The sequence below is a fragment of the Melanotaenia boesemani genome, chromosome 7 (assembly GCF_017639745.1).
Source record: "Melanotaenia boesemani isolate fMelBoe1 chromosome 7, fMelBoe1.pri, whole genome shotgun sequence".
NCBI lineage: Eukaryota > Metazoa > Chordata > Actinopteri > Atheriniformes > Melanotaeniidae > Melanotaenia > Melanotaenia boesemani.
In genome coordinates, this window is record NC_055688.1 from 37,873,822 (window position 1) to 37,945,910 (window position 72,089).

Consider the following 72,089-nt stretch of genomic DNA (forward strand, 5'->3'; position numbering starts at 1 on the left):
GTAATAAAGACAGAAACAGCTGCAGATGGTTTGTTAAATCTAAAATCTGAAAATCCTTTTTCATTTGAGGCTGGTCGATGTGGAGCACAAACAGAAACACGGTCTGCAAACAGGCCTGTTTGTTCAACGCATGCGTCAGGATGAATCATGGGATTCCTTCTGGGATACACGTGGACGTTTCAGCCAGCGGTGGCGTTGATGAAGGAACTGGGTCATGAGTTAAATACGCTGGCTTCAGCTCACCACACACAACCATGAGGATGAGGATGAGCTCTTCATCCTGGCTGGTTGCAGACAAAATAACCAAGATTAGAAATCACCACTGTCGGATGAAACGTAGGACAATGCACAGAAAATGTCTTTTTCTGAGCTCAGGAAGTAAAATGAGACGACGTCTGAGCTTGTCAGGAACAGAAACAGTTCATGAGACAACCTGATGTCTCAGATTAAAAAGAAAACTTTCCTGTTAATCAGTGGCATCGCAGCTAGAAGCTAAAAACATCAGTTTCCATTACATGATGCCACTCATAATATATCTGCAGACCTTCATCCTTTTTCTAGTTCTCCTCTTCCTCGTCTCTTCCTTCATTTTCTAAACTGATGAAGCTTTAATGTCCATCTGCTTATTTACCACTTTAAAAACAAGAAAATAAATGTTATGTAAATTAATTCACTTTCATGTTTAATAAGATCAATGATTTCACATGACCTACAATAATAATAAGAATAAGAATAAGAATAATAACAATAACAATAATAATAATAATAATAATATTAATAATAATATAAATAATAATAATAATAATAATAGTAATAATAATAAATAACAGTAACAACAACAATTAAAGCCGCAAGCGGCATCCATCGGGTCCGAGCGGCCTGGACACCGCCACCCGATGTCGCCATGACAACAGGTGGTGTAATGCGTTAAGGACCCAACCTGTATGAATCCTGTCAAGTTTGGTGCAGATCCCACGTATTCCTATGGAGATATAAGCAAACCGTGTTCCATGGCGAGAAGGCATTTTTCTGTTGGTTGCCACGGTTACACGCTTTTTCCTATTAGAAAGATTTGAGGAGCGTTTGGTCCCCAACTTGTCAGGAAGCTTCCCACCAAGTTTGGAGTCAGTCGCACTAATCCCCTCAGACTAGTTCGTTAAAATGGGAGTGAAATCCAAGATGGCGGGCGACCCGTTGCCATGGTAACAGGTGTTTGATTGACTTCTTTGCTGTACTTGGGGTGTCACACGTATGAATACTGTGAAGTTTGGTGGAGATCCCATCTATTTCTATGGAGATATAAGCAAACCGTGTTTCATGGCGAGAAGGCGTTTTTCCGTCTGTTGCCACGGTAACATGCTTTCTGCTATTAGAAAGATTTGAGGAGCGTTTGGTCCCCAACTTGTCAGGAAGGTTCCCACCAAGTTTGGAGTCAATGGCACGAATCCCCTCAGACTAGTTCGTTGAAATACGATGTGTGTAAAGTGGAAAAAAATGGCAAAAAAATGGCCGCACACGCCAAGATGGCGGGCACCCCGTTGCCATGGCAACATGTGTTACATTGAGTTCTTTGGTCAACACGGGGTGGTACACGTGTGTGTCGAGTTTCGTCTTCCTACGTTGAAGTAGACTTCCTGTTCCCCATTCATGTGGTGATTTTTGGTGACTCTAGGTGGCGCTGTTGAGCCAATTTTACATTGAATAGTATGCGGACCTTATAATATCCGATTTTCGCCGGGCTTGACGTGTGTGCCAAGTTTCACAACTTTTCATGGGTGTTTAGGGGGTCAAATTTGGCGTCGAAATGCTTAGGAGGAGGAGGAGAAGGAGAATAATAATAAACATAGCAGAAACAATAGGGCCTTGCCATACTTTGTATGGCTCGGACCCTAATTAAAGCCGCAAGCGGCATCCATCGGGTCCGAGCGGCCTGGACCCCGCCACCTGTCTCATACACGTCTTCCTAGCATGGTAGGTAGCCTGGTAACATGGTAGGTGACATGGTAAAACATGCAGCTGAGAATCTGAAACGTTGAAATACCAAGTTATCATTTTTTGCTAGCATGCTAATTTGCTAGCTAACATGCTATGTTGCCATGACAACAGGTGGTGTAATGCGTGAAGGATGGAACGTGTATGAATCCTTTCAAGTTTGGTGCAGTTACCATTGATTCCTGTGGAGATATGAGCAAACCGTGTTTCATGGCGAGGAGGCTTTTTCTGTCGGTTGCCACGGTTACAGGCTTTTTCCTATGAGAAAGATTTGAATAGCGTTTGTTCCCCAACTTGTTAGTAACGTTCCCACCAAGTTTGGAGTGTGTCGCACGAATCCCCTCAGACTAGTTCGTTGAAATGGCAGTGAAATCCAAGATGGCGGGCACCCAGTTGCCATGGCAACAGGTGTTTGATTGACTACTTTGCTGGACTTGGGGTGTCACACGTATGAATACTGTGAACTTTGGTGCAGATCCCATCTATTTCTATGGAGATATGAGCAAACCGTGTTTCATGGCGAGAAGGCCATTTTCCGTCGGTTGCCATGGCAACAGGTGTTTAATGGACTTCTTTGCTGGACTTGGGGTGTTACACATATGAATCCTGTGAACTTTGGTGAAGATCCCATCTCTTTCTATGGAGATATGAGCAAACCGTGTTTCTTGGCGAGGTCATTTTCCGTCGGTTGCCACGGTAACACGCTTTCTGCTATTAGAAAGATGTGAGGAGCGTTTGGTCCCCAACTTGTCAGGAAGGTCCCCACCGAGTTTGGAGTCGGTCGGACCATTCCCCTCAGACTAGTTCGTTCAAATGGCAATGAGATCCAAGATGGCGGCCACCCCGTTGCCATGGCAACAGGTGTTTGATTGACTTCTTTGCTGGACTTGGGGTGTCACACGTATGAATACTGTGAAGTTTGGTGGAGATCCCATGTATTTCTGTGGAGATATGAGCAAACCGTGTTTCATGGCAAGAAGGCGTTTTTCCGTCTGTTGCCACGGTAACATGCTTTCTGCTATTAGAAAGATTTGAGGAGCGTTTGGTCCCCAACTTGTCAGGAAGCTTCCCACCAAGTTTGGAGTCAGTCGCACGAATCCCCTCAGACTAGTTCGTTCAAATACGATGTGTGTAAAGTGGAAAAAATGGCAAAAAAATGGCCGCACACGCCAAGATGGCGGGCGCCCTGTTGCCATGGCGACAGGTGTTACATTGAGTTTTTTGGTCAACACGGGGTGGTACACGTGTGTGCCGAGTTTCGTCTTCCTACGTTGAAGTAGACTTCCTGGTTCCCATTCATGTGGTGATTTTTGGTGACTGTAGGTGGCGCTGTTGAGGCAATTTTGCATTGAATAGTATGCGGACCTTATAATATCCGATTTTCGCCGGGCTTGACGTGTGTGCCAAGTTTCACAACTTTTCATGGGTGTTTAGGGGGTCAAATTTGGCGTCGAAATGCTTAGGAGGAGGAGGAGGAGGAGAAGGAGAATAATAAACATTTCAGGAACAATAGGGCCTTGCCATACTTTGTATGGCTCGGACCCTAATTAAAGCCGCAAGCGGCATCCATCGGGTCCGAGCTGCCTGGACCCCGCCACCCGATGTTGCCATGACAACAGGTGGTGTAATGCGTTAAGGACCCAACCTGTATGAATCCTGTCAAGTTTGGTGCAGATCCCCCCTAGCGCCTACGGGGTCGGAACGCCGTCCACGTCCCTATACCTTTGACTGGGGAAAAAGTGCCGTTTTCGGCCGTTTTCGGGAGCCCTGCGCGGGCTCCCCCGGAGACGCACGGCGGCGTGCCTGGTATCCACGCGTTCGTCCGGGTCTCCTCTACGCTACGGGAAGGCAGGGCGCGCGTACCCCCGGGCGGTGACCCCGAAATAAATCCTCAAAGAGGGGGACGCAAACGCAGTTGCGCGCTGCGTCCACCGGAGGGCGGGATTCCCAACACCCATTCAGCCCGGAAAGTGGGTTTCCCCTGAACTGGCGTGTGTGAAATTCACAGGACGGGTTCTTTGGACGGGTCAGAACCGGTCCGGAGAGTTTCGTGTCTGTGGGGCAACGCCGTTCTTAGAACCGAGCTTTTAAGTACCGTGTCCTCGGTCCTATACCTGAACATGGGCCGGACGTACCGAGCCGCGGACAGCGGCCTCTGGCGGGGCCGTTTCGGAACCGATCGGGCCGAAACTCGCAGGACACGTGCGGGGGTCCTCTGCGCACACGCCCTGTAAATTTCAGCCCTCTAGAGCAAGGCGTTCGCCAGTAATGGTCCGAAAACCTCTCGGCGGCCATCTTGAAAAGTTCGGCCGTTCCGAGACATTGACGGAAGGAAAGGGGCTATGGCGAGCTCATTTCTGGACAGATTGGTCTGAAATCAGTGTGGCCGTGTGACTGGACCTCCTGGACCCCGTGTGTGGAGTTTCAGCTTTCTGCGTGACCGCAGGACTACGCTAGGTCCGTGTACACGAAGTGGACCTAAGGCTGCCATTGTAAAGTCTCAGCCGTGGACACCAGTTTCTGTTGGACATAACGGTGGACATATGTGAACGGATCGATCTGAAATTAAAGTCACACAAGCACGGGGGGATGCTGAACACATATCTGGAGTTTCATCCATTTCTGTCCGGGAGAAATTTATTTATTTGCTCCAACGTGACGGCAGCCATCTTGCGTCAAAGTCATCTCCAAAGTGCATTTAGCGATCTTTTTCTACAGGTCTGATCCTCACCAAACTTCACACACCTGTTTGGAATAGTTCAAGGACCCCAAATATTAATTCCCATCCATTTCGGAGCATATTTGGGGAAGTTATGACCTCTTGTACACGGGTGAGACTTGACATTAAAAAGCCAGGTCGACTTCGTGGACAGCGGCTATAACTCGGTAATTTCTGGACAGATCGGTATGAAATCAGTGTGGCCGTGTGAGTGGACCTCCAGGAGTCTGAATCTGGAGTTTCAGCTTTCTACGTGCACGTACGGCCGAGTTATAATCGTGTCCTTGAACTCGACCTGAGTTTGAATGGCAAGTATCAGACGTGTACACCTGTTTCAAAGTGTCATAACCGGACTGTACTTTGTCCGATTTGTTTCAAACTTGGAGCACTTGTTTGGCCTTCAACAAGGACCTTAAATATGAATTCCCATCCATTTCGGAGCATATTTGGGGAAGTTATGACCTCTTGTACACGGGTGAGACTTGACATTAAAAAGCCAGGTCGACTTCGTGGACAGCGGCTATAACTCGGTAATTTCTGGACAGATCGGTATGAAATCAGTGTGGCCGTGTGAGTGGACCTCCAGGAGTCTGAATCTGGAGTTTCAGCTTTCTACGTGCACGTACGGCCGAGTTATAATCGTGTCCTTGAACTCGACCTGAGTTTGAATGGCAAGTATCAGACGTGTACACCTGTTTCAAAGTGTCATAACCGGACTGTACTTTGTCCGATTTGTTTCAAACTTGGAGCACTTGTTTGGCCTTCAACAAGGACCTTAAATATGAATTCCCATCCATTTCGGAGCATATTTGGGGAAGTTATGACCTCTTGTACACGGGTGAGACTTTGCATTAAAAGTCCAGGTCGACTTCGTGGACAGCGGCTGTAACTCGGTAATTTCTGGACAGATCGGTATGAAATCAGTGTGGCCGTGTGAGTGGACCTCCAGGAGTCTGAATCTGGAGTTTCAGCTTTCTACGTGCACGTACGGCCGAGTTATAATCGTGTCCTTGAACTCGACCTGAGTTTGAATGGCAAGTATCAGACGTGTACACCTGTTTCAAAGTGTCATAACTGGACTGTACTTTGTCCGATTTGTTTCAAACTTGAAGCACTTGTTTGGCCTTCAACAAGGACCTTAAATATGAATTCCCATCCATTTCGGAGCATATTTGGGGAAGTTATGGCCTCTTGTACACGAGTAGGAATTTATTATGGGGCCGTCAGTTGCGGTTCGTGGACAGAGGCTGTTACTCGGTCATTTCTGGACAGATCGGTATGAAATCGGTGTGACAGACTCTTTCGATGTTGGGAAAGATCTGTGAATTTTTTCAGAATTTTCTGGCCAGCTTTTTTGCCGTTACAAGCCCCAGTTGTTAGACCGGGGACCAGCGGAAAACGCTGGCCGGCATCAGAGCACTGTGCAGCGGATAGAAGGCTGAGTAACGTCGGGGCCGCGTCCGGAGGCCACAGCGCAGGCATTTCTGCACGGATCGAGCTGAAATCGGTGTGACAGACTCGTTGGATGTTGAGGAACATGTGTAAATTATTTCATAATTTTCTGACTGGCGGTTTCTCCGTTATTAGCCCGACTTGGTCGACCGGGGACCAGCGGAAGACGCTGGCCGGCATCAGAGCACTGTGCAGCGGATAGAAGGCTGAGTAACGTCGGGGCCGCGTCCGGAGGCCACAGCGCAGGCATTTCTGCACGGATCGAGCTGAAATCGGTGTGACAGACTCGTTGGATGTTGAGGAACATGTGTAAATTATTTCATAATTTTCTGACTGGCGGTTTCTCCGTTATTAGCCCGACTTGGTCGACCGGGGACCAGCGGAAGACGCTGGCCGGCATCAGAGCACTGTGCAGCGGATAGAAGGCTGAGTAACGTCGGGGCCGCGTCCGGAGGCCACAGCGCAGGCATTTCTGCACGGATCGAGCTGAAATCGGTGTGACAGACTCGTTGGATGTTGAGGAACATGTGTAAATTATTTCATAATTTTCTGACTGGCGGTTTCTCCGTTATTAGCCCGACTTGGTCGACCGGGGACCAGCGGAAGACGCTGGCCGGCATCAGAGCACTGTGCAGCGGATAGAAGGCTGAGTAACGTCGGGGCCGCGTCCGGAGGCCACAGCGCAGGCATTTCTGCACGGATCGAGCTGAAATCGGTGTGACAGACTCGTTGGATGTTGAGGAACATGTGTAAATTATTTCATAATTTTCTGACTGGCGGTTTCTCCGTTATTAGCCCGACTTGGTCGACCGGGGACCAGCGGAAGACGCTGGCCGGCATCAGAGCACTGTGCAGCGGATAGAAGGCTGAGTAACGCTCGGGCCCGCTTCAGAGGCCACAGCGCAGGCATTTCTGCACGGATCGAGCTGAGAATCGCAGGGTCTACTTTTGGGACATTTGGGGACATGTGTGATACTTCTCAGCCCGGTCCCGTCTACCAAATTGGAGAAAAGCACCGGGGGAAGTCCGCGACGGACACGCGGCCAGAACCGGCTCATATCTCCACGGATCCAGCTGAAATCAATGTGACACAAGCACGGGGGGTTTGGGAACATAAATCTGGAGTTTCATCCATTTCTGTCCAGGAGAAATGTATTTATTTGATCGAACGTGAGGGCCTCCATCTTGCATTAAAGTCATCTCCAAAGTGCATTTAACGATCTTTTTCTGCTGGTCTGATCCTCACCAAACTTCACACACCTGTTGGGAATAGTTCAAGGACCCCAAATATTAATTTTCATCCATTTTGGTTAAGATTTGGGGAAGTTATGGCCTCTTGTACACGAGTAGGGATTTATTATGGGGCCGTCAGGTGAGGTTTGTGGACAGAGGCTGTAACTAAGTTATTTTTGGAGATATCGATGTGATATTGATAACACACACTCAGGGGGCCCTTCTGAGCTAGCCTATCAAGTTTCAGCAATCTAGGACCAAGTATGACCAAGTTACAGCCCGCGTCCACCACCTGTAACTGGACATTGGGTCCCGGTTCCAGGTGGTGGACGCGGGCTGTAACTGGGTCCAACGTGGTCCTGGTGGGCTGAAACTCGCTAGGTGGACTCGGGGGAGTCCACTGAGTGTGTGGTATCAGTTTCAGCACGATATCTTAAGAAATGACCGAGTTATAGCCCGTGTCCACGTCCTGGAATTGGACATTGGGTCCCGGTTCCAGGACGTGGACACGGGCTGTAACTTGGTGATTTATGGTCCCAGGAGGCTGAAACTCGCTGGGGGTGCTCATGTATGTCCCCTGAGTGTGTGGTATGAGTTTCAGCCCGATATCTTCATAAATGACCAAGTTACAGCCTGCGTCCACGTCTAATACTTTCCATTATAAGTCAGGTCAGGTTCGTGGACAGAGGCTGTTACTCGGTCATTTCTGGACAGATCGACCTGATATTGATATCATACACTCAGGGGGCTCAACTGAGTCAGCCTACCAAGTTTCAGGCCTCTAGGAGCAAGTATGACCAAGTTAGAGCCTGCGTCCACGAACCCCACTTGACCATACAATGTAAAGTATTAGACGTGGACAGAAGCTGTAACTTGGTCATTTTTAGAGATATCGATGTGATATTGATATCACACACTCAGGGGGCCCTTCTGAGCCAGCCTACCAAGTTTCAGGTCTCTAGGACAAAGTATGACCAAGTTACAGCCTCTGTCCACGTCTAATACTTTCCATTATAAGTCAGGTGCAGTTCGTGGACAGAGGCTGTAACTCAGTCAAACAAGGTCCCAGGAGGCTGAAACTCACTACGTGGACTCAGGGGAGTCCCCTGAGTGTGTGGTATGAGTTTCAGCCCAATATCTCCATGTTTGACCAAGTTATAGCCCGTGTCCACGAACCCCACCTGAAATTGAATGGAAAGTATTAGACGTGGACAGAGGCTGTAACTCGGTCATTTTTAGAGATATCGATGTGATATTGATAACACACACTCAGGGACCTAGTCTGAGTCAGCCCACCAAGTTTCAGCCCTCTAGGACAAAGTATGACCAAGTTACAGCCTCTGTCCACGTCTAATACTTTCCATTATAAGTCAGGTCAGGTTCGTGGACAGAGGCTGTAACTCGGTCATTTTTAGAGATATCGATCTGGGAATGATATCACACACTCAGGGGGCTCAACTGAGTCAGCCTACCAAGTTTCAGGTCTCTAGGACAAAGTATGACCAAGTTACAGCCTCTGTCCACGTCTAATACTTTCCATTATAAGTCAGGTCAGGTTCGTGGACAGAGGCTGTAACTCGGTCATTTTTAGAGATATCGATCTGGGAATGATATCACACACTCAGGGGGCTCAACTGAGTCAGCCTACCAAGTTTCAGGTCTCTAGGACCAAGTTTGACCAAGATACAGCCTGCGTCCACGAACCCCACCTGACCATACAATACAAAGTATTAGACGTGGACAGAAGCTGTAACTCGGTCATTTTTAGAGATATCAATCTGGGAATGATATCACACACTCAGGGGGCCCTTCTGAGTCAGCCTACCAAGTTTCAGGCCTCTAGGACCAAGTTTGACCAAGTTACAGCCTTCGTCCACGTCTAATACTTTCCATTATAAGTCAGGTGCAGTTCGTGGACAGAGGCTGTAACTCGGTCAAACAAGGTCCCAGGAAGCTGAAACTCACTACGTGGACTCAGGGGAGTCCCCTGAGTGTGTGGTATGAGTTTCAGCCCGATATCTCCATGTTTGACCAAGTTATAGCCCGTGTCCACGAACCCCACCTGAAATTGAATGGAAAGTATTAGACGTGGACAGAGGCTGTAACTTGGTCAAACAAGGTCCCAGGAGGCTGAAACTCACCAGGTGGACTCAGGGGAGTCCCCTGAGTTTGTGGTATCAGTTTCAGCCCGATATCTTAAAAGATGACCGACTTACAGCCCGTGTCCACGTCCTGGAACTGTAACACAATGTCCAATTCCAGGTCGTGGACACGGGCTGTAACTCGGTCAAACATGGTCCCAGGAGGCTGAAACTCACTGGGTGGACTCAGGGGAGTCCCCTGAGTGTGTGGTATCAGTTTCAGCCCGATATCTCCATGTTTGACCGAGTTACAGCCCGTGTCCACGTCCTGGAACTGTAACACAATGTCCAATTCCAGGTCGTGGACACGGGCTGTAACTCGGTCAAACATGGTCCCAGGAGGCTGAAACTCGCTGGGTGGACTCAGGGGAGTCCCCTGAGTGTGTGGTATCAGTTTCAGCCCGATATCTTCATGTTTGACCAAGTTACAGCCTGCGTCCACGAACCCCACCTGAAATCGAATGCAAAGTATTAGACGTGGACAGAGGCTGTAACTCTGTCATTTTTAGAGATATTGATGTGATATTGATAACACACACTCAGGGGGCCCTTCTGAGTCAGCCTACCAAGTTTCAGCCCTCTAGGACCAAGTATGACCAAGTTACAGCCTTCGTCCACGTCTAATACTTTCCATTATAAGTCAGGTGAGGTTCGTGGACAGAGGCTGTAACTCGGTCATTTTTAGAGATATCGATCTGGGAATGATATCACAGACTCAGGGACCTAGTCTGAGTCAGCCTACCAAGTTTCAGGCCTCTAGGACCAAGTATGACTAAGTTACAGCCTGCGTCCACGAACTCCACCTGAGTCCCAATGTCAAGGTATTAGTCGTGGACGCACATTTTCAAACTGGCCTAGCTCGGTCATTTTTAATGCTAGAGACCTGGGATTTCAATGAGGCGTTCCTGGGGGCCTTGGGAACACGTGGGTGGTGATGAAACAAAGTCAAAGTGTTTTAAAACTTGGAACACTTTGAGGTCAGTTTCCATTGGCGGCCATGTTGTTTACATGTGTGTAGAAGCCTGTCGCGTTGCGCACGCACGAGTTAGCTTCACCCTCCCAACGCACACTCGTAGGGCATGTCCTTAGGGATTAGTGACCCGAGTTTGGGGTCTCCAGACCCTTCCCGGGCCCAGATATTTAGATGTGTGTTTCCTCCCATACTTTAACATGGAGGCCTATGGAGGCCTGTTTTCTGCAGTGCTGGCGTTCGGCGCACGAACGACTTAGCTTCACCCTCCCAACGCACCCTTGTAGGGCATGTCCCTGGGGATTACTGACCCGAGTTTGGGGTCTCCAGACCCTTCCCGGGCCCAGATATTTAGATGTGTGTTTCCCCCATACTTTAACATGGAGGCCTGTTTTCTGCAGTGCTGGCGTTCGGCGCACGAACGACTTAGCTTCACCCTCCCAACGCACCCTTGTAGGGCATGTCCTTAGGGATTACTGACCCGAGTTTGGGGTCTCCAGACCCTTCCCGGGCCCAGATATTTAGATGTGTGTTTCCCCCATACTTTAACATGGAGGCCTATGGAGGCCTGTTGTCTGCAGTGAGAAACGGGCTGGCGTTCGGCACAGGAACGATTTGGCGTCACCCTCCCAACGCACCCTTGTAGAGCATGTCCTTGGGGATTACTGACCCGAGTTTGGGGTCTCCAGACCCTTCCCGGGCCGAGATATTTAGATGTGTGTTTCCTCCCATACTGTAACATGGAGGCCTGAGGAGGCCATTTTTCTGCAGTGAGAAACGGGCCGGCGTTCGGCGCAGGAACGATTTGGCGCCACCCTCCCAACGCACCCTCGTAGGGCGTGACCTCAGTTTGCACCGACCCGAGTTTGGGGTCTCTAGCCCCTTCCCGGGCCGCGTACGGCCCCAAAAGGGAGCTCGACCTCTCTGACCCACAGTTTAACATGGAGGCCGGGTCCGGGAGTATAAAACGGTGTGGCTTTTCGCACAGGAATAACCTATCGCCACCGTTCCACTTGGCCCCGGTAGAGCTCGACCTCAGTTAGGACTGATGCGATTTTGGTGTCTGTAGCCCGTTCGGGGGCCGCGTGGTACCCCGACGCAGAAGCGACCGTAGTCGTCTATGGGGTTTTCATGGAGCGCTTTTGGGGGTCCTGCGCGGCCCCCGAGGGTCCGAGAGGCCCCAGATTCGGCGTGGGCGTGCGCCTGTGCCTCCTCTACAACTCCTGAAAGTTTCGGGGCGCACAGCGCCCCCGAAAAAATCTCCCCCCCCTTTTCACCCCAAAAAACCTCAGGGCTTCTTCTGCTCTAAGAGTCTGAGAGGATTTTTTGGAAAGTTTTTGAGAGGGGGGCAAAAATTTTTCGGCGCGCCGCGCCGCGATGCAGGCGCGATATGTTGTTCGGGGGGCCGCCCCGCACGCGTTCCAGGCGTCCCCGGGCCGCTGCGACGCACGGCGTGCCCGCGGGAGGCCGTCCACGTGTCTATAATAATGAATGGGCGTTGTCGGTAGGGTACCGTCAATGGGAAATGCATTGGACGTGGACGCTGGTTTTTTTGGACAAATTTTGTGCAATTTTCACCAAATTTGGACCGCTGGCCCTTTCTCCAAGTCCCCTGTCAGAATCCCAGAGCTGGGGGCCCCAAACCCTCCCCGAGGCTACTTCCTTTTCCGAGCGTGCTAGCGTCGCCACGGCAACGGCGGCCCGCTCGGCACGTCCCCCCGATGACCCCTGTCCGGTCTGACCCCGATAGGACCCAGAACCAAAAAGTTATGGCCTTAATTTGTATGTAGGTCACAGGTCAAATCAATTAAGCATTGGAAAATGCTGTGAATCTTGCTTTGGGGGCATTTTTGAAGATATTTGACCCCTCGTATTTCGGACCCCGAGGGTCCGATCCGTCCCAGATCGCCAGGGGACGTCGTGTGGGACTCGGGACACCGGACGGACCGCGTTTCGCGCCTTTGCGGACACGCTTTAATATCTCGGCCCCGGGGGGTCCGGGGGGCCCGGCGTTTGGTAGGCGGCGTCGGGGGGGTGCCCTAAACGCGAATCAAACGTCAAACCGGACCCCGGACCGCTTTTGGGCAAAAGTTGCTCGGATCGAGCTGCCGTCGCTAGGGGGCGCTCTCGGGGGTCCGCGGGAAGCACCCTGCGAAGGGCGGCCTGATCGGAGCTTTTTTGGACAAAATTCCAGTTGGTGTACAGAAATTCCAGTTCGTGGACACGGGGCCCTCCCACGTCCAACACAGAGTGTCCAGGGCTAAAATTCCAGTTCGTGTACAGAAATTCCAGTTCGTGGACAGGGGACCCCCCCCCCCCCACCTATTGGGACCCTTCCCGGTGGTCCGGGCCTAAAATTCCAGTTCGTGTACAGAAATTCCAGTTCGTGGACAGGGGACCCCCCCCCCACACCTATTGGGACCCTTCCCGGTGGTCCGGGCGTAAAATTCCAGTTCGTGTACAGAAATTCCAGTTCGTGGACACCGGGACCCCCGCCGCACCTGTCTGGGACCCCTCCCGTCGAAAGCCGGTGGTTCGAGCCTAAAGTTCCAGTTCGTGTACAGAAATTCCAGTTCGTGGACACCGGGACCCCCGCCGCACCTGTCTGGGACCCCTCCCGTCGAAAGCCGGTGGTTCGAGCCTAAAGTTCCAGTTCGTGTACAGAAATTCCAGTTCGTGGACACCGGGACCCCCGCCGCACCTGTCTGGGACCCCTCCCGTCGAAAGCCGGTGGTACGAGCCTAAAGTTCCAGTTCGTGTACAGAAATTCCAGTTCGTGGACACCGGGACCCCTCCCGCACCTATCTGGGACCCCCCCCACACCTAAATGACAGTTGGTGTACAGAAATCCCACTTCGGGTACAATCGCTCATCGAGAGTCATTGACCGTGGACACATATCCAGGTTCGTGTCCGAAATTCATTGCACGTGGACGCAGTTCCAGTTCGTGTCCCAGATGGAGCGTGAGCGCCCTCTAATGGCCACGTCCACGTCTATTACCTGTCCGAGGACACGTCCGGAAAAGTCGGGTTCGCGGACATGACGAAGGCTTCGTCTCCGTTTCGTGGACGAAAGCGTCCACGTCCTGGAAAAGCCCATTCATTTCGTAAGGGAAAGTGGCAAAAACGGCCAAAATTCCCTTACCCACGTATTTCTATGGAGATATGAGCAAACCGTGTTTCATGGCGAGAAGGCGGTTTTCCGTCGGTTGCCACGGTAACACGCTTTCTGCTATTAGAAAGATTTGAGGAGCGTTTGGTCCCCAACTTGTCAGGAAGCTTCCCACCAAGTTTGGCGTTAATGGCACAAATCCCCTCAGACTAGTTCGTTCAAATACGATGTGTGTAAAGTGCAAAAAATGGCAAAAAAATGGCCGAACACGCCAAGATGGCGGGCGCCCTGTTGCCATGGCGACAGGTGTTACTTTGAGTTTTTTGGTCAACTCGGGGTGGTGCACGTGTGTGCCGAGTTTCGTCTTCCTACGTTGAAGTAGACTTCCGGGGCCCCATTCATGTGGTGATTTTTGGTGACTCTAGGTGGCGCTGTTGAGCCAATTTTGCATTGAAGTGTATGCGGACCTTATAATATCCGAGTTACGCCGGACGTGACGTCTGTGCCAAGTTTCACAACTTTTCATGGGTGTTTAGGGGGTCATATTTGGGGTCGAAGCGCTTAGAAGAAGAACGGAGTAGAATAAACATTTCAACCACAATAGGGCCTTGCCATACTTCGTATGGCTCGGACCCTAATAAACATAGCAGAAACAATCGTGTCTCGCCATACTTTGTATGGCTCGGACCCTAATAATAATTAAAGCCGCAAGCGGCATCCATCGGGTCCGAGCTGCCTGGACCCCGCCACCCGATGTTGCCATGACAACAGGTGCTGCAATGCGTTAAGGACCCAACCTGTATGAATCCTGTCAAGTTTGGTGCAGATCCCTCATATTCCAATGGAGATATAAGCAAACCGTGTTTCATGGCGAGGGCATTTTTCCGTCGTTTGCCACGGTTACAAGCTTTTTCCTATTAGAAAGATTTGAGGAGCGTTTGGTCCCCAACTTGTCAGGAAGCTTCCCACCAAGTTTGGAGTCAGTCGCACGAATCCCCTCAGACTAGTTTGTGAAAATGTGAGTGAAATCCAAGATGGCGGGCGAGCCGTTGCCATGGCAACAGGTGTTTGATTGACTTCTTTGCTGGACTTGGGGTGTGACACGTATGAATACTGTCAACTTTGTTGCAGATCCCATCTATTTCTGTGGAGATATGAGCAAACCGTGTTTAATGGCGAGGTCTTTTTCCATCGGTTGCCACGGTAACACGCTTTCTGCTATTAGAAAGATTTGAGGAGCGTTTGGTCCCCAACTTGTCAGGAAGGTCCCCACCGAGTTTGGAGTCGGTTGGACCATTCCCCTCAGACTAGTTCGTTCAAATGGCAGTGAAATCCAAGATGGCGGGCGACCCGTTGCCATGGTAACAGGTGTTTGATTGACTTCTTTGCTGTACTTGGGGTGTCACACGTATGAATACTGTGAAGTTTGGTGGAGATCCCATCTATTTCTATGGAGATATAAGCAAACCGTGTTTCATGGCGAGAAGGCGTTTTTCCGTCTGTTGCCACGGTAACATGCTTTCTGCTATTAGAAAGATTTGAGGAGCGTTTGGTCCCCAACTTGTCAGGAAGCTTCCCATCAAGTTTGGAGTCAATCGCACGAATCCCCACAGACTAGTTCGTTCAAATACGATGTGTGTAAAGTGGAAAAAATGGCAAAAAAATGGCCGCACACGCCAAGATGGCGGGCACCCCGTTGCCATGGCAACATGTGTTACATTGACTTTTTTGGTCAACACGGGGTGGTACACGTGTGTGCCGAGTTTCGTCTGCCTACGTTGAAGTAGACTTCCTGTTCCCCATTCATGTGGTGATTTTTGGTGACTGTAGGTGGCGCTGTTGAGCCAATTTTGCACTGAATAGTATGCGGACCTTAGAATATCCGATTTTCGCCGGGCTTGACGTGTGTGCCAAGTTTCACAACTTTTCATGGGTGTTTAGGGGGTCAAATTTGGCGTCGAAATGCTTAGGAGGAGGAGGAGAAGGAGAATAATAATTAAAGCCGCAAGCGGCATCCATCGGGTCCGAGCTGCCTGGACCCCGCCACCCGATGTCGCCATGACAACAGGTGCTGTAATGCGTTAAGGACCCAACGTGTATGAATCCTGTCAGGTTTGGTGCAGATCCGATGTATTTCCATGGAGATATGAGCAAACCGTGTTTCATGGCGAGGGCATATTTCCGTCGGTTGCCACGGTTACACGCTTTTTCCTATTAGAAAGATTTGAGGAGCGTTTGGTCCCCAACTTGTCAGGAAGGTTCCCACCAAGTTTGGAGTCAGTCGCACGAATCCCCTCAGACTAGTTCGTTAAAAAGGGAGTGAAATCCAAGATGGCGGGCAGTCCGTTGCCATGGCAACAGGTGTTCGATTGAGTTCTTTGCTGGACTTGGGGTGTTACATGTATGAATCCTGTGAACTTTGGTTCAGATCCCATGTATTTCTATGGAGATATGAGCAAACCGTGTTTCATGGCGAGGAGGCGTTTTTCCGTCGGTTGCCACGGTTACACGCTTTTTCCTATTACAAAGATTTGAGGAGCGTTTGGTCCCCAACTTGTCAGGAAGCTTCCCACCAAGTTTGTAGTGAATCGCACAAATCCCCTCAGACTAGTTCGTTCCAATACGATGTGTGTGAAGTGCAAAAAATGGCAAACAAATGGCCGCACACGCCAAGATGGCGGGTGCCCTATTGCCATGGCAACAGCTGTTTCATTGACTTTTTTGCTTGACTCGGGGTGGTACACGTGTGTGCCGAGTTTCGTCTTCCTACGTTGAAGTAGACTTCCTGGGCCCCATTCATGTGGTGATTTTTGGTGACTCTAGGTGGCGCTGTTGAGCCAATTTTGCATTGAAGTGTATGAGGACCTAAGAATATTGCAATTTTCGCCGGGCTTGACCTGTGTGCCAAGTTTCACAACTTTTCATGGGTGTTAAGGGGGTCAAATTTGGCCTCGAAGTGCTTAGAAGTATAATAATAATTAAAGCCGCAAGCGGCATCCATCGGGTCCGAGCGGCCTGGACCCCGCCACCCGATGTCGCCATGACAACAGGTGATGTAATGCGTTAAGGACCCAACGTGTGTGAATACTGTGAAGTTTGGTGCAGTTCCCATGTATTCCTGTGGAGATATGAGCAAACCGTGTTTCATGGCGAGGTCTTTTTCCATCGGTTGCCACGGTAACACGCTTTCTGCTATTAGAAAGATTTGAGGAGCGTTTGGTCCCCAACTTGTCAGGAAGGTCCCCACCGAGTTTGGAGTCGGTCGGACCATTCCCCTCAGACTAGTTAGTTCAAATGGCAATGAGATCCAAGATGGCGGCCACCCCGTTGCCATGGCAACAGGTGTTCAATTGACTTCTTTGCTGGACTTGGGGTGTCACAGGTATGAATACTGTGAACTTTGGTGCAGATCCCAAGTATTGCTATGGAGATATGAGCAAACCGTGTTTCATGGCGAGAAGGCTTTTCCATTGGTTGCCACGGTTACAGGCTTTTTCCTATTAGAAAGATTTGAGGAGCGTTTGGACCCCAACTTGTCAGGAAGGTTCCCACCAAGTTTGGAGTCGGTCGCACGAATCCTCTCAGACTAGTTCATTCAAATGGCAATGAAATCCAAGATGGCGGCCACCCCGTTGCCATGGAAACAGGTGTTTGATTGACATCTTTGCTGGACTTGGGGTGTCACACGTATGAATACTGTCAAGTTTGGTGGAGATCCCACGTATTTCTGTGGAGATATGAGCAAACCGTGTGTCATGGCGAGAACGCGTTTTTCCGTCTGTTGCCACGGTAACATGCTTTCTGCTATTAGAAAGATTTGAGGAGCGTTTGGTCCCCAACTTGTCAGGAAGCTTCCCACCAAGTTTGTAGTGAATCGCACGAATCCCCTCAGACTAGTTTGTTCAAATACGATGTGTGTGAAGTGCAAGAAATGGCAAAAAAATGGCCGCACACGCCAAGATGGCGGGCGCCCTATTGCCATGGCAACAGCTGTTTCATTGACTTTTTTGCTTGACTCGGGGTGTTACACGTGTGTGCCGAGTTTTGTGTTCCTACGTCGAAGTAGACTTTTGGGACCCCATTCATTTGGGGATTTCATTTTTTTCTAGGTGGCGCTGTTGAGCCAATTTTGCATTGAAGTGTATGAGGACCTAAGAATATTGCAATTTTCGCCGGGCTTGACCTGTGTGCCAAGTTTCACAACTTTTCATGGGTGGTAAGGGGGTCAAATTTGGCCTCGAAGTGCTTAGAAGTATAATAATAATAATAAACATTTCAGGAACAATAGGGCCTTGCCATACTTCGTATGGCTCGGACCCTAATAATTAAAGCCGCAAGCGGCATCCATCGGGTCCGAGCTGCCTGGACCCCGCCACCCGATGTCGCCATGACAACAGGTGGTGTAATGCGTTAAGGACCCAACGTGTATGAATCCTGTCAAGTTTGGTGCAGTTCCCATTTATTCCTGTGGAGATATGAGCAAACCGTGTTTCATGGCGAGAAGGCGTTTTCCGTTGGTTGGCACGGTAACATGCTTTCTCCTATTAGAAAGATTTGAATAGTGTTTGGTCCCCAACTTCTCATGAACGTTCCCACCAAGTTTGGAGTCGGTGTGAGGAATCCCCTGGGAGTAGTTCGTCGAAATGGCAGTGAAATCCAAGATGGCGCGCACCCCGTTGCCATGGCAACAGGTGTTCTATTGACATCAATGCTGGACTTGGGGTGTCACAAGTATGAATCCTGTCAAGTTTGGTGCAGATCCCACGTATTCCTATGGAGATATAAGCAAACCGTGTTTCATGGCGAGGGCATTCTTCCGTCGGTTGCCACGGTTACACGCTTCTTCCTATTAGAAAGATTTGAGGAGCGTTTGATCCCCAACTTGTAAGGAAGCTTCCCACCAAGTTTGGAGTCAATCGCACGAATCCCCTCAGACTAGTTCGTTGAAATAGCAGTGAAATGCAAGATGGCGGGCACCCCGTTGCCATAGCAACAGGTGTTCAATTGACTTCTTTGCTGGACTTGGGGTGTCACACGTATGAATCCTGTGAAGTTTGGTGCAGATCCCACGTATTTCTATGGAGATATGAGCAAACCGTGTTTGATGGCGAGAAGGCGTTTTTCCGTCGGTTGCCACGGCAACACGCTTTCTCCTATTAGAAAGTTTTGAGGAGCGTTTGGTCCCCAACTTGTCAGGAAGCTTCCCACCAAGTTTGGAGTCAGTCGCACGAATCCCCTCAGACTAGTTCGTTCAAATACGATGTGTGTAAAGTGCAAAAAATGGCAAAAAAATGGCCGCACACGCCAAGATGGCGGGCGCCCCGTTGCCATGGCAACAGGTGTTCTATTGAATTTTTTGGTCGGCTCGGCATGGTACACGTGTGTGCCAAGTTTCGTCTTCCTATGTTGAAGTAGACGTTCGGGACCCCATTCATTTGGGGAATTTTGGTGTCTGTAGGTGGCGCTGTTGAGCCAATTTTGCATTGAAGTCAATGCGGACTTTAGAATATAAAATTTTTCACCGGGCTTGATGTGTGTGCCAAGTTTCACAACTTTTCATGGGTGTTTAGGGGGTCAAATTTGGCCTCGAAATGCTTAGAAGGAGGAGAAGAATAATAAAGCCGCAAGCGGCATCCATCGGGTCCGAGCGGCCTGGACCCCGCCACCCGATATCGCCATGACAACAGGTGGTGTAATGCGTTAAGGACCCAAAGTGTGTGAATACTGTGAATTTTGGTGCAGTTCCCATTTATTCCTGTGGCGATATAAGCAAACCGTGTTTCATGGCGAGAAGGCATTTTCCGTCGGTTGTCACGGTAACACGCTTTCTCCTATTAGAAAGATTTGAGGAGCGTTTGGTCCCCAACTTGTCAGGAAGGTTCCCACCAAGTTTGGAGTGAGTCGCACGAATCCCGTCAGACTAGTTTGTTAAAATGGGAGTGAAATCCAAGATGGCGGGTAGTCCGTTGCCATGGCAACAGGTGTTCTATTGACATCAATGCTGGAGTTGGGGTGTCACAAGTCTGAATCCTGTCAAGTTTGGTGCAGATCCCATGTATTCCTATGGAGATATAAGCAAACCGTGTTTCATGGCGAGGGCATTTTTCCGTCGGTTGCCACGGTTACACGCTTTTTCCCATTAGAAAGATTTGAGGAGCGTTTGGTCCCCAACTTATTAGGAAACTTCCCACCAAGTTTGGAGTCAGTCGCACGAAACCCCTCAGACTAGTTTGTTCAAATGTGAGTGAAATCCAAGATGGCGGGCAGTCCGTTGCCATGGCAACAGGTGTTTGATTGACTTCTTTGCTGGACTTGGGGTGTGACACGTATGAATACTGTGAACTTTGGTGCAGATCCCATCTATTTCTGTGGAGATATGAGCAAACCGTGTTTAATGGCGAGGTCTTTTTCCATCGGTTGCCACGGTAACATGCTTTCTGCTATTAGAAAGATTTGAGGAGCGTTTGGTCCCCAACTTGTCAGGAAGGTCCCCACCGAGTTTGGAGTCGGTCGGACCATTCCCCTCAGACTAGTTCGTTCAAATGGCAGTGAAATCCAAGATGGCGGGCGACCCGTTGCCATGGTAACAGGTGTTTGATTGACTTCTTTGCTGGATTTGGGGTGTCACACGTATGAATACTGTCAAGTTTGGTGGAGATCCCATCTATTTCTATGGAGATATAAGCAAACCGTGTTTCATGGCGAGAAGGCGTTTTTCCGTCTGTTGCCATGGTAACACGTTTTCTGCTATTAGAAAGATTTGAATAGCGTTTGGTCCCCAACTTGTCAGGAAGCTTCCCTCTAAGTTTGGAGTCAGTCGCACGAATCCCCTCAGACTAGTTCGTTCAAATACGATGTGTGTAAAGTGGAAAAAATGGGAAAAAAATGGCCGCACACGCCAAGATGGCGGGCACCCCGTTGCCATAGCGACAGGTGTTACATTGAGTTTTTTGGTCAACACGGGGTGGTACACGTGTGTGCCGAGTTTCGTCTTCCTACGTTGAAGTAGACTTCCTGGGCCCCATTCATGTGGTGATTTTTGGTGACTCTAGGTGGCGCTGTTGAGCCAATTTTGCATTGAATAGTATGCGGACCTTATAATATCCGATTTTCGCCGGGCTTGACGTGTGTGCCAAGTTTCACAACTTTTCATGGGTGTTTAGGGGGTCAAATTTGGCGTCGAAATGCTTAGGAGAAGGAGAATAATAATTAAAGCCGCAAGCGGCATCCATCGGGTCCGAGCTGCCTGGACCCCGCCACCCGATGTTGCCATGACAACAGGTGGTGTAAGGCGTTAAGGACCCAACCTGTATGAATCCTGTTGAGTTTGGTGCAGATCCAACGTATTCCTATGGAAATATAAGCAAACCGTGTTTCATGGCGAGAAGGCGTTTTCCGTTGGTTGCCACGGTAACACGCTTTTTCCTATTAGAGAGATTTGAGGAGCGTTTGGTCCCCAACTTGTCAGGAAGGTCCCCACCAAGTTTGGAGTCAGTCGGACGATCCCCCCCAGACTAGTTCGTTTAAATGCAATGTGTGTAAAGTGGAAAAAATGGGAAAAAAATGGCCGCACACGCCAAGATGGCGGGCACCCCATTGCCATGGCGACAGGTGTTACATTGAGTTTTTTGGTCAACACGGGGTGGTACACGTGTGTGCCGAGTTTCGTCTTCCTACGTTGAAGTAGACTTCCGGGGCCCCATTCATATGGTGATTTTTGGTGACTCTAGGTGGCGCTGTTGAGCCAATTTTGCATTGAATGGTATGCGGACCTTATAATATCCGATTTTCGCCGGGCTTGACTTGTGTGCCAAGTTTCACAACTTTTCATGGGCGTTTAGGGGGTCAAAAGTGGCGTCGAAATGCTTAGTATAATAATAATAATAAACATAGCAGAAACAATAGGGTCCTTCCATACTTCGTATGGCTCGGACCCTAATTAAAGCCGCAAGCGGCATCCATCGGGTCCGAGCTGCCTGGACCCCGCCACCCGATGTCGCCATGACAACAGGTGCTGTAATGCGTTAAGGACCCAACGTGTATGAATGCTGTCAGGTTTGGTGCAGATCCGATGTATTTCCATGGAGATATGAGCAAACCGTGTTTCATGGCGAGGGCATATTTCCGTCGGTGTCCACGGTTACACGCTTTTTCCTATTAGAAAGATTTGAGGAGCGTTTGGTCCCCAACTTGTCAGGAAGGTTCCCACCAAGTTTGGAGTCAGTCGCACGAATCCCCTCAGACTAGTTCGTTAAAAAGGGAGTGAAATCCAAGATGGCGGGCAGTCCGTTGCCATGGCAACAGGTGTTCGATTGAGTTCTTTGCTGGACTTGGGGTGTTACATGTATGAATCCTGTGAACTTTGGTTCAGATCCCATGTATTTCTATGGAGATATGAGCAAACCGTGTTTCATGGCGAGGAGGCGTTTTTCCGTCGGTTGCCACGGTAACACGCTTTCTGCTATTAGAAAGATTTGAGGAGCGTTTGGTCCCCAACTTGTCAGGAAGCTTCCCACCAAGTTTGGAGTCAGTCGCACGAATCCCCTCAGACTAGTTCGTTGAAATGGCAGTGAAAACCAAGATGGCGGGCACCCTGTTGCTATGGCAACAGATGTTCTATTGACTTCTTTGCTGGACTTGGGGTCTCACACGTATGAATACTGTCAAGTTTGTTGCAGATCCCACGTATTCTTATGGAGATATAAGCAAACCGTGTTTCATGGCGAGAAGGCATTTTTCCGTCGGTTGCCACGGTTACACGCTTTTTCCTATTACAAAGATTTGAGGAGCGTTTGGTCCCCAACTTGTCAGGAAGCTTCCCACCAAGTTTGTAGTGAATGGCACAAATCCCCTCAGACTAGTTCGTTCCAATACGATGTGTGTGAAGTGCAAAAAATGGCAAACAAATGGCCGCACACGCCAAGATGGCGGGTGCCCTATTGCCATGGCAACAGCTGTTTCATTGACTTTTTTGCTTGACTCGGGGTGGTACACGTGTGTGCCGAGTTTCGTCTTCCTACGTTAAAGTAGACTTCCTGGGCCCCATTCATGTGGTGATTTTTGGTGACTCTAGGTGGCGCTGTTGAGCCAATTTTGCATTGAAGTGTATGAGGACCTAAGAATATTGCAATTTTCGCCGAGCTTGACCTGTGTGCCAAGTTTCACAACTTTTCATGGGTGTTAAGGGGGTCAAATTTGGCCTCGAAGTGCTTAGAAGTATAATTAAAGCCGCAAGCGGCATCCATCGGGTCCGAGCTGCCTGGACCCCGCCACCCGATGTTGCCATGACAACAGGTGCTGCAATGCGTTAAGGACCCAACCTGTATGAATCCTGTCAAGTTTGGTGCAGATCCCTCGTATTCCTATGGAGATATAAGCAAACCGTGTTTCATGGCGAGGGCGTTTTTCCCTCGGTTGCCACGGTTACAGGCTTTTTCCTATTAGAAAGATTTGAGGAGCGTTTGGTCCCCAACTTGTCAGGAAGCTTTCCACCAGGTTTGGAGTCAGTCGCACGAATCCCCTCAGACTAGTTTGCTCAAATACGATGTGTGTAAAGTGCAAAAAATGGCCACAAAATGGCCGCACACGCCAAGATGGCGGGCACCCCGTAGCCATGGCGACAGGTGTTTGATTGACTTTTTTGTTAGACTTGGTGTGTTACACGTGTGTGCCGAGTTTCGTGTTCCTACGTCGAAGTAGACTTTTGGGACCCCATTCATTTGGGGAATTTATTTTTTTCTAGGTGGCGCTGTTGAGCCAATTTTGTATTGAAGTGTATGCGGACCTTATAATATCCGAGTTACGTGGGGCTTGATGTGTGTGCCAAGTTTCACAACTTTTCATGGGTGTTTAGGGGGTCAAATTGGGCCTCGAAATGCTTAGAAAAATAATAATAATTAAAGCCGCAAGCGGCATCCATCGGGTCCGAGCTGCTTGGACCCCGCCACCCGATGTTGCCATGACAACAGGTGGTGTAACGCGTTAAGGACCCAACAAGTATGAATCCTGTCAAGTTTGGTGCAGTTCCCATTTATTCCTGTGGAGATGTAAGCAAACCGTGTTTCATGGCGAGAAGGCGTTTTCCGTCGGTTGCCACGGTAACACGCTTTTCCTATTAGAAAGATTTGAGGAGCGTTTGGTCCCCAACTTGTGAGGAAGCTTCCCACCAAGTTTGGAGTCTGTCGCACGAATCCCCTCAGACTAGTTCGTTGAAATGGCAGTGAAATCCAAGATGGCGGGCATCCTGTCGCCATGGCAACAGGTGTTCGATTGACTTCTTTGCTGGATTTGGTGTGTCACAGGTATGAATACTGTGAAGTTTGGTGCAGATCCCATGTATTTCTATGGAGATATGAGCAAAGCGTGTTTCATTGCGAGAAGGCGTTTTTCCGTCGGTTGCCACGGTAACACGCTTTCTGCTATTAGAAAGATTTGAGGAGCGTTTGGTCCCCAACTTGTCAGGAAGCTTCCCACCAAGTTTGGAGTCTGTCGCACGAATCCCCTCAGACTAGTTCGTTGAAATACGATGTGTGTAAAGTGCGAAAACTGGGAAAAAAATGGCCGCACACACCAAGATGGCGGGCGCCCTGTTGCCATGACAACCGCTGTTTCATTGAGTTTTCTGCTCGACTCGGGGTGTTACACGTGTGTGCCGAGTTTTGTGTTCCTACGTGGAAGTAGACTTTCCGGACCCCATTCATTGTGTGATTTTTTTGGTGTCTAGGTGGCGCTGTTGAGCCAATTTTGTATTGAAGTGTATGCGGACTTTATAATATCCGAGTTACGCGGGGCTTGACGTGTGTGCCAAGTTTCACAACTTTTCATGGGTGTTTAGGGGGTCAAATTTGGCGTTGAAACGCTTAGGAGAAGAAGGAGAAAAATAAACATTTCAACTACAATAGGGTCTCGCCATACTTCGTATGGCTCGGACCCTAATAATTAAAGCTGCAAGCAGCGATGAAGGCCCTCGCACCTCTGGCGCCGCTCTGGCCTATTGCACCGCCCCCTCGGCCTGCAACCTCCCTCCCCAAGCAAGCTCGCTCTGGCTGGCAGCCGTACGCTCAGTCGTCCCCATGTTTCTGCCTCGTGTGGTCATTGTCTCTCTCTGACCATCATCTCATACATCAATGGGCCTAATAATGACATCAGAAGTGGTCATGACCTTGTTCTGACCAATAGTGTGAAACAAATCCAAACACAATCATGCTTTTAAGATCTGCAGATATCAACATGGCCAGTAGGTGGAGCTATAGTGTTTGATCTTGTACTAACATGTTGAGGTTCGGACTTTAATGACAACTGCCAAGTATCACGTCATTGGGTCAACCGAGTCCAGAGTTATAGCCACTTCCTGTTTGATGGCGAGGGACAGAAACCTCACAGGCAGCCATTTTATTCATGATGGTGTAAGCAGTTTGTTATATTGTGAGTCATGTGTTCATCAAGGATACTATTGATGAGTTTGAGTAGGTGTGTAGGGTTTTCAATGGGATAAAAGGGGTACTTCCTGTTTCCAGGGGGCGGGGCTATGGCGTTGAAAACATCAGGACATGAAGAGGCTTTTTGGTTTGTACTGGCATGTTATATAAATATGCCACATTTCATGAATGTCAGTCAAAGCAGTGGTTGGAGCTGATAGAATAAATAATTATAGGGGGCGCTATAGAGCCACATAACCAGCATATGTCTATTTAAATCAGTTTCAGGCCTGACCACTGTCCTTCCTGCCGAGTTTGGTGGAGATCGGGAGTACTATGGGTCAGTTGCAAATACTTCCTGTTTCATGGCGATGAACGCCATTCGCCATGGTTTTGCTTGAGGAAGGAACTTGAGGATTGTTTTCGGTAGTATCACGAAAGAGTTTGACCTGATCTGAAGCACTTTTGAGTGTGTGGAGTTCATTCCTGAGGAGAGGGACCCCAGTGTCTGAAAAAGACACTTCCTGTTGAAAGTGGGCGGGGCTTAGACCAAGACCAGAAGTAGTTCAATGTATCTGTTCAGGAACAGACCCTGAGTAATTACTGTGAGTGTGATGGTGATTGGATGAAAATTGAGGGATTTATACTGATTAATGATGTCATGGCGTTTTATCCAAGTTTGTCATGACGCCACCGTCTGGCCATGCAGCGTTGAGCAATGTCCAGGTGACAACATCTGGACATGTAGATGTGGTCAGCATGGAAATGACATGAAACGGGGCCATTTTGGTCAAGATAGGTTGTTTTATATGTAAGTTATGTCAGTTTCGTCTGTCATGGCGAGATATCAAAGTTTGAGGCCACGCCCCCGCCATGCCCTTTCTCCTTTGAGAAAGTTTTGCATAACTTTTGATCACACATGCCTCTGGAAGCTTCAGAGTGATTTTGAGGTAAATACGATATAATCTGTAGGAGGAGTTCGTTCAAATGCAATGGCAAGAAACAGGCCAAAATGACCCTGAAAATGACACGTTTTACAAAATGGCCGACTTCCTGTTGAAATTAGCAAAAAGGTGTAATGGACAGTTTTGTGCATCCTGGCATAGTAAATCAATGTGGTGAATTTCATGCATGTCGGTCCACGTAGGGGGCGAGGCTGGTTGATCAAAATATTGTAGGGGGCGCTATAGAGCCACTATGTCACTATTCCAGCATATGTCAATTTGGCTCAGTTCCACGTCTGAATACGATCCTTCCTGCCGAGTTTGGTGGAGATCGATAATACACCGGGTGAGTTACAAGTACTTCCTGTTTGATGGCGTCGGACCAAGATTCGCCATGGTTACGTTTGGCGAAGGAACTTGAGATTTTTATTGTAGTATCATGAAAGGGTTTGACCTGTTGTGAAGCACTTTCAAGTGTCTGGGGTTCATGCCTGAGGAGAAGGACCAAGACAACTGCTAAAAAGCACTTCCTGTTGAAAGTGGGCGGGGCTTAGGGCTAGACCGGAAGTGGTCATATGGGTGTGTTCGGGACCGGACCATGACTAAGCCCTGTGAGTTTGATGGTGATTGGGTGAAAAATGAGGGAGTTATACTGATTGATGATGTCATGGCGTCTTATCAAAGTTCGCCATGGCGCCACGGTCTTGCTTTGCAGTGTAGAGCAACAGTCTTCACCGGATATCATCCCCAACTTGTTTTCAGGTGTCTGATGCAGTTTGACTCCGGTTGTGTTCAAAACGTCAGAGAAGTGGGTCTTCGAGTAAAAAACATGACTTCCTGTTGCCAGGGGGCGTGGCCTATTCATAATCCCATAATGACCACATAGATGTGTTGAGGATGGGACTAGTATCATACGAGGCCATTTTGGGTCAGAAAAGTTGTTTTATGTGGGAGTTATATCAATTTTGTCTGTCATGGCGAGACATCAAACTTTGAGGCCACGCCCCCTGTACGCCGTTACTCCTTTGAGAAAGTTTTGCATAACTTTTGATCACACATGGCTTCTGAACATCCTCAGCCATTTTGGTGTCAATACGATAATATCTCTAGGAGGAGTTCGTTCAAATGCGAGGTCAGTAAAACGCCAAAATGGCGACTTTGACCCAAAATGGCCGCCTTCCTGTTTTTTTTAGAGCAGTTCTCCAAGAGGATTTTTTGTTCGCCTGAGCATTTAGAACATGTGTAGTGAGTTTCATAAAGATTGATGACGTGCAGTGGCGGGGCACCATAAATAGGTGGCGCTCTTGTTCAATTTTGCCCGAACAGTCCCGAGCACCCCAAAATATGAAATTTTTCACATTCCTTTGGGGGGGTACGCAAAATTTGGTGAGTTTTGGGGTATGTTGAGACCCCCAAAAATGCAATTCATTTGACGGAAGAAAAAGAATAAGAATTAAAGCTGCAAGCAGCGATGAAGGCCCTCGCACCTCTGGCGCCGCTCTGGCCTATTGCACCGCCCCCTCGGCCTGCAACCTCCCTCCCCAAGCAAGCTCGCTCTGGCTGGCAGCCGTACGCTCAGTCGTCCCCATGTTTCTGCCTCTTGTGGTCATTGTCTCTCTCTGACCATCATCTCATACATCAATGGGCCTAATAATGACATCAGAAGTGGTCATGACCTTGTTCTGACCAATAGTGTGAAACAAATCCAAACAAAATCATGCTTTTAAGATCTGCAGATATCAACATGGCCAGTAGGTGGAGCCATAGTGTTTGATCTTGTACTAACATGTTGAGGTTCGGACTTTAATGACAACTGCCAAGTATCACGTCATTGGGTCAACCGAGTCCAGAGTTATAGCCACTTCCTGTTTGATGGCGAGGGACAGAAACCTCACAGGCAGCCATTTTATTCATGATGGTGTAAGCAGTTTGTCATATTGTGAGTCATGTGTTCATCAAGGATAATATTGATGAGTTTGAGTAGGTGTGTAGGGTTTTCAATGGGAAAAAAGGGGTACTTCCTGTTTCCAGGGGGCGGGGCTATGGCGTTGAAAACATGAGGACATGAAGAGGCTTTTTGGTTTGTACTGGCATGTTATATAAATATGCCACATTTCATGAATGTCAGTCAAAGCAGTGGTTGGAGCTGATAGAATAAATAATTATAGGGGGCGCTATAGAGCCACATAACCAGCATATGTCTATTTAAATCAGTTCCAGGCCTGACCACTGTCCTTCCTGCCGAGTTTGGTGGAGATCGGGAGTACTATGGGTCAGTTGCATATACTTCCTGTTTCATGGCGATGAACGCCATTCGCCATGGTTTTGCTTGAGGAAGGAACTTGAGGATTGTTTTCGGTAGTATCACGAAAGAGTTTGACCTGATCTGAAGCACTTTTGAGTGTGTGGAGTTCTTTCCTGAGGAGAGGGACCCCAGTGTCTGAAAAAGACACTTCCTGTTGAAAGTGGGCGGGGCTTAGACCAAGACCAGAAGTAGTTCAATGTATCTGTTCAGGAACAGACCCTGAGTAATTACTGTGAGTGTGATGGTGATTGGATGAAAATTGAGGGATTTATACTGATTAATGATGTCATGGCGTTTTATCCAAGTTTGTCATGACGCCACCGTCTGGCCATGCAGCGTTGAGCAATGTCCAGGTGACAACATCTGGACATGTAGATGTGGTCAGCATGGAAATGACATCAAACAGGGCCATTTTGGTCAAGATAGGTTGTTTTATATGTAAGTTATGTCAGTTTCGTCTCTCATGGCGAGATATCAAAGTTTGAGGCCACGCCCCCGCCATGCCCTTTCTCCTTTGAGAAAGTTTCGCATAACTTTTGATCACACATGCCTCTGGAAGCTTCAGAGTGATTTTGAGGTAAATACAATATAATCTGTAGGAGGAGTTCGTTCAAATGCAATGGCAAGAAACAGGCCAAAATGACCCTGAAAATGACATGTTTTACAAAATGGCCGACTTCCTGTTGAAATTAGCAAAAAGGTGTAATGGACAGTTTTGTGCATCCTGGCATAGTAAATCAATGTGGTGAATTTCATGCATGTCGGTCCACGTAGGGGGCGAGGCTGGTTGATAGAAATATTGTAGGGGGCGCTATAGAGCCACTATGTCACTATTCCAGCATATGTCAATTTGGCTCAGTTCCACGTCTGAATACGATCCTTCCTGCCGAGTTTGGTGGAGATCGATGATACACCGGGTGAGTTACAAGTATTTCCTGTTTGATGGCGTGGGACCAAGATTCGCCATGGTTACGTTTGGCGAAGGAACTTGAGATTTTTATTGTAGTATCATGAAAGGGTTTGACCTGTTGTGAAGCACTTTCAAGTGTCTGGGGTTCATGCCTGAGGAGAAGGACCACGACAACTGCAAAAAAGCACTTCCTGGTGAAAGTGGGCGGGGCTTAGGGCTAGACCGGAAGTGGTCATATGGGTGTGTTCGGGACCGGACCATGACTAAGCCCTGTGAGTTTGATGGTGATTGGGTGAAAAATGAGGGAGTTATAGTGATTGATGATGTCATGGCGTCTTATCGAAGTTCGCCATGGCGCCACGGTCTTGCTTTGCAGTGTAGAGCAACAGTCTTCACCGGATATCATCCCTAACTTGTTTTCAGGTGTCTGATGCAGTTTGACCCCGGTTGTGTTCAAAACGTCAGAGAAGTGGGTCTTCGAGTAAAAAACATGACTTCCTGTTGCCAGGGGGCGTGGCCTATTCATAATCCCATAATGACAACATAGATGTGTTGAGGATGGGACTAGTATCATACGAGGCCATTTTGGGTCAGAAAAGTTGTTTTATGTGGGAGTTATATCAATTTCGTCTTTCATGGCGAGACATCAAACTTTGAGGCCACGCCCCCTGTACGCCGTTACTCCTTTGAGAGAGTTTTGCATAACTTTTGATCACACATGGCTTCTGAACATCCTCAGCCATTTTGGTGTCAATACGATAATATCTCTAGGAGGAGTTCGTTCAAATGCGAGGTCAGTAAAACGCCAAAATGGCGACTTTGACCCAAAATGGCCGCCTTCCTGTTTTTTTGAGGGCAGTTCTCCAAGAGGATTTTTTGTTCGCCTGAGCATTTAGAACATGTGTAGTGAGTTTCATAAAGATTGATAACGTGCACTGGCGGGGGACCATAAATAGGTGGCGCTCTGGTGCAATTTTGCCCGAATAGTCCCGAGCACCCTTCCATATGTAAATTTTCACATTCCAATGGGGGGGTAGGCAAAATTTGGTGAGTTTTGGGGCATGTTCAAGCCCCCAAAAATGCAATTCATTCGGCGGAAGAAAAATAAGAATAAGAAAAAGAAAAAACGCTTGCATTACAATAGGCCTTCGCACCGCCTTCGGTGCTCGGGCCTAATAATAATAATAAACGCTTGCATTACAATAGGCCTTCGCACCGCCTTCGGTGCTCGGGCCTAATTAAAGCCGCAAGCGGCATCCATCGGGTCCGAGCTGCCTGGACCCCGCCACCCGATGTCGCCATGACAACAGGTGGTGTAATGCGTTAAGGACCCAACAAGTATGAATACTGTCAAGTTTGGTGCAGTTCCCATTTATTCCTGTGGAGATATGAGCAAACCGTGTTTCATGGCGAGAAGGTGTTTTTCCGTGGGTTGCCACGGTAACACGCTTTTTGCTATTAGAAAGATTTGAATAGCGTTTGGTCCCCAACTTGTCAGGAAGGTTCCCAGCAAGTTTGGAGTCAGTGGCACGAATCCCCTCAGACTAGTTCGTTCAAATGGAAGTGAAATCCAAGATGGCGGGCAGTGCGTTGCCATGGCAACAGGTGTTCTATTGACATCAATACTGGACTTGGGTTGTCACAAGTATGAATCCTGGCAAGTTTGGTGCAGATCCCACGTAATCCTATGGAGATATAAGCAAACCGTGTTTCATGGCGAGAAGGCGTTTTTCCATCGGTTGCCATGGTAACACGTTTTCTGCTATTAGAAAGATTTGAATAGCGTTTGGTCCCCAACTTGTCAGGAAGCTTCCCTCTAAGTTTGGAGTCAGTCGCACGAATCCCCTCAGACTAGTTCGTTCAAATACGATGTGTGTAAAGTGGAAAAAATGGCAAAAAAATGGCCGCACACGCCAAGATGGCGGGCACCCCGTTGCCATGGCGACAGGTGTTACATTGAGTTTTTTGGTCAACACGGGGTGGTACACGTGTGTGCCAAGTTTCGTCTTCCTACGTTGAAGTAGACTTCCTGGGCCCCATTCATGTGGTGATTTTTGGTGAGTCTAGGTGGCGCTGTTGAGCCAATTTTGCATTGAAGTGTATGCGGACCTTATAATATCCGAGTTACGCCGGGCGTGAGGTCTGTGCCAAGTTTCACAACTTTTCATGGGTGTTTAGGGGGTCAAATTTGGGGTCGAAGCGCTTAGGAGAACGAGAATAATAAACATAGCAGAAACAATAGGGCCCCGCCATACTTTGTATGGCTCGGACCCTAATAATAAACATTTGGAAAACAATAGGGTCTCGCCATACTTTGTATGGCTCGGACCCTAATAATAATAATAAACATTTCAGGAACAATAGGGCCTTGCCATACTTCGTATGGCTCGGACCCTAATAAACATTTCAGGAACAATAGGGCCTTGCCATACTTCGTATGGCTCGGACCCTAAAAATAAACATTTCAACTACAATAGGGTCTCGCCATACTTCGTATGGCTCGGACCCTAATAATAAACCTTTCAGGAACAATAGGGCCTTGCCATACTTTGTATGGCTCGGACCCTAATTAAAGCCGCAAGCGGCATCCATCGGGTCCGAGCGGCCTGGACCCCGCCACCCGTGTCCTAAACCTTTTCCTAGCATGGTAGGTAACCTGGTAACATCATAGTTAACATGGTAAAACACCCAGCTGAAATGTTGATATACTTAGTTAGCATTTTTTCCTAGCATGCTAATTTGCTAGCTAACATGCTATGTTGCCATGACAACAGGTGTTGTAATGCGTTAGGGACCCAACAAGTATGAATCCTGTCAAGTTTGGTACAGTTCCAATGTTTTCCTATGGAGATATAAGCAAACCGTGTTTCATGGCGAGAAGGCGTTTTGCCAAGGTTGCCACGCTAACACGCTTTTTCGTATTAGAGAGATTTGAGGAGCGTTTGGTCCCCAACTTGTCAGGAAGGTCCCCACCAAGTTTGGAGTCTGTCGCACGAATCCCCTCAGACTAGTTCGTTCAAATGGCAGTGAAATCCAAGATGGCGGCCACCCCGTTGCCATGGCAACAGGTGTTCGATTGACTTCTGTGCTGCACTTGGGGTGTGACAGGTATGAATACTCTGAACTTTGGTGCAGATCCCATGCATTTCCATGGAGATATGAGCAAACCGTGTTTCATGGCGAGAAGGTCATTTTCCGTCGGTTGCCACGGTAACACGCTTTCTGCTATTAGAGAGATTTGAGAAGCGTTTGGTCCCCAACTTGTCAGGAAGGTCCCCACCAAGTTTGGAGGCAATCGCACGAATCCCCTCAGACTAGTTCGTTCAAATACGATGTGTGTAAAGTGCAAAAAATGGCAAAAAAATGGCCGCACACACCAAGATGGCGGGTGCCACGTTGCCATGGCGACAGGTGTTACTTTGAGTTTTTTGGTCAACACGGGGTGGTACACGTGTGTGCCGAGTTTCGTCTTCCTACGTTGAAGTAGACTTCCGGGACCCCATTCATGTGGTGATTTTTGGTGACTCTAGGTGGCGCTGTTGAGCCAATTTTGCATTGAATAGTATGCGGACTTTATAATATCCGATTTTCGCCAGGCTTGAGGTGTGTGCCAAGTTTCACAACTTTTCATGGGTGTTTAGGGGGTCAAATTTGGGGTCGAAGCGCTTAGAAGGAGTATAATAATAATTAAAGCCGCAAGCGGCATCCATCGGGTCCGAGCTGCTTGGACCCCGCCACCCGATGTTGCCATGACAACAGGTGGTGTAACGCGTTAAGGACCCAACAAGTATGAATCCTGTCAAGTTTGGTGCAGTTCCCATTTATTCCTGTGGAGATGTAAGCAAACCGTGTTTCATGGCGAGAAGGCGTTTTCCGTCGGTTGCCACGGTAACACGCTTTTCCTATTAGAAAGATTTGAGGAGCGTTTGGTCCCCAACTTGTGAGGAAGCTTCCCACCAAGTTTGGAGTCTGTCGCACGAATCCCCTCAGACTAGTTCGTTGAAATGGCAGTGAAATCCAAGATGGCGGGCATCCTGTCGCCATGGCAACAGGTGTTCGATTGACTTCTTTGCTGGATTTGGTGTGTCACAGGTATGAATACTGTGAAGTTTGGTGCAGATCCCATGTATTTCTATGGAGATATGAGCAAAGCGTGTTTCATTGCGAGAAGGCGTTTTTCCGTCGGTTGCCACGGTAACACGCTTTCTGCTATTAGAAAGATTTGAGGAGCGTTTGGTCCCCAACTTGTCAGGAAGCTTCCCACCAAGTTTGGAGTCTGTCGCACGAATCCCCTCAGACTAGTTCGTTCAAATACGATGTGTGTAAAGTGCGAAAACTGGGAAAAAAATGGCCGCACACACCAAGATGGCGGGCGCCCTGTTGCCATGACAACCGCTGTTTCATTGAGTTTTCTGCTCGACTCGGGGTGTTACACGTGTGTGCCGAGTTTTGTGTTCCTACGTGGAAGTAGACTTTCCGGACCCCATTCATTGTGTGATTTTTTTGGTGTCTAGGTGGCGCTGTTGAGCCAATTTTGTATTGAAGTGTATGCGGACTTTATAATATCCGAGTTACGCGGGGCTTGACGTGTGTGCCAAGTTTCACAACTTTTCATGGGTGTTTAGGGGGTCAAATTTGGCGTTGAAACGCTTAGGAGAAGAAGGAGAAAAATAAACATTTCAACTACAATAGGGTCTCGCCATACTTCGTATGGCTCGGACCCTAATTAAAGCCGCAAGCGGCATCCATCGGGTCCGAGCGGCCTGGACCCCGCCACCTGATGTCGCCATGACAAGAGGTGGTGTAATGCGTTGAGGACCCAACCTGTATGAATCCTGTCAAGTTTGTTGCAGTTCCCATTTATTCCTGTGGAGATATAAGCAAACCGTGTTTCATGGCGAGAAGGCGTTTTTCTGTCAGTTGCCACGGTAACACGCTTTCTGCTATTAGAGAGATTTGAGGAGCGTTTGGTCCCCAACTTTTCAGGAAGCTTCCTACCAAGTTTGGAGTTAGTCGCACGAATCCCCTCAGACTAGTTCGTTCAAATACGATGTGTGTAAAGTGCCAAAAATGGCAAAAAAATGGCCGTACACGCCAAGATGGCGGGCACCCCGTTGCCATGGCAACATCTGTTTGATTGACTTTTTTGGTTGACTCGGGGTGTTACACTTGTGTGCCGAGTTTCGTCTGCCTACGTCGAAGTAGACGTTCGGGACCCCATTCATTTAGGGATTTTATTTTTTTGTAGGTGGCGCTGTTGAGCCATTTTTGCATTGAAGTGTATGCGGACCTTCCAATAATCCGATTTTCGCCGGGCTTGACGTGTGTGCCAAGTTTCAAAACTTTTCATGGGTGTTAAGGGGGTCAAATTTGGCGTGGAAATGCTTAGAAGGAAAATAATAATAAACATAGCAGAAACAATAGGGCCCCGCCATACTTTGTATGGCTCGGACCCTAATAAACATTACAACCACAATAGGGCCTTGCCATACTTTGTATGGCTCGGACCCTAATTAAAGCCGCAAGCGGCATCCATCGGGTCCGAGCTGCCTGGACCCCGCCACCCGATGTCGCCATGACAACAGGTGCTGCAATGCGTTAAGGACCCAACCTGTATGAATCCTGTCAAGTTTGGTGCAGATCCCTTGTATTCCTATGGAGATATAAGCAAACCGTGTTTCATGGCGAGGGCATTTTTCCGTCGGTTACCACGGTGACACGCTTTTTCCTATTAGAAAGATTTGAGGAGCGTTTGGTCCCCAACTTGTCAGGAAGCTTCCCACCAAGTTTGGAGTCAGTCGCACGAATCCCCTCAGACTAGTTTGTTAAAATGGGAGTGAAATCCAAGATGGCGGGCAGTCCGTTGCCATGGCAGCAAGTGTTGTATTGACATCAATGCTGGACTTGGGGTGTCAGAAGTATGAATCCTGTCAAGTTTGGTGCAGATCCCACGTATTCCTATGGAGATATAAGCAAACCGTGTTTCATGGCGAGGTCATTTTCCATCAGTTGCCACGGTAACACGCTTCCTGCTATTAGAAAGATTTGAGGAGCGTTTGGTCCCCAACTTTTCAGGAAGCTTCCCACCAAGTTTGGAGCCAGTCGCGCGAATCCCCTCAGACTAGTTCGTTCAAATACGATGTGTGTAAAGTGCCAAAAATGGCAAAAAAATGGCCGTACACGCCAAGATGGCGGGCACCCCGTTGCCATGGCAACAGGTGTTTGATTGACTTCTTTGCTGGACTTGGGATGTGACAGGTATGAATCCTGTGAACTTTGGTGCAGATCCCACGTATTTCTGTGGAGATATGAGCAAACCGTGTTTCATGGCGAGAAGGCGTTTTTCCGTCGGTTGCCACGGTAACACGTTTCCTGCTATTAGAAAGATTTGAACAATTTTTGGTCCCCAACTTGTCAGGAAGCTTCCCACCAAGTTTGGAGTCAGTCGCACGAATCCCCTCAGACTAGTTCGTTGAAATACGATGTGTGTAAAGTGGAAAAAATGGCAAAAAAATGGCTGCACACGCCAAGATGGCGGGCACCCCGTTGCCATGGCGACAGGTGTTACATTGAGTTTTTTGGTCAACTCGGGGTGGTGCACGTGTGTGCCGAGTTTCGTCTTCCTACGTTGAAGTAGACTTCCGGGGCCCCATTCATGTGGTGATTTTTGGTGACTCTAGGTGGCGCTGTTGAGCCAATTTTGCATAGAAGTGTATGCGGACCTTATAATATCCGAGTTACGCCGGACGTGACGTCTGTGCCAAGTTTCACAACTTTTCATGGTTGTTTAGGGGGTCAAATTTGGGGTCAAAGCGCTTAGGAGAACGAGAATAATAAACATAGCAGAAACAATAGGGCCCCGCCATACTTTGTATGGCTCGGACCCTAATTAAAGCCGCAAGCGGCATCCATCGGGTCCGAGCGGCCTGGACCCCGCCACCTGTCTCATACACGTCTTCCTAGCATGGTAGGTAGCCTGGTAACATGGTAGGTGACATGGTAAAACATGCAGCTGAGAATCTGAAACGTTGAAATACGAAGTTATCATTTTTTGCTAGCATGCTAATTTGCTAGCTAACATGCTATGTTGCCATGACAACAGGTGGTGTAATGCGTGAAGGATGGAACGTGTATGAATCCTTTCAAGTTTGGTGCAGTTACCATTGATTCCTGTGGAGATATGAGCAAACCGTGTTTCATGGCGAGGAGGCTTTTTCTGTCGGTTGCCACGGTTACAGGCTTTTTCCTATGAGAAAGATTTGAATAGCGTTTGTTCCCCAACTTGTCAGTAACGTTCCCACCAAGTTTGGAGTCTGTCGCACGAATCCCCTCAGACTAGTTCGTTGAAATGGCAGTGAAATCCAAGATGGCGGGCACCCAGTTGCCATGGCAACAGGTGTTTGATTGACTACTTTGCTGGACTTGGGGTGTCACACGTATGAATACTGTGAACTTTGGTGCAGATCCCATCTATTTCTATGGAGATATGAGCAAACCGTGTTTCATGGCGAGAAGGCCATTTTCCGTCGGTTGCCATGGCAACAGGTGTTTAATGGACTTCTTTGCTGGACTTGGGGTGTTACACATATGAATCCTGTGAACTTTGGTGAAGATCCCATCTCTTTCTATGGAGATATGAGCAAACCGTGTTTCTTGGCGAGGTCATTTTCCGTCGGTTGCCACGGTAACACGCTTTCTGCTATTAGAAAGATGTGAGGAGCGTTTGGTCCCCAACTTGTCAGGAAGGTCCCCACCGAGTTTGGAGTCGGTCGGACCATTCCCCTCAGACTAGTTCGTTCAAATGGCAATGAGATCCAAGATGGCGGCCACCCCGTTGCCATGGCAACAGGTGTTTGATTGACTTCTTTGCTGGACTTGGGGTGTCACACGTATGAATACTGTGAAGTTTGGTGGAGATCCCATGTATTTCTGTGGAGATATGAGCAAACCGTGTTTCATGGCGAGAAGGCGTTTTTCCGTCTGTTGCCACGGTAACATGCTTTCTGCTATTAGAAAGATTTGAGGAGCGTTTGGTCCCCAACTTGTCAGGAAGCTTCCCACCAAGTTTGGAGTCAGTCGCACGAATCCCCTCAGACTAGTTCGTTCAAATACGATGTGTGTAAAGTGGAAAAAATGGCAAAAAAATGGCCGCACACGCCAAGATGGCGGGCGCCCTGTTGCCATGGCGACAGGTGTTACATTGAGTTTTTTGGTCAACACGGGGTGGTACACGTGTGTGCCGAGTTTCGTCTTCCTACGTTGAAGTAGACTTCCTGGTTCCCATTCATGTGGTGATTTTTGGTGACTCTAGGTGGCGCTGTTGAGCCAATTTTGCATTGAATAGTATGCGGACCTTATAATATCCGATTTTCGCCGGGCTTGACATGTGTGCCAAGTTTCACAACTTTTCATGGGTGTTTAGGGGGTGAAATTTGGCGTGGAAATGCTTAGGAGGAGGCGGAGGAGGAGAAGGAGAATAATAAACATTTCAGGAACAATAGGGCCTTGCCATACTTTGTATGGCTCGGACCCTAATTAAAGCCGCAAGCGGCATCCATCGGGTCCGAGCTGCCTGGCCCCCGCCACCCGATGTCGCCATGACAACAGGTGTTGTAATGCGTTAAGGACCCAACGTGTGTGAATCCTGTCAAGTTTGGTGCAGTTCCCATTCATTCCTGTGGAGATATGAGCAAACCGTGTTTAATGGCGAGGAGGCTTTTTCCGTCGGTTGCCACGGTTACAGGCTTTTTCCTATTAGAAAGATTTGAATAGCATTTGTTTCCCAACTTGTCAGTAACGTTCCCACCAAGTTTGGAGTCTGTCGCACGAATCCCCTCAGACTAGTTCGTTGAAATGGCAGTGAAATCCAAGATGGCGGGCACCCCGTTGCCATGGCAACAGGTGTTCCATTGACTTTTTTGCTGGATTTGGGGTGTTACACATATGACTACTGTGAACTTTGGTGCAGATCACATGTATTTCTATGGAGATATGAGCAACCGTGTTTCATGGCGAGACGGTCATTTTCCGTCGGTTGCCACGGTAACACGCTTTCTCCTATTAGAAAGATTTGAGGAGCGTTTGGTCCCCAACTTGTCAGGAAGCCTCCCACCAAGTTTGGAGTCAGTCGCACGAATTCCCTCAGACTAGTTCGTTCAAATGGCAGAGAAAACCAAGATGGCGGTCACCCAGTTGCCATGGCAACAGGTGTTCGATTGACTTCTTTGCTGGACCTGGGGTGTCACACGTATGAATACTGTCAAGTTTGGTGCAGATCGCACGCATTTCTATGGAGATATGAGCAAACCGTGTTTCATGGCGAGGTCATTTTCCATCGGTTGCCACGGTAACACGCTTTCTGCTATTAGAAAGATTTGAGGAGCGTTTGGTCCCCAACTTGTCAGGAAGCTTCCCACCAAGTTTGGAGTCAGTCGCACGAATCCCCTCAGACTAGTTCGCTCAAATGGCAGAGAAAACCAAGATGGCGGTCACCCAGTTGCCATGGCAACAGGTGTTCGATTGACTTCTTTGCTGGACTTGGGGTGTCACACGTATGAATACTGTCAAGTTTGGTGCAGATCGCACGTATTTGTATGGAGATATGAGCAAACCGTGTTTCATGGCGAGAAGGCGTTTTTCCGTCGGTTGCCACGGTAACATGCTTTCTGCTATTAGAAAGATTTGAGGAGCGTTTGGTCCCCAACTTGTCAGGAAGCTTCCCACCAAGTTTGGAGTCAGTCGCACGAATCCCCTCAGACTAGTTCGTTCAAATACGATGTGTGTAAAGTGGAAAAAATGGCAAAAAAATGGCCGCACACGCCAAGATGGGGGGCACCCCGTTGCCATGGCAACATGTGTTACATTGAGTTTTTTGGTCAACACGGGGTGGTACACGTGTGTGCCGAGTTTCGTCTTCCTACGTTGAAGTAGACTTCCTGTTCCCCATTCATGTGGTGATTTTTGGTGACTGTAGGTGGCGCTGTTGAGCCAATTTTGCACTGAATAGTATGCGGACCTTAGAATATCCGATTTTCGCCGGGCTTGACGTGTGTGCCAAGTTTCACAACTTTTCATGGGTGTTTAGGGGGTCAAATTTGGCGTCGAAATGCTTAGGAGGAGGAGGAGAAGGAGAATAATAATAAACATAGCAGAAACAATAGGGCCTTGCCATACTTTGTATGGCTCGGACCCTAATAAACATAGCAGAAACAATAGGGCCTTGCCATACTTTGTATGGCTCGGACCCTAATTAAAGCTGCAAGCAGCGTTGGAGGCCCTCGCACCTCTGGCGCCGCTTCGGCCTATTGCACCGCCCCCTCAGCCAGCAACCTTCCTCCGTAAGCACGGCCGCTTTTCCCCACAGCCATATGCCCTTTCTTCCAGAGTTTATCTCCATCAAGAGGTGATTTTCCTCATGAGAGGATCAACTTGCACCTCAGCCTGTCCAGTGATGACATCTGAAGTGTTCATGACCTTGTTTCTTACAAACTGTGTTGAAATACCACAAACTGGAGCATGATTTCATCAAGAGGAAATTTCCACGTATTTCTACTATAGTCGTTTTTCATGAAGAACCATGTTCAGGTTGGAACTCTAATGAGAACAGGAAAAAATCACCTCCTTTGTTCAACTGACAGCAGAGCTAGAGCGACTTCCTGTTTCATGGCGAAAAATATGAGCATAGGGGACGATATAGAGACAAATAACCAGCATATGTCGATTTGAATCAGTTCCAGGCCTGACCACTGTCCTCCCTGCCGAGTTTGGTGGAGATCAGGAGTACATTAGGTCAGTAACAAGTACTTCCTGTTTCATGGCGGTGGACGCCATTCGCCATGGTTTTGCTTGACAACAGAACTTGAGGTTTTTTTTCTGTAGTGTCATGAAAGGGTTTGACCTGATCTGAAGCACTGTAGAGTGTCTGAGGTTAATCCCTGATGAGCTGGACCCCGGTGTCTGAGAAAGGCACTTCCTGTGTCCAGGGGGCGTGGCTTAGGCCTAGACCAGAATTAGGTACATGTATCTGTTCAGGAGCAGACCCTGATTAATTACTGTAAGTGTCATATTGATTGGATGAAAATTGAGGGATTTATACAGATTAATGATGTCACGGCGCCTTATCCAACTTTGTCATGGCGCCACGGTCTCGCCATGCAGCATTGAGCAATGTCCAGATGACAACATCAGGACTTGTAGTTGTGGTTGGCATGGAACTGAAGTGAAACATTTGCAGTTTGCTACAGAATGAGTGTTGTATTTCAGAAATAATGGATTACATGCTTGATGGCGAAACATCAAAACTTGATGAGGCGCCGCCGCTGAACGCCACTTCCTATTAGAAAATTTTCAATAACTTTTGACCACACATGCCTCTGGAGTGTTCAGACTGAGTTTGAGGTAAATACGCTAAAATCTGTAGGAGGAGTTCGTTCAAATGCAAGGCAAAGAAACATGCAAAAATGACCCCAAAAATGACACTTTTTTCAAAATGGCCGACTTCCTGTTGAAGTTATCATATAGGTCCAAGAGGCTTTTTTGTACATCTTCCCAAGTTCTATCAATATACTGGATTTCAGCCATATCGGTCAATGGAGTGGGCAGTTATGATCAATTAAATATTTGTAGGGGGCGCTATAGAGCCATATTGCAATTTTTCCAGCATATGTCAATGTGGCTGAGTTGAAGGCCTGACCGCGTTCCTTCCTGCCAAGTTTGGTGGAGATCAACATTACAATGGTTCAGTCACAAGTACTTCCTGTTTGATGGCGTCGGACCACTATTCGCCATGGTTACGTTTGGCGAAGGAACTTGAGATTTTTATTGTGGTATCATGAAAGGGTTTGACCTGTTGTGAAGCAGTTTCAAGTGTGTAAGTTTCATTCCTGAGGAGATGGACCCCGGCGTCTGAAAAAAAGCACTTCCTGTTGAAAGTGGGCGGGGCTTAGGGCTAGACCAGAATTGTTGATATGAATCTGTTCAGGGCTGGACCCTGATTAATCCCTGCAAGTCTGATGGGGATTGGATCAGAATTGAGGGATTTATAGTGATTTATGTTGTCATGGCGTCTTATCGAAGTTCGCCATGGCGCAACGGTCTCGCCCTGCAGCGTAGAGCAACAGTTTTCACCGGATATCATCACCAACTTGTTTTCTGCTGTCTGACCCAGTTTGGACCTGGTTGTGTCCAAAACTTCAGATAAGTCGGTCTCCAAGTAAAAACCATGACTTTCTGTCGCCAGGGGGCGTGGCCAATTCATAACCCAAATATTGCCATGTAGATGTGTTCAGGATGGGAATGGCATCATACATGGCCATTTTGGTTCAGATACATTGTTTTATGTGGAAGTTATATCACTTTCGTTCTTCACGGCAAGACGTCAAACTTTGAGGCCCCACCCCCTCCATGCCCTTTCTCCTATTAGAAAACTTTCAATAACTTTTAAAGACACATGCCTTCTGGACATCCTGAGCTATTTTGGTAGCGATACGATAAAATCTCTAGGAGGAGATAGATTTTGAAAATGTCAGTAAAACGCCAAAATGGCGAATTTGACCCAAAATGGCCGACTTCCTGTTGGTTGTAGGCTGTTGTTCCAAGAGGATTTTTTGTTCGCCCAAACATTTGGAATACATGTAGCGATTTTCATAAAGATTGATGACGTGCAGTGGCGGGGCATCATAAATAGGTGGCGCTCTCATTCAATTTTGCCCGGACAGCCCCGAGCACCACAAAATACGTAAATTTACACATTCCCTTGGGGGGGTACGCTAAATTAGGCGCGTTTTCGCGCATGTTCAGGTCCCCTAAAATGCAATTTACTTTTGACAAGAAGAAGAAGAATAAGGAAGAAACGGAGCAATTACAATAGGCCTTCGCACCGCCTTCGGTGCTCGGGCCTAATAAACATTTGGAAAACAATAGGGTCTCGCCATACTTTGTATGGCTCGGACCCTAATAATTAAAGCCGCAAGCGGCATCCATCGGGTCCGAGCTGCCTGGACCCCGCCACCCGATGTCGCCATGACAACAGGTACTGTAATGCGTTAAGGACCCAACGTGTATGAATCCTGTCAGGTTTGGTGCAGATCCGATGTATTTCCATGGAGATATGAGCAAACCGTGTTTCATGGCGAGGGCATATTTCCGTCGGTTGCCACGGTTACACGCTTTTTCCTATTAGAAAGATTTGAGGAGCGTTTGGTCCCCAACTTGTCAGGAAGGTTCCCACCAAGTTTGGAGTCAGTCGCACGAATCCCCTCAGACTAGTTCGTTAAAAAGGGAGTGAAATCCAAGATGGCGGGCAGTCCGTTGCCATGGCAACAGGTGTTCGATTGAGTTCTTTGCTGGACTTGGGGTGTTACATGTATGAATCCTGTGAACTTTGGTTCAGATCCCATGTATTTCTATGGAGATATGAGCAAACCGTGTTTCATGGCGAGGAGGCGTTTTTCCGTCGGTTGCCACGGTAACACGCTTTCTGCTATTAGAAAGATTTGAGGAGCGTTTGGTCCCCAACTTGTCAGGAAGCTTCCCACCAAGTTTGGAGTCAGTCGCACGAATCCCCTCAGACTAGTTCGTTGAAATGGCAGTGAAAACCAAGATGGCGGGCACCCTGTTGCTATGGCAACAGCTGTTCTATTGACTTCTTTGCTGGACTTGGGGTCTCACACGTATGAATACTGTCAAGTTTGTTGCAGATCCCACGTATTCTTATGGAGATATAAGCAAACCGTGTTTCATGGCGAGAAGGCATTTTTCCGTCGGTTGCCACGGTTACACGCTTTTTCCTATTACAAAGATTTGAGGAGCGTTTGGTCCCCAACTTGTCAGGAAGCTTCCCACCAAGTTTGTAGTGAATCGCACAAATCCCCTCAGACTAGTTCGTTCCAATACGATGTGTGTGAAGTGCAAAAAATGGCAAAGAAATGGCCGCACACGCCAAGATGGCGGGTGCCCTATTGCCATGGCAACAGCTGTTTCATTGACTTTTTTGCTTGACTCGGGGTGGTACACGTGTGGGCCGAGTTTCGTCTTCCTACGTTGAAGTAGACTTCCTGGGCCCCATTCATGTGGTGATTTTTGGTGACTCTAGGTGGCGCTGTTGAGCCAATTTTGCATTGAAGTGTATGAGGACCTAAGAATATTGCAATTTTCGCCGGGCTTGACCTGTGTGCCAAGTTTCACAACTTTTCATGGGTGTTAAGGGGGTCAAATTTGGCCTCGAAGTGCTTAGAAGTATAATAATAATTAAAGCCGCAAGCGGCATCCATCGGGTCCGAGCTGCCTGGACCCCGCCACCCGATTTTGCCATGACAACAGGTGCTGTAATGCGTTAAGGACCCAAGAACTATGAATCCTGTCAAGTTTGGTGCAGTTCCCATGTATTCCTGTGGAGATATGAGCAAACAGTGTTTCATGGCGAGAAGGCGTTTTTCCGTTGGTTGCCATGGTTACACGCTTTCTGCTATTAGAAAGATTTGAGGAGCGTTTGGTCCCCAACTTGTCAGGAAGCTTCCCACCAAGTTTGGAGTCTGTCGCACGAATCCCCTCAGACTAGTTCGTTCAAATACGATGTGTGTAAAGTGCGAAAACTGGCAAAAAAATGGCCGCACACACCAAGATGGCGGGCGCCCTGTTGCCATGACAACCGATGTTTCATTGACTTTTCTGCTCGACTCGGGGTGTTACACGTGTGTGCCGAGTTTCGTGTTCCTACGTCGAAGTAGACTTTCTGGACCCCATTCATTGTGTGATTTTTTTGGTGTCTAGGTGGCGCTGTTGAGCCAATTTTGCATTGAAGTGTATGCGGACTTTATAATATCCGAGTTACGCGGGGCTTGATGTGTGTGCCAAGTTTCACAACTTTTCATGGGTGTTTAGGGGGTCAAATTTGGCGTTGAAACGCTTAGGAGAAGAAGGAGAAAAATAAACATTTCAACTACAATAGGGTCTCGCCATACTTTGTATGGCTCGGACCCTAATAATAATTAAAGCCGCAAGCGGCATCCATCGGGTCCGAGCTGCCTGGACCCCGCCACCCGATGTCGCCATGACAACAGGTGGTGTAATGCGTTAAGGACCCAAAGTGTATGAATCCTGTCAAGTTTGGTGCAGTTCCCATTTATTCCTGTGGAGATATTAGCAAACCGTGTTTCATGGCGAGAAGGCTTTTTCCGTCAGTTGCCACGGTTACACGCTATCTCCTATTAGAAAGATTTGAGGAGCGTTTGGTCCCCAACTCATCAGGAAGCTTCCCACCAAGTTTGGAGTCAGTCGCACGAATCCCCTCAGACTAGTTCGTTCAAATGGCAGTGAAATCCAAGATGGTGGCCACCCCGTTGCCATGGCAACAGGTGTTCGATTGACTTCTTTGCTGGACTTGGGGTGTCACAGGTATGAATACTGTGAACTTTGGTGCAGATCCCATGTATTCCTATAGAGATATGAGCAAACCGTGTTTAATGGCGAGGTCTTTTTCCATCGGTTGCCACGGTAACACGCTTTCTGCTATTAGAAAGATTTGAGGAGCGTTTGGTCCCCAACTTGTCAGGAAGGTCCCCACCGAGTTTGGAGTCGGTCGGACCATTCCCCTCAGACTAGTTCGTTCAAATGGCAATGAGATCCAAGATGGCGGCCACCCCGTTGCCATGGCAACAGGTGTTTGATTGACTTCTTTGCTGGACTTGGGGTGTCACACGTATGAATACTGTCAAGTTTGGTGGAGATCCCATGTATTTCTGTGGAGATATGAGCAAACCGTGTTTCATGGCGAGAAGGCGTTGTTCCGTCTGTTGCCACGGTAACACGCTTTCTGCTATTAGAAAGATTTGAGGAGCGTTTGGTCCCCAACTTCTCAGTAAGCTTCCCACCAAGTTTGGAGTCAGTCGCACGAATCCCCTCAGACTAGTTCGTTCAAATACGATGTGTGTAAAGTGCAAAAAATGGGAAAAAAATGGCCGCACACGCCAAGATGGCGGGTGCCCCGTTGCCATGGTGACAGGTGTTACATTGAGTTTTTTGGTCATCTCGGGGTGGTGCACGTGTGTGGCGAGTTTCGTCTTCCTACGTTGAAGTAGACTTCCGGGGCCCCATTCATGTGGTGATTTTTGGTGACTGTAGGTGGCGCTGTTGAGCCGTTTTTGCATTGAAGTGTATGCGGACCTTATCATATCCGAGTTACGCCGAGCTTGACGTGTGTGCCAAGTTTCACAACTTTTCATGGGTGTTTAGGGGGTCATATTTGGGGTCGAAGCGCTTAGAAGAAGAACGGAGGAGAATAAACATTTCAACCACAATAGGGCCTTGCCATACTTCGTATGGCTCGGACCCTAATTAAAGCCGCAAGCGGCATCCATCGGGTCCGAGCTGCCTGGACCCCGCCACCCGATGTCGCCATGACAACAGGTGCTGTAATGTTTTTTTGTATTAGAAAGATTTGAGGAGCGTTTGGTCCCCAACTTGTCAGGAAGCTTCACACCAAGTTTGGAGTCAGTCGCACGAATCCCCTCAGACTAGTTTGTTGAAATGGCAGTGAAATCCAAGATGGCGGGCACCCTGTTGCTATGGCAACAGGTGTTCGATTGACATCAATGCTGGACTTGGGTTGTCAGAAGTATGAATCCTGTCAAGTTTGGTGCAGATCCCACGTATTCCTATGGAGATATAAGCAAACCGTGTTTCATGGCGAGGGCATTTTTCGTCAGTTGCCACGGTTACACGCTTTTTCCTATTAGAAAGATTTGAGGAGCGTTTGGTCCCCAACTTGTCAGGAAGGTTCCCACCAAGTTTGGACTCAGTCGCACGAATCCCCTCACACTAGTTCGTTCAAATGGGAGGGAAATCCAAGATGGCGGGCACCCCGTTGCTATGGCAAGAGGTGTTCGATTGACATCAATGCTGGACTTGGGTTGTCACAAGTATGAATCCTGTGAAGTTTGGTGCAGTTCCCACGTATTCCTATGGACATATAAGCAAACCGTGTTTCATGGCGAGGGCATTTTTCCGTCGGTTGCCACGGTTACACGCTTTTTCCTATTAGAAAGATTTGAGGAGCGTTTGGTCCCCAACTTGTCAGGAAGGTTCCCACCAAGTTTGGAGTCAGTCGCACGAATCCCCTCAGACTAGTTCGTTAAAATGGCAGTGAAATCCAAGATGGCGGGCAGTGCGTTGCCATGGCAACAGGTGTTCTATTGACATCAATGCCGGAGTTGGGGTGTCACAAGTATGAATCCTGTCAAGTTTGGTGCAGATCCCACGTATTCCTATGGAGATATAAGCAAACCGTGTTTCATGGCGAGGGCATTTTTCCGTCGGTTGCCACGGTAACACGCTTTTTCCTATTAGAAAGATTTGAGGAGCGTTTGGTCCCCAACTTGTCAGGAAGCTTCCCACCAAGTTTGAAGTCAGTCGCACGAATCCCCTCAGACTAGTTCGTTAAAATGGCAGTTAAATCCAAGATGGCGGGCACCCCGTTGCCATGGCAACAGGTGTTCTATTGACTTCTTTGCTGGACTTGGGGTGTCACAGGTATGAATCCTGTCAAGTTTGGTGCAGTTCCCATCTATTTCTATGGAGATATGAGCAAACCGTGTTTCATGGCGAGAAGGCGGTTTTCCGTCGGTTGCCACGGTAACACGTTTCCTGCTATTAGAAAGATTTGAGGAGCGTTTGGTCCCCAACTTGTCAGGAAGCTTCCCACCAAGTTTGGAGTCAGTCGCACGAATCCCCTCAGACTAGTTCGTTCAAAGACGATGTGTGTAAAGTGCAAAAAAAGGGGAAAAAATGGCCGCACACGCCAAGATGGCGGGCACCCCGTTGTCATGGCAACAGGTGTTAGATTGACTTTTTTGCTTGACTCGGGGTGTTACACGTGTGTGCCGAGTTTTGTCTTCCTACGTCGAAATAGACTTTTTGGACCCCATTGATTGGGGTATTTTTGGGGTGTCTAGGTGGCGCTGTTGAGCCACTTTCTAATTGAAGTGTATGCGGACCTTAGAATATCGAAATTTTCGCCGGGCTTCACGTGTGTGCCAAGTTTCACAACTTTTCATGGGCGTTTAGGGGGTCAAATTTGGCGTCGATGTGCTTAGAACGAGAAAAATAAACATTTCAGGAACAATAGGGCCTTGCCATACTTCGTATGGCTCGGACCCTAATAATAAACATTTCAGGAACAATAGGGCCTTGCCATACTTCGTATGGCTCGGACCCTAATAATTAAAGCCGCAAGCGGCATCCATCGGGTCCGAGCTGCCTGGACCCCGCCACCCAATGTTGCCATGACAACAGGTGCTGCAATGCGTTAAGGACCCAACCTGTATGAATCCTGTCAAGTTTGGTGCAGATCCCTCATATTCCAATGGAGATATAAGCAAACCGCGTTTCATGGCGAGGGCATTTTTCCGTCGTTTGCCACGGTTACAAGCTTTTTCCTATTAGAAAGATTTGAGGAGCGTTTGGTCCCCAACTTGTCAGGAAGCTTCCCACCAAGTTTGGAGTCAGTCGCACGAATCCCCTCAGACTAGTTTGTTAAAATGGGAGTGAAATCCAAGATGGCGGGCAGTCCGTTGCCATGGCAACAAGTGTTCTATTGACATCAATGCTGGACTTGGGGTGTCAGAAGTATGAATCCTGTCAAGTTTGGTGCAGATCCCACTTATTCCTATGGAGATATAAGCAAACCGTGTTTCATGGCGAGGTCATTTTCCATCAGTTGCCACGGTAACACGCTTCCTGCTATTAGAAAGATTTGAGGAGCGTTTGGTCCCCAACTTGTCAGGAAGCTTCCCACCAAGTTTGGAGCCAGTCGCGCGAATCCCCTCAGACTAGTTCGTTGAAATGTCAGAGAAATCCAAGATGGCGGGCACCCCGTTGCCATGGCAACAGGTGTTTGATTGACTTCTTTGCTGGACTTGGGATGTGACAGGTATGAATCCTGTGAACTTTGGTGCAGATCCCACGTATTTCTGTGGAGATATAAGCAAACCGTGTTTCATGGCGAGAAGGGTTTTTCCGTCGGTTGCCACGGTAACACGGTTTCTCCTATTAGAAAGATTTGAGGAGCGTTTGGTCCCCAACTTGTCAGGAAGGTCCCCACCAAGTTTGGAGTCGGTCGCACGAATCCCCTCAGACTAGTTCGTTCAAATGGCAATGAAATCCAAGATGGCGGCCACCCCGTTGCCATGACAACAGGTGTTCGATTGACTTCTTTGCTGGACTTGGGGTGTGACATGTATGAATACTGTGAACTTTGGTGCAGATCAAATGTATTTGTATGGAGATATGAGCAAACCGTGTTTCATGGCGAGAAGGTGTTTTTCCGTCGGTTGCCACGGCAACACGCTTTCTGCTTTTAGAAAGTTTTGAGGAGCGTTTGGTCCCCAACTTGTCAGGAAGCTTTCCACCAAGTTTGGAGTCAGTCGCACGAATCCCCTCAGACTAGTTCGTTCAAATACGATGTGTGTAAAGTGCAAAAAATGGCAAAAAAATGGCCGCACACGGCAAGATGGCGGGCGTCACGTTGCCATGGCAACAGATGTCCGATTGACTTTTTTGCTCGACTCGGGGTGTTACACGTGTGTGCCGAGTTTCGTGTTCCTGCGTCGAAGTAGACATTTGGGTCCCCATTATATTGGGGGTAATTTATTTTTTGTAGGTGGCGCTGTTGAGCCACTTTTGCATTGAAGTGTATGCGGACCTTATGATATCGCGATTTTCACCGGACTTGAGGTGTGTGCCAAGTTTCACAACTTTTCATGGGTGTTTAGGGGGTCAAATTTGGCCTCGAAGCGCTTAGAAGGAGAACTATAATTAAAGCCGCAAGCGGCATCCATCGGGTCCGAGCTGCCTGGACCCCGCCACCCGATGTCGCCATGACAACAGGTGCTGTAATGTTTTTTTGTATTAGAAAGATTTGAGGAGCGTTTGGTCCCCAACTTGTCAGGAAGCTTCACACCAACTTTGGAGTCAGTGGCACGAATCCCCTCAGACTAGTTTGTTCAAATGGCAGTGAAATCCAAGATGGCGGGCACCCTGTTGCTATGGCAACAGGTGTTCGATTGACATCAATGCTGGACTTGGGTTGTCAGAAGTATGAATCCTGTCAAGTTTGGTGCAGATCCCACGTATTCCTATGGAGATATAAGCAAACCGTGTTTCATGGCGAGGGCATTTTTCGTCAGTTGCCACGGTAACACGCTTTCTGCTATTCGAAAGATTTGAGGAGCGTTTGGTCCCCAACTTGTCAGGAAGGTCCCCACCGAGTTTGGAGTCGGTTGGACCATTCCCCTCAGACTAGTTCGTTCAAATGGCAGTGAAATCCAAGATGGCGGGCGACCCGTTGCCATGGTAACAGGTGTTTGATTGACTTCTTTGCTGTACTTGGGGTGTCACACGTATGAATACTGTGAAGTTTGGTGGAGATCCCATCTATTTCTATGGAGATATAAGCAAACCGTGTTTCATGGCGAGAAGGCGTTTTTCCGTCTGTTGCCACGGTAACATGCTTTCTGCTATTAGAAAGATTTGAGGAGCGTTTGGTCCCCAACTTGTCAGGAAGCTTCCCATCAAGTTTGGAGTCAATCGCACGAATCCCCTCAGACTAGTTCGTTCAAATACGATGTGTGTAAAGTGGAAAAAATGGCAAAAAAATGGCCGCACACGCCAAGATGGCGGGCACCCCGTTGCCATGGCAACATGTGTTACATTGAGTTTTTTGGTCAACACGGGGTGGTACACGTGTGTGCCGAGTTTGGTCTTCCTACGTTGAAGTAGACTTCCTGTTCCCCATTCATGTGGTGATTTTTGGTGACTGTAGGTGGCGCTGTTGAGCCAATTTTGCACTGAATAGTATGCGGACCTTAGAATATCCGATTTTCGCCGGGCTTGACGTGTGTGCCAAGTTTCACAACTTTTCATGGGTGTTTAGGGGGTAAAATTTGGCGTCGAAATGCTTAGGAGGAGAAGGAGAATAATAATTAAAGCCGCAAGCGGCATCCATCGGGTCCGAGCGGCCTGGACCCCGCCACCCGTCTCATACACCTTTTCCTAGCATGGTAGGTAACCTGGTAACATCATAGTTAACAAGGCAAAACACCCAGCTTAAAATCAGAAATGTTGATATCCTAGTTAGCATTTTTTGCTAGCATACTAATTTGCTAGCTAACATGCTATGTTGCCATGACAACAGGTGGTGTAATGCATTAGGGACCCAACAAGTATGAATACTGTGAACTTTGGTGCAGTTCCCATGTATTCCTCTGGAGATATGAGCAAACCGTGTTTCATGGCGAGAAGGCTTTTTCCGTCGGTTGCCACGGTAACACGCTTTCTGCTATTAGAAAGATTTGAATAGCGTTTGTTCCCCAACTTGTCAGGAAGGTTCTCACCAAGTTTGGAGTCGGTCGCACGAATCTCCTCAGACTAGTTCGTTCAAATGTCAGTGACATCCAAGATGGCGGGCACGCCGTTGTCATGGCAACAGGTGTTCGATTGACTTCTTTGCTGGACTTGGGGTGTGACACGTATGAATACTGTCAAGTTTGGTGCAGATCCCACGTATTTCTAAGGAGATATGAGCAAACCGTGTTTCATGGCGAGAAGGTCATTTTCCGTCGGTTGCCACGGTAACACGCTTTCTGCTATTAGAAAGATTTGAATAGCGTTTGGTGCCCAACTTGTCAGGAAGCTTCCCACCAAGTTTGGAGTCAGTCGCACGAATCCCCTCAGACTAGTTCGTTCAAATACGATGTGTGTAAAGTGGAAAAAATGGCAAAAAAATGGCCGCACACGCCAAGATGGCGGGCACCCCGTTGCCATGGCGACAGGTGTTACATTGAGTTTTTTGGTCAACACGGGGTGGTACACGTGTGTGCCGAGTTTCGTCTTCCTACGTTGAAGTAGACTTCCTGGGCCCCATTCATGTGGTGATTTTTGGTGACTCTAGGTGGCGCTGTTGAGCCAATTTTGCATTGAAGTCAATGCGGACTTTAGAATATAAAATTTTTCACCAGGCTTGATGTGTGTGCCAATTTTCACAACTTTTCATGGGTGTTTAGGGGGTCAAATTTGGCCTCGAAATGCTTAGAAGGAGGAGAAGAATAATTAAAGCCGCAAGCGGCATCCATCGGGTCCGAGCGGCCTGGACCCCGCCACCCGTCTCATACACCTTTTCCTAGCATGGTAGGTAACCTGGTCACATCATATTTAACATGGTAAAACACCCAGCTGAAAATCTGAAATGTTGATATACTTAGTTAGCATTTTTTGCTTGCATGCTAATTCTGCTAGCTAACATGCTATGTTGCCATGACAACAGGTGTTGTAATGCGTTAGGGACCCAACAAGTATGAATCCTGTCAAGTTTGGTGCAGATCCCATCTATTTCTGTGGAAATATGAGCAAACCGTGTTTCATGGCGAGAAGGCTTTTTCCGTCGGTTGCCACGGTTACACGCTTTCTCCTATTAGAAAGATTTGAATAGCGTTTGGTCCCCAACTTGTCATGAACGTTCCCACCAAGTTTGGAGTCGGTCGCTCGAATCCCCTCAGACTAGTTCGTTCAAATGGCAGTGAAATCCCAGATGGCGGGTACACCGTTGCCATGGCAACAGGTGTTCGATTGACTTCTTTGCTGCACTTGGGGTGGGACACGTATGAATGCTGTGAAGTTTGGTGAAGATCCCGTGTATTTCTATGGAGATATGAGCCAACCGTGTTTCATGGCGAGGAGGCTTTTTCGGTCTGTTGCCACGGTTACAGGCTTTTTCCTATTAGAAAGATTTGAATAGCGTTTGTTCCCCAACTTGTCAGGAAGGTTCCCACCAAGTTTGGAGTCAGTCGCACGAATCTCCTCAGACTAGTTCGTTCAAATGGCAGTGAAATCCAAGATGGCGGGCACGCCGTTGTCATGGCAACAGCTGTTCGATTGACTTCTTTGCTGCACTTGGGGTGTCACCAGTATGAATACTGTCAAGTTTGGTGCAGATCCCATGTATTTACATGGAGATATGAGCAAACCGTGTTTCATGGCGAGAAGGTCATTTTCCGTCGGTTGCCACGGTAACATGCTTTCTGCTATTAGAAAGATTTGAACAATTTTTGGTCCCCAACTTGTCAGGAAGCTTCCCACCAAGTTTGGAGTCAGTCGCACGAATCCCCTCAGACTAGTTCGTTCAAATACGATGTGTGTAAAGTGCAAAAAATGGCAAAAAAATGACCGTACACGCCAAGATGGCGGGCGCCCCGTTGCCATGGCGACAGGTGTTACATTGAGTTTTTTGGTCGACACGGGGCGGTACACGTGTGTGCCGAGTTTCGTCTTCCTACGTTGAAGTAGACTTCCGGGGCCCCATTCATGTGGTGATTTTTGGTGACTCTAGGTGGCGCTGCAGAGCCAATTTTGCATTGAATAGTATGCGGACCTTATAATATCCGATTTTCGCCGGGCTTGAGGTGTGTGCCAAGTTTCACAACTTTTCATGGTTGTTAAGGGGGTCATTTTTGGGCTCAAAGTTCTTAGAAGGAGAATAATAATTAAAGCCGCAAGCGGCATCCATCGGGTCCGAGCGGCCTGGACCCCGCCACCCGTGTCCTAAACCTTTTCCTAGCATGGTAGGTAACCTGGTAACATCATAGTTAACATGGTAAAACACCCACCTGAAAATCTGAAATGTTGATATACTTAGTTAGCATTTTTTCCTAGCATGCTAATTTGCTAGCTAACATGCTATGTTGCCATGACAACAGGTGTTGTAATGCGTTAGGGACCCAACAAGTATGAATCCTGTCAAGTTTGGTACAGTTCCAATGTTTTCCTATGGAGATATAAGCAAACCGTGTTTCATGGCGAGAAGGCTTTTTGCCAAGGTTGCCACGGTTACACGCTTTCTCCTATTAGAAAGATTTGAGGAGCGTTTGGTCCCCAACTTGTCAGGAAGCTTCCCAGCAAGATTGGAGTCAGTCGCACGAATCCCCTCAGACTAGTTCGTTCAAATGGCAATGAAATCCAAGATGGTGGCCACCCCGTTGGCATGGCAACAGGTGTTAGATTGACTTCTTTGCTGGACTTGGGGTGTCACAAGTATGAATCCTGTCAAGTTTGGTGCAGATCCCATGTATTGATATGGAGATATAAGCAAACCGTGTTTCATGGCGAGGGCATTTTTCCGTCGGTTGCCACGGTTACATGCTTTTTCCTATTATAAAGGTTTGAGGAGCGTTTGGTCCCCAACTTGTCAGGAAGCTTCCCACCAAGTTTGGAGTCTGTCGCACGAATCCCCTCAGACTAGTTTGTTAAAATGGCAGTGAAATCCAAGATGGCGGGCAGTCCGTTGCCATGGCAACAGGTGTTTGATTGACTTCTTTGCTGGACTTGGGGTGTCACACGTATGATTACTGTGAAGTTTGGTGCAGATCCCACGTATTGTTATGGAGATATAAGCAAACCGTGTTTCATGGCGAGAAGGCATTTTTTGGTCGGTTGCCACGGTTACACGCTTTTTCCTATTACAAAGATTTGAGGAGCGTTTGGTCCCCAACCTGTCAGGAAGCTTCCCACCAAGTTTGGAGTCCATCGCACGAATCCCCTCAGACTAGTTCGTTCAAATACGATGTGTGTAAAGTGCAAAAAATGGCAAAAAAATGACCGTACACGCCAAGATGGCGGGCGCCCCGTTGCCATGGCGACAGGTGTTACATTGAGTTTTTTGGTCGACACGGGGTGGTACACGTGTGTGCCGAGTTTCGTCTTCCTACGTTGAAGTAGACTTCCGGGGCCCCATTCATGTGGTGATTTTTGGTGACTCTAGGTGGCGCTGCAGAGCCAATTTTGCATTGAATGGTATGCGGACCTTATAATATCCGATTTTCGCCGGGCTTGAGGTGTGTGCCAAGTTTCACAACTTTTCATGGTTGTTAAGGGGGTCATTTTTGGGCTCAAAGTTCTTAGAAGGAGAATAATAATTAAAGCCGCAAGCGGCATCCATCGGGTCCGAGCGGCCTGGACCCCGCCACCCGTCTCATACACCTTTTCCTAGCAAAGTAGGTAGCCTGGTCACATGGTAGGTAAGATGGTAAAACACGCAGCTGAGTATCTGAAATGTTAATATACTTAGTTAGCATGTTTTGCTTGCATGCTAATTCTGCTAGCTAACATGCTATGTTGCCATGACAACAGGTGGTGCAATGCGTTTGGGACCCAACAAGTATGAATCCTGTCAAGTTTGGTGCAGTTCCCATGTATTCCTATGGAGATATGAGCAACCGTGTTTCATGGCGAGAAGGCTTTTTCCGTGGGTTGCCACGGTAACACGGTTTATCCTATTAGAAAGATTTGAGGAGCGTTTGGTCCCCAACTTATCAGGAAGGTTCCCACCAAGTTTGGAGTCGGTCGCCCGAATCCCCTCAGACTAGTTCGTTCAAATGGCAGTGAAATCCAAGATGGCGGGTATACCGTTGCCATGGCAACAGGTGTTCGATTGACTGGTTTGCTGGACTTGGGGTGTGACACGTATGAATACTGTGAAGTTTGGTGCAGATCCCGTGTATTTCTATGGAGATATGATCAACCCGTGTTTCATGGCGAGGAGGCTTTTTCCGTCGGTTGCCACGGTTACAGGCTTTTTCCTATTAGAAAGATTTGAATAGCGTTTGGTCCCCAACTTGTCAGTAACGTTCCCACGAAGTTTGGAGTCTGTCGCACGAATCCCCTCAGACTAGTTCGTTGAAATGGCTGTGAAATCCAAGATGGCGGGCACCCCGTTGCCATGGCAACAGGTGTTTGATTGACTACTTTGCTGGACTTGGGGTGTCACAGGTATGAATACTGTCAAGTTTGGTGCAGATCCCATTTATTTCTATGGAGATATGAGCAAACCGTGTTTCATGGCGAGAAGGCATTTTTCCGTCGGTTGCCACGGTGACACGCTTTTTCCTATTAGCGAGATTTGAGGAGCGTTTGGTCCCCAACTTGTCAGGAAGCTTCCCACCAAGTTTGGAGTCCGTCGCACGAATCCCCTCAGACTAGTTCGTTCAAATACGATGTGTGTAAAGTGCAAAAAATGGCAAAAAAATGACCGTACACACCAAGATGGCGGGCGCCCCGTTGCCATGGCGACAGGTGTTACATGGAGTTTTTTGGTCAACACGGGGTGGTACACGTGTGTGCCGAGTTTCGTGTTCCTACGTTGAAGTAGACTTCCGGGGCCCCATTCATGTGGTGATTTTTGGTGACTCTAGGTGGCGCTGTTGAGGCAATTTTGCATTGAATAGTATGCGGACCTTATAATATCCGATTTTCGCCGGGCTTGACGTGTGTGCCAAGTTTCACAACTTTTCATGGGTGTTTAGGGGGTGAAATTTGGCGTCGAAATGCTTAGGAGGAGAAGGAGAATAATAATTAAAGCCGCAAGCGGCATCCATCGGGTCCGAGCTGCCTGGACCCAGCCACCCGATGTTGCCATGACAACAGGTGGTGTAATGCGTTAAGGACGCAACCTGTATGAATCCTGTCAAGTTTGGTGCAGATCCCACGTATTCCTATGGAGGTATAAGCAAACCGTGTTTCATGGCGAGAAGGCATTTTTGTGTCGGTTGCCACGGTTACACGCTTTTTCGTATTAGAAAGATTTGAGGAGCGTTTGGTCCCCAACTTGTCAGGAAGCGTCCCACCAAGTTTGGAGTCAGTCGCACGAATCGCCTCAGACTAGTTAGTTCAAATGGCAGTGAAATCCAAGATGGCGGGCACTCCGTTGCCATGGCAACAGGTGTTCGATTGACTTCTTTGCTGGACTTGGGGTGTTACAGGTATGAATACTGTCAAGTTTGGTGGAGATCCCATCTATTTCTATGGAGATATAAGCAAACCGTGTTTCATGGCGAGAAGGCGTTTTTCCGTCTGTTGCCACGGTAACATGCTTTCTGCTATTAGAAAGATTTGAGGAGCGTTTGGTCCCCAACTTGTCAGGAAGCTTCCCATCAAGTTTGGAGTCAATCGCACGAATCCCCTCAGACTAGTTCGTTCAAATACGATGTGTGTAAAGTGGAAAAAATGGCCAAAAAATGGCCGCACACGCCAAGATGGCGGGCACCCCGTTGCCATGGCAACATGTGTTACATAGAGTTTTTTGGTCAACACGGGGTGGTACACGTGTGTGCCGAGTTTCGTCTTCCTACGTTGAAGTAGACTTCCTGTTCCCCATTCATGTGGTGATTTTTGGTGACTGTAGGTGGCGCTGTTGAGCCAATTTTGCACTGAATAGTATGCGGACCTTAGAATATCCGATTTTCGCCGGGCTTGACGTGTGTGCCAAGTTTCACAACTTTTCATGGGTGTTTAGGGGGTCAAATTTGGCGTCGAAATGCTTAGGAGGAGAAGGAGAATAATAATAAACATAGCAGAAACAATAGGGCCTTGCCATACTTTGTATGGCTCGGACCCTAATAAACATAGCAGAAACAATAGGGCCTTGCCATACTTTGTATGGCTCGGACCCTAATAATAAACATTTCAGGAACAATAGGGCCTTGCCATACTTTGTATGGCTCGGACCCTAATAAACATTTGGAAAACAATAGGGCCTTGCCATACTTTGTATGGCTCGGACCCTAATTAAAGCCGCAAGCGGCATCCATCGGGTCCGAGCTGCCTGGACCCCGCCACCCGATGTCTCCCTGACAACAGGTGGTGTAATGCGTTAAGGACCCAACGTGTGTGAATACTGTGTAGTTTGGTGCCGTTCCCATTTATTCCTGTGGAGATATAAGCAATCCGTGTTTCATGGCGAGAAGGCTTTTTCGGTCTGTTGCCACGGTTACAGGCTTTTTCCTATTAGAAAGATTTGAATAGCGTTTGTTCCCCAACTTGTCAGGAAGGTTCCCACTAAGTGTGGAGTCAGTTGCACGAATCTCCTCAGACTAGTTCGTTCAAATGGCAGTGAAATCCAAGATGGCGGGCACGCCGTTGTCATGGCAACAGCTGTTCGATTGACTTCTTTGCTGCACTTGGGGTGTCACCAGTATGAATACTGTGAAGTTTGGTGCAGATCCCATGTATTTACATGGAGATATGAGCAAACCGTGTTTCATGGCGAGAAGGTCATTTTCCGTCGGTTGCCACGGTAACATGCTTTCTGCTATTAGAAAGATTTGAACAATTTTTGGTCCCCAACTTGTCAGGAAGCTTCCCACCAAGTTTGGAGTCAGTCGCACGAATCCCCTCAGACTAGTTCGTTCAAATACGATGTGTGTAAAGTGCAAAAAATGGCAAAAAAATGGCCGCAGACGCCAAGATGGCGGGCGCCCCGTTGCCATGGCAACAGGTGTTCTACTGAGTTTTGTGGTCGACTCGGGGTGGTACACGTGTGTGCCGAGTTTCGTGTTCCCACGTCGAAGTAGACGTTCGGGACCCCATTCATTTGGGGAATTTTTGTGTCCGTAGGTGGCGCTGTTGAGCCAATTTTGCATTGAAGTCAATGCGGACTTTAGAATATAAAATTTTTCACCGGGCTTGATGTGTGTGCCAAGTTTCACAACTTTTCATGGGTGTTTAGGGGGTCAAATTTGGCCTCGAAATGCTTAGAAGGAGGAGAAGAATAATAAACATAGCAGAAACAATAGGGCCTTGCCATACTTTGTATGGCTCGGACCCTAATTAAAGCCGCAAGCGGCATCCATCGGGTCCGAGCTGCTTGGACCCCGCCACCCGATGTTGCCATGACAACAGGTGGTGTAACGCGTTAAGGACCCAACAAGTATGAATCCTGTCAAGTTTGGTGCAGTTCCCATTTTTTCCTGTGGAGATGTAAGCAAACCGTGTTTCATGGCGAGAAGGCGTTTTCCGTCGGTTGCCACGGTAACAGGCTTTCTCCTATTAGAAAGATTTTAATAGCGTTTGGTCCCCAACTTTTCAGCAAGCTTCCCACCAAGTGTGGAGTCAGTTGCACGAATCCCCTCAGAGTAGTTTGTTCAAATGGCAATGAAATCCAAGATGGCGGGCACCCCGTTGCCATGGCAAGAGGTGTTCGATTGAATACGTTGCTGGACTTGGGGTGTCACCAGTATGAATCCTGTCAAGTTTGGTGCAGATCCCACGTATTTCTAAGGAGATATGAGCAAACCGTGTTTCATGGCGAGAAGGTCATTTTCCGTCGGTTGCCACGGTAACACGCTTTCTGCTATTAGAAAGATTTGAATAGCGTTTGGTGCCCAACTTGTCAGGAAGCTTCCCACCAAGTTTGGAGTCAGTCGCACGAATCCCCTCAGACTAGTTCGTTCAAATACGATGTGTGTAAAGTGGAGAAAATGGCAAAAAAATGGCCGCACACGGCAAGATGGCGGGCACCCCGTTGCCATGGCGACAGGTGTTACATTGAGTTTTTTGGTCAACACGGGGTGGTACACGTGTGTGCCGAGTTTCGTCTTCCTACGTTGAAGTAGACGTTCGGGGCCCTATTCATGTGGTGATTTTTGGTGACTCTAGGTGGCGCTGTTGAGCCAATTTTGCATTGAAGTGTATGCGGACCTTATAATATCCGATTTTCGCCGGGCTTGACGTGTGTGCCAAGTTTCACAACTTTTCATGGGTGTTTAGGGGGTCAAATTTGGCGTCGAAATGCTTAGGAGGAGGAGAAACATTTCAGGAACAATAGGGCCTTGCCATACTTTGTATGGCTCGGACCCTAATTAAAGCCGCAAGCGGCATCCATCGGGTCCGAGCGTCCTGGACCCCGCCACCCGATGTGGCCATGAGAACAGGTGGTGTAATGCGTTAAGGACCCAACGTGTATGAATCCTGTCAAGTTTGGTGCAGTTCCTATTTATTCCTGTGGAGATATGAGCAAACCGTGTTTCATGGCGAGAAGGCTTTTTCCGTCGGTTGCCACGGTTACACGCTTTCTCCTATTAGAAAGATTTGAATAGCGTTTGGTCCCCAACTTGTCAGGAAGGTTCCCAGCAAGTTTGGAGTCGGTTGCACGAATCTCCTCAGACTAGTTCGTTCAAAAGGCAGTTAAATCCAAGATGGCGGGCACGCCGTTGTCATGGCAACAGGTGTACAATTGACTTCTTTGCTGCACTTGGGGTGTGACATGTAAGAATACTGTGAACTTTGGTGAAGATCCCATGTATTTCTATGGAGATATGAGCAAACCGTGTTTCATGGCGAGAAGGTCATTTTCCGTGGGTTGTCACGGTAAAACGCTTTCTGCTATTACAAAGATTTGAATAGCGTTTGGTCCCCAACTTGTAAGGAGGCTTCCTATTAAGTTTGGAGTCAATCGCACGAATCCCCTCAGACTAGTTCGTTAAAATACGATGTGTGTAAAGTGCAAAAAATGGCCAAAACATGGCCGCACACGCCAAGATGGCGGTCACCCCGTTTCCATGGCAACAGGTGTTTCATTGACTTTTTTGCTGGACTCGGGGTGGTATACGTGTGTGCCGAGTTTCGTCTTCCTACGTCGAAGTAGACTTTTGGGACCCCATTCATTTGGGGATTTTTTTGGTCTCTAGGTGGCGCTGTTGAGCCATTTTTGCATTGAAGTGTATGCGGACCATAGAATATCGAAATTTGCTCGGGGCTTGATGTGTGTGCCGAATTTCACAACTTTTCATGGGTGTTTAGGGGGTCAAATATGGCTTTTAGGCGCTTAGAAGGAGGAGAATAAACATTTGGAAAACAATAGGGCCCCGCCATACTTTGTATGGCTCGGACCCTAATAATAAACATTTCAGGAACAATAGGGCCTTGCCATACGTTGTATGGCTCGGACCCTAATTAAAGCTGCAAGCAGCGTTGGAGGCCCTCGCACCTCTGGCGCCGCTTCGGCCTATTGCACCGCCCTATCAACCAGCAACCTCTCTCCTACAGCACGGCTCCTTTCGCTGCAGTCGTATGCCCATTCTTCCAGAGTTTATCTCCATCAAGAGGTGATTTTCCTCATCAGAAGATCAACTTGCACCTCAGCCTGTCCAGTGATGACATCTGAAGCATTCATGACCTTGTTTCATACAAACTGTGTTGAATTCCCACAAACCAGAGCATGATGTTATCAAGAGGAAAATTCCACGTGGCCACTAGGTGGCGCTATAGTCGTTTTCATGTAGTGTCATGTTCATATTGGATCTCTAATGAGAACAGGAAAATATCAGCTCAACTGGTCAACTGACAACAGGACTAGAGCCACTTCCTGTTTCATGGCGAATGATATAACCATAGGGGGCGCTATAGAGCTATATAATCAGCATATGTCTATTTGAATCAGTTCCAGGCCTGACCACTGTCCTCCCTGCCGAGTTTGGTGGAGATCAGGAGTACATTAGGTCAGTTACAAGTACTTCCTGTTTCATGGCGGTGGACGCCATTTGCCATGGTCTTGCTGGACAACGGAACTTGAGGTTTTTTTTCTGTAGTATCATGAAAGGGTTTGACCTGATCTGAAGCACCATAGAGTGTCTGAGGTTAATCACTGATGAGCGGGACCCCGGTGTCTGAGAAAGGCACTTCCTGTTTCCAGGGGGCGTGGCTTAGGCCAAGACCAGAAGTAGTTACATGTATCTGTTCAGGAGCAGACCCTGATTAATCACTGCAAGTGTCATACTGATTAGATGAAAATTGAGGGATTTATACAGATAAATGATGTCACTGCGCCTTATCCAACCTTGTCATGGCGCCACGGTCTCGCCATGCAGTGTTGAGCAATGTCCAGATGACAACATCTGGACATGTAGATGTGGTCGGCATGGAACTTAATTGAAACATGTGCAGTTTGGTACAGAATGAGTGCTGTATTTCAGAAATAATGCATTCCGTGCTTGATGGCGAAACATCAAAACTTGATGAGGCGCCGCCGCTGAACGTCACCTCCTATTAGAAAATTTCCAATAACTTTTGACCACACATGCCTCTGGAGTGTTCAGACTGAGTTTGAGGTAAATACGATAAAATCTGTAGGAGGAGTTCGTTCAAATGCAAGGCAAAGAAACATGCAAAAATGACCCCAAAAATGACACTTTTTTCAAAATGGCCGACTTCCTGTAGAAGTTATCATATAGGTCCAAGAGGCTTTTTTGTACATCCTCCCAAGTTCTATCAATATACTGGATTTCAGCCATATCGCTCAATGTAGTGGGCAAATATGATCAATTAAATATTTGTAGGGGGCGCTATAGAGCCATATTGCAATTTTTCCAGCATATGTCAATGTGGCTGAGTTCCAGGCCTGACCGCATTCCTTCCTGCCAAGTTTGGTGGAGATCAACGTTACAATGGATCAGTCACAAGTACTTCCTGTTTGATGGGGTCGGACCACTATTCGCCATGGTTACGTTTGGCAAAGGAACTTGAGATTTTTATTGTGGTATCATGAAAGGGTTTGACCTGTTGTGAAGCACTTTCAAGTGTGTAAGTTTAATTTCTGAGAAGATGGATCCCTACGTATGAAAAAAAACACTTCCTGTTGGAAGTGGGCGGGGCTTAGGGCTAGTCTGAAATTGGTCATATGGATGTGTTCAGGGCCGGATCCTGATTAATCCCTGCAAGTCTGATGGGGATTGGATCAGAATTGAGGGATTTATAGTGATTTATGATGTCATGGCGTCTTATCAAAGTTCGCCATGGCGCCACGGTCTCGCCCTGCAGCCTAGATCAACAGTTTTCACCGGATATCATCACCAACCTGTTTTCTGCTGTCTGACCTAGTTTGGACCTGGTTGTCTCCAAAACGTCACAGAAGTGGGTCTTCGAGTAAAAACCATGACTTCCTGTCACCAGGGGGCGTGGCCAATTCATAACCCAAATATTGACATGTAGATGTGTTCAGGATTGGACTGGCATCATACATGGCCATTTTGGTTCAGATACATTGTTTTATGTGGAAGTTATATTACTTTCGTTCTTCACGGCGAGACGTCAAACTTTGAGGCCCCGCCCCCTCCATGCCCTTTCTCCTATTAGAAAACTTTCAATAACTTTTGAAGACACATGCCTTCTGAACATCCTTAGCCATTTTGGTGGCGATATGATAAAATCTCTAGGAGGAGATAGATTTTGAAAATGTCAGTAAAACGCCAAAATGGCGACTTTGACCCAAAATGGCCGACATCCTGTTGGTTTTTGGCTGTTGCTCCGAGAGGATTTTTTTTTCGACTAAGCATTTAGAATGCGTGTAGTGAATTTTTATAAAGATTGATGACATGCAGTGGCGGGGCACCATAAATAGGTGGCGCTCTCGCTCAATTTTGCCCGAACAGTCCCGAGCACCCCAAAATATCAAATTTTTCACATTCCTTTGGGGGGGTGCGCAAAATTAGGCGCGTTTTCGTGCATGTTCAGGTCCCCAAAAATGCCTCCAATGTTTAAGAAGAAGAAGAAGAAGCAGAAGAATAAGGAAGAAACGGATCAATTACAATAGGCCTTCGCACCGCCTTCGGTGCTCGGGCCTAATTAAAGCCGCAAGCGGCATCCATCGAGTCCGAGCTGCCTGGACCCCGCCACCCGATGTTGCCATGACAAGAGGTGTGGTAATGCGTTAAGGACCCAACGTGTATGAATACTGTCAAGTTTGGTGCAGTTACCGTGTATTCCTATGGAGATATGAGCAACCGTGTTTCATGGCGAGAAGGCGTTTTTCCGTCGGTTGCCACGGTAACACGGTTTTTCCTATTAGAAAGATTTGAGGAGTGTTTGGTCCCACACTTGTCAGGATGCTTCCCACCAAGTTTGGAGTCAGTCGCACGAATCTCCTCAGACTAGTTCGTTCAAATGGCAGTGAAATCCAAGATGGCGGCCACCCCGTTGCCATGGAAACAGGTGTTTGATTGACTTCTTTCCTGGGCTTGGGGTGTTACACGTATGAATACTGTGTACTTTGGTGCAGATCCGATGCATTTCTATGGAGATATGAGCAAACCGTGTTTCATGGCGAGAAAGCGTTTTTCCGTCGGTTGCCACGGTAACACGCATTCTGCTATTAGAAAGATTTGAGGAGCGTTTGGTCCCCAACTTGTCAGGAAGCTTACCACCAAGTTTGTAGTGAATCGCACGAATCCCCTCAGACTAGTTCGTTCAAATACGATGTGTGTGAAGTGCAAAAAATGGCAAAAAAATGGCCGCACACGCCAAGATGGCGGGCGCCCTATTGCCATGGCAACAGCTGTTTCATTGACTTTTTTGCTTGACTCGGGGTGTTACACGTGTGTACCGAGTTTTGTGTTCCTACGTCGAAGTAGACTTCCGGGGCCCCATTCATGTGGTGATTTTTGGTGACTGTAGGTGGCGCTGTTGAGCCAATTTTGCATTGAAGTGTATGCGGACCTTATAATATCCGAGTTACGCCGGACGTGACGTCTGTGCCAAGTTTCACAACTTTTCATGGGTGTTTAGGGGGTCAAATTTGGGGTCAAAGCGCTTAGGAGAACGAGAATAATAAACATAGCAGAAACAATAGGGCCCCGCCATACTTTGTATGGCTCGGACCCTAATAAGAAACATTTCAACTACAATAGGGTCTCGCCATACTTCGTATGGCTCGGACCCTAATAATAATAATAAACATTTCAGGAACAATAGGGCCTTGCCATACTTCGTATGGCTCGGACCCTAATAATTAAAGCCGCAAGCGGCATCCATCGGGTCCGAGCTGCCTGGACCCCGCCACCCGATGTCACCATGACAACAGGTGGTGTAACGCGTTAAGGACCCAACGTGTGTGAATACTGTCAAGTTTGGTGCAGTTCCCATTCATTCCTGTGGAGATATAAGCAAACCGTGTTTCATGGCGAGAAGGCGTTTTCTGTCGGTTGCCACGGTAACACGCTTTCTCCTATTAGAAAGATTTGAGGACCGTTTGATCCCCATCTGGTCAGGAAGGTCCCCACCAAGTTTGGAGTCAGTCGGCTGAACCCCCTCAGACTAGTTCATTCAAATGTCAGTGACATCCAAGATGGCGGCCACCCCGTTGCCATGGCAACAGGTGTTCAATTGACTTCTTTGTTGGCGTTGGGGTGTGACAGGTATGAATACTGGCAAGTTTGGTGCAGATCCCCTGAATTTCTATGGAGATATAAGCAATCGTGTTTCATGGCGAGATGGTCATATTTCGTGTGTTGCCACGGTAACACGTTTTTTCCTATTAGAAAGATTTGAGGAGCGTTTGATCCCCATCTGGTCAGGAAGGTCCCCACCAAGTTTGGAGTCAGTCGGATGAACCCCCTCAGACTAGTTCATTCAAATGTCAGTGACATCCAAGATGGCGGCCACCCCGTTGCCATGGCAACAGGTGTTCGATTGACTTCTTTGCTGGACTTCGGGTGTGACACGTATGAATATTGTGAAGTTTGGTGCAGATCCCATCTATTTCCATGGAGATATGAGCAAACCGTGTTTCATGGCGAGAAGGCGTTTTTCCGTCGGTTGCCACGGTAACACGCTTTCTGCTATTAGAAAGTTTTGAGGAGCGTTTGGTCCCCAACTTGTCAGGAAGCTTCCCACCAAGTTTGGAGTCTGTCGCACAAATCTCCTCAGACTAGTTCGTTCAAATGCGATGTGTGTAAAGTGCATAAAATGGCCGCACACACCAAGATGGCGGGCGCCCCGTTGCCATGGCAACAGGTGTTCTATTGAGTTTTGTGGTCGACTCGGGGTGGTACACGTGTGTGCCGAGTTTCGTGTTCCCACGTCGAAGTAGACTTTTGGGACCCCATTCATTTGGGGATTTTTGGGGTGTCTAGGGGGCGCTGTTGAGCCACTTTTGCATTGAAATGTATGTGGACCTTAGAATATGAAATTTTTCGCCGGGCTTGATGTGTGTGCGAAGTTTCACAACTTTTCATGGGCGTTTAGGGGGTCAAATTTGGGGTCGAAATGCTTAGGAGTATAATAATAATAATTAAAGCCGCAAGCGGCATCCATCGGGTCCGAGCGGCCTGGACCCCGCCACCCGATGTTGCCATGACAACAGGTGGTGTAACGCGTTAAGGACCCAACAAGTATGAATCCTGTCAAGTTTGGTGCAGTTCCCATGTATTCCTCTGGAGACATGAGCAACCGTGTTTCATGGCGAGAAGGGTTTTTCCGTCGGTTGCCACGGTGACACGATTTTTCCTATTAGAAAGATTTGAGGAGCGTTTGGTCCCCAACTTGCCAGGAAGCTTCCCACCAAGTTTGGAGTCAGTCGCACGAATCCCCTCAGAGTAGTTCGTTCAAATGGCAATGAAACCCAAGATGGAGGGCACCCCGTTGCCATGGCAACAGGTGTTCGATTGACTTCTTTGCTGGACTTGGGGTGTCACACGTATGAATACTGTCAAGTTTGGTGCAGATCCCACGTATTTGCATGGAGATATGAGCAAACCGTGTTTCATGGTGAGAAGGCGTTTTTCCGTCGGTTGCCACGGTAACACGCTTTCTGCTATTACAAAGATTTGCGGAGCGTTTGGTCCCCAACCTGTCAGGAAGCTTCCCACCAAGTTTGGAGTCCGTCGCACGAATCCCCTCAGACGAGTTCGTTCAAATACGATGTGTGTAAAGTGCAAAAAATGGCAAAAAAATGGCCGCACACCCCAAGATGGCGGGCACCCCGTTGCCATGGCAACATGTTTTCAATTGACTTTTCTGGTCAACTCGGGATGTTACACGTGTGTACCAAGTTTCGTCTTCCTACGTTGAAGTGGACGTTGGGGTCCCCATTCATTTTGGGGTATTTTGTTTTCCTAGGTGGCGCTGTTGAGCCAATTTTGCATTGATGTGTATGCGGACCTTAGAATATCGAAATTTTCGCCAGGCTTGACGGGTGTGCCAAGTTTCACAACTTTTCATGGGTGTTTAGGGGGTCATATTTGGGCTCAAAGTTCTTAGAAGGAGAAGAACAATAAACATTTCAACCACAATAGGGCCTTGCCATACTTTGTATGGCTCGGACCCTAATAAGAAACATTTCAACTACAATAGGGTCTCGCCATACTTCGTATGGCTCGGACCCTAATTAAAGCCGCAAGCGGCATCCATCGGGTCCGAGCTGCCTGGACCCCGCCACCTGATGTTGCCATGACCACAGGTGCTGTAATGCGTTAAGGACCCAACCTGTATGAATCCTGTCAAGTTTGGTGCAGATCCCACGTATTCCTATGGAGATATGAGCAAACCGTGTTTCATGGCGAGAAGGCATTTTCCGTCGGTTGCCACGGTTACACGCTTTTTCCTATTGGAAAGTTTTGAGGAGCGTTTGGTCCCTAACTTGTCAGGAAGGTTCCCACCAAGTTTGGAGTCAGTCGCATGAATCCCCTCAGTCTAGTTTGATCAAATGGCAGTGAAATCCAAGATGGCGGGCACCCCGTTGCCATGGCAACAGGTGTTTGATTGACTTCTTTGCTGGACTTGGGGTGTCACACGTATAAATTCTGTCAAGTTTGGTGCAGATCCCACGTATTTCTATGGAGATATGAGCAAACCGCGTTTCATGGCGAGAAGGCGTTTTTCCGTATGTTGCCACGGTAACACGCTTTCTGCTATTAGAAAGATTTGAGGAGCGTTTGGTCCCCAACTTGTCAGGAAGCTTCCCACCAAGTTAGGAGTCAATGTCACGAATCCCCTCAGACTAGTTCGCTCAAATACGATGTGTGTAAAGTGCAAAAAATGGCAAAAAAATGGCCGCACACGCCAAGATGGCGGGCGCACCGTTGCCATGGCAAAAGGTGGTAGATTGACTTTTCTGCTCGACTCGGGGTGTTACACATGTGTGCCGAGTTTCGTCTTCCTACGCCGAAGTAGACGTTCGGGACCCCATTCATGTGGGGATTTTTGGGGTGTCTAGGTGGCGCTGTAGAGCCAATTTTGCATTGAAAAGTATGCAGACCTTATAATATCGGAGATACGCCGGGCTTGACGTGTGTGCCAAGTTTCACAACTTTTCATGGGTGTTTAGGGGGTCAAATTTGGCGTTGAAATGCTTAGGAGACTAAACATTTGGAAAACAATAGGGCCTTGCCATACTTCGTATGGCTCGGACCCTAATAATAATTAAAGCCGCAAGCGGCATCCATCGGGTCCGAGCTGCCTGGACCCCGCCACCCGATGTCACCATGACAACAGGTGGTGTAACGCGTTAAGGACCCAACGTATATGAATCCTGTCAAGTTTGGTGAAGTTCCCATTTATTCCTGTGGAGATATAAGCAAACCGTGTTTCATGGCGAGAAGGCGTTTTCCGTCGGTTGCCACAGTAACACGCTTTTTCCTATTAGAGAGATTTGAGGAGCGTTTGGTCCCCAACTTGTCAGGAAGGTCCCCACCAAGTTTGGAGTCAGTCGCACGAGTCCCCTTAGACTAGTTCGTTCAAATGGAAATGAAATCCAAGATGGCGGCCTCCCTGTTGCCATGGCAACAGGTGTTCGATTGACTTGTTTGCTGGACTTGGGGTGTGACACGTATGAATACTGTGAACTTTGGTGCAGATCCCATCTATTTCTGTGGAGATATGAGCAAACCGTGTTTCATGGCGAGGAGGCGTTTTTCCGTCTGTTGCCACGGTAACACGCTTTCTGCTATTAGAAAGATTTGAGGAGCGTTTGGTCCCCAACTTGTCAGGAAGCTTCCCACCAAGTTTGGAGTCAGTCGCACAAATCCCCTCAGACTAGTTCGTTCAAGTACGATGTGTGTAAAGTACAAAAAATGTTAAAGAAATGGCCGCACACGCCAAGATGGCGGGCGCCCCGTTGCCATGGCGACAGGTGTTACATTGAGTTTTTTGGTCAACACGGGGTGGTACACGTGTGTGCCGAGTTTCGTCTTCCTACGTTGAAGTAGACTTCCTGGGCCCCATTCATGTGGTGATTTTTGGTGACTCTAGGTGGCGCTGTTGAGCCAATTTTGCATTGAATAGTATGCGGACCTTATAATATCCGATTGTCGCCGGGCTTGACGTGTGTGCCAAGTTTCACAACTTTTCATGGGTGTTTAGGGGGTCAAATTTGGCGTCGAAATGCTTAGAAGGAGGAGAAGACTAAACATTTCAGGAACAATAGGGCCTTGCCATACTTTGTATGGCTCGGACCCTAATAAACATAGCAATAACAATAGGGCCTTGCCATACTTCGTATGGCTCGGACCCTAATAAATAAATAAATAAAAGTCTGATGGTTATTATGGAAAAATTACTTCCTGTTTGGTCCTGGTTTTGGTTCTGGATTTAGGTGGAGGGAACTGGTCCACTAAACCAGTCACTGCTGGTGGTAATATTACACCTCCTTCACTTGCAGCAGCATCATCATCACTAACCAGTGATGATGCTGGACGCTTCTTTTTCACCGTAAAGGCTTCGAACTCAACTCTGATTCCCAGAATCCTCCAGACGTGAACTGTGTCACTGAGTAAACACAATAAGATCAATATTCTTTCTAATAATTGATCTGAGATTTTTCCAGTGTTCCCAGCACCATCATCATCATCATCATTATTAATTAAAATGGCCACACACATAATACTGATGTGCTAGTACAATCACCTTTACTTTGAACTCTGTTTAAAGTAAGTACTTTAACTTAAGAAAAAGGTTGATGTGGTACTTTTACTAGAGTACATTTTTGTCTGTTTATTCATACTTTAACTTTAGTACAGTTATTAAGTGCTTCCTCCACCTCTGTGGAAAACATTGGTAGTCTGGAAAGCTGCTTGGGACAAATGATGGAGATTTATTTATTTAGTCCTGCTGCTGGCGCCGCCCACACAGCAAAGACCACCTCTGCTTCAGGAAGCTGAGCAGAGCTGCAGGTTTGAAGCATCTCCCCAAAAAGCTCAAGTTTCATTACTTTCACATCAGAGAAAATGCTCATCACACAGCACTGTGTGCGGCAGAGACGTAACCTCAGCGAAGGTTTCAGTGGCAGCAGAGAGAAAACGTGTCTGATTGCTCTGGTCCTTCTGGAACTAAAGGCCGAAGAGAAAATAATGAGCTGTAACTCTTCCAGCAAAAAGATCCAAACTTCAGTGTTCTGATGGCAATTTAAACATGTGCAAACTCAGCCTGTGTGGTGTCAGATGTTCGGGTCCATCACGGACTGAAGACACAGAGAGGGAAGAAAATGGTTCAAAACCAGAGCAAAACAAAGCAAGAAGGAGGACAAGGCTGGAGGATAACAGGGAATGTCTAGCAAGATGTGGAAAAGTGCAAATAGACAAGAAATGAGTGAAAGATGAAAACAGATGAAGAGAAATAGAAAAAGCTGAGAAAAAGCAATAGAAAGTTAAATGTCAGTTAAATAAAGTTTTTATTTGTGATTTTTTTTGGCCATTTTTCAGACAAAATGAGGATCGTAGAAAAACTTGTCTTTTATTGGTGGTTGATATAAAACAGCTGTGTTTTTATCTTTCTATCGAGCTGGATCAGTATTCACAACCCTGCTTCTTCACATGGTCTGCTTTAACGTCAGAGACAGCTCCAACTCTTCATAATCAATATATATATATATATATATATATTGATAGTCAACATATTTCCCTTTGGTACAGGATCACCACCAGGCCTGCAGGTTTTAGGTGTTTCCCTGCAACACACCTGATCCACATCCCACCTGATCCACATCAAACCTGATCCACAACTCATCTGATCCACATCACACCTGATCCACGTCACACCTGATCGACAACTCATCTGATCTACGTCACACCTGATCCATAACTCATCTGATCCACGTCACACATGATCCACGTCACACCTGATCCACGTCACTCCTGATCCACGTCACACCTGATCCAAGTCACTCCTGATCCACGTCACACCTGATCCATGTCACACCTAATCCACGTCACACCTGATCCATGTCACTCCTGATCCACGTCACACCTGATCCACGTCACACCTGATCCACGTCACTCCTGATCCACGTCACAACTGATCCAGGTCACACCTGATCCACAACTCATCTGATCCATGTCACACATGATACAAGTCACACATGATCCACGTCATACCTGATTCAGGTCACTCATGATCCACGTCACACATGATCCACGTCACTCCTGATCCACGTCACTCCTGATCCACGTCACACCTGATCCACGTCACTCCTGATCCACGTCACTCCTGATCCACGTCACACATGATCCAAGTCACACCTGATCCACGTCACTCCTGATCCACAACTCATCTGATCCACGTCACACATGATCCACATCACACATGATCCACGTCACCCATAAACAACGTCACACCTGATCCACGTCACACCTGATCCACGTCACACCCGATCCACGTCACAACTGATCCACGTCACACCTGATCCACGTCACACATGATCCGTCTCACACCTGATCCACGTCACACCTGATCCACATCACACCTGATCCACAACTCATCTCATCGACTTCACACCTGATCCATGTCACCCCTGATCCACGTGACACCTGATGCACATCACACCTGATCCACAACTCATCTTATCCACGTCACACCTGATCCATGTCACACCTGATCCACGTCACACATGATCCGTGTCACACCTGATCCACGTCACACCTGATCCACATCACACCTGATCCAGGTCACACCTGATCCGCGACTCATCTGATCCACGTCACACATGATCCACGTCACACCTGATCCACGTCACACCTGATCCACATCAACCTGATCCACAACTCATCTGATCCACATCCCACCTGATCCATGTCACGCCTGATCCACGTCACACCTGATCCACGTCACATCTGATCCACGTCACACCTGATCCAAGTCACTCCTGATCCACGTAACACCTGATCCACGTCACACCTGATCCACGTCACACCTGGTCCAAAACTCATCTGATCCAAGTCATACATGATCCACGTCACACCTGATCCACGTCATACCTGATCCACGTCACTCCTGATCCACGTCACACCTGATCCACGTCACACTTGATCCACAACTCATCTGATCCACGTCACTCCTAATCCACGTCACACCTGATCCAAGTCACACATGATCCACGTCACTCCTGATCCACGTCACACCTGATCCACGTCACACCTGATCCACGTCACTCCTGATACACTTCACACCTGATCCACGTCACACCTGATCCACAACTCATCTGATCCACGTCACACATGATCCACGTCACACATGATCCACATCACACCTGATCCACAACTCATCTGATCCACGTCACCCCTGATCCACGTCACACCTGATCCACGTCACTCCTGATCCACGACACACCTAGTCCACGTCACACCTGATCCACGTCACACATGATCCAAGTCACATATGATCCATGTCACACCTGATCCACAACTCATCTGATCCACGTCACACATGATCCACATCACACAAGATCCACGTCACACCTGATCCACATCACACCTGATCCACCTCACACCTGATCTACAACTCACCTGATCCACGTTACACCTGATCCATGTCACACATGATCCACATCACACATGATCCACCTCACTCCTGATCCACCTTACATCTGATCCACGTCACACCTGATCCACAACTCGTCTGTTCCACGTCACACCTGATCCACAACTCATCTGATCCACGTCACACATGATCCATGTCACACCTGTTCCACGTCATTCCTGATCCACGTCATATCTGATCGACCTCACACCTGATCCACGTCACACCTGATCCACAAATCATCTGATCCATGTCACACATTATCCACATCACACATGATCCATGTCACACCTGATCCACGTCACTCCTGATCCACGTCACACCTGATCCACATCACACCTGATCCACAACACATCTGATCCACATCACACATGATCCACGTCACACATGATCCACGTCACACCTGATCCACGTCACACCTGATCCACAACTCATCTGATCCAGGTCACACATGATCCATGTCACACCTGATCCACGTCACTCCTGATCCACAACTCATCTGATCCACGTCACACAT